At 42.0% G+C, this 65,253-nt stretch overlaps 4 protein-coding genes across 4 annotated transcripts; 2 read left to right on the plus strand and 2 right to left on the minus strand.

The window, feature by feature from the left end:
* The first annotated feature begins 3,594 nt into the window (after positions 1–3,594).
* Positions 3,595–10,179, plus strand: LOC121613091 (rho-related GTP-binding protein RhoA-C). Its single transcript, XM_041946365.1, has 5 exons — positions 3,595–3,634; positions 5,975–6,130; positions 7,156–7,276; positions 7,377–7,507; positions 8,230–10,179. Exons 2-5 carry the CDS (start codon positions 5,975–5,977, stop codon positions 8,401–8,403), a joined length of 582 nt encoding a protein of 193 aa, XP_041802299.1. The 5' UTR covers positions 3,595–3,634; the 3' UTR covers positions 8,404–10,179.
* A 230-nt stretch (positions 10,180–10,409) lies between these two features.
* Positions 10,410–14,362, minus strand: tpk2 (thiamin pyrophosphokinase 2). The gene is made up of 8 exons (XM_041945651.1): positions 14,225–14,362; positions 13,892–14,133; positions 13,096–13,159; positions 12,889–13,019; positions 12,637–12,755; positions 11,318–11,450; positions 11,102–11,198; positions 10,410–11,004 (listed from the first exon to the last, which is right to left on the minus strand). Exons 1-8 carry the CDS (start codon positions 14,292–14,294, stop codon positions 10,955–10,957), a joined length of 906 nt encoding a protein of 301 aa, XP_041801585.1. The 5' UTR covers positions 14,295–14,362; the 3' UTR covers positions 10,410–10,954.
* Positions 14,363–16,024: 1,662 nt separating this feature from the next.
* On the plus strand, positions 16,025–24,004 carry gmeb2 (glucocorticoid modulatory element binding protein 2). Its single transcript, XM_041945650.1, has 10 exons — positions 16,025–16,316; positions 16,975–17,132; positions 17,228–17,313; positions 17,462–17,586; positions 17,705–17,808; positions 19,716–19,873; positions 20,684–20,752; positions 20,965–21,102; positions 21,917–22,039; positions 22,185–24,004. The coding sequence occupies exons 2-10, from the start codon at positions 16,990–16,992 to the stop codon at positions 22,817–22,819; spliced, it is 1,581 nt and encodes a 526-aa protein (XP_041801584.1). The 5' UTR covers positions 16,025–16,316; positions 16,975–16,989; the 3' UTR covers positions 22,820–24,004.
* A 760-nt stretch (positions 24,005–24,764) lies between these two features.
* pdyn (prodynorphin) lies at positions 24,765–26,510 on the minus strand. The gene is made up of 3 exons (XM_041946529.1): positions 26,394–26,510; positions 25,907–26,043; positions 24,765–25,331 (listed from the first exon to the last, which is right to left on the minus strand). The coding sequence occupies exons 2-3, from the start codon at positions 26,027–26,029 to the stop codon at positions 24,765–24,767; spliced, it is 690 nt and encodes a 229-aa protein (XP_041802463.1). The 5' UTR covers positions 26,030–26,043; positions 26,394–26,510.
* Between the last annotated feature and the right edge of the window lie 38,743 nt (positions 26,511–65,253).

The raw sequence follows: 65,253 nt of genomic DNA on the forward strand, positions 1-65,253 counted from the left end.
TAGCTTTTACTCGTGAGACCGTTACTGCCATATTTATGGTTTGAAATGAAAATGAAAAGATACAGATTAGCTGTTTGATACCCTCAGAATACTGCTGATAATATTGTATAACTTGTGTTGTGATCTGTCAACACTGTAATAAAGTTTGCCTGTTAAACAGAAATGTTTTGTGTTGCTGAACTTGCATTCATTATTCACTGCCTGTAGTAAAGGATTCCTTGTAAAAACTCCTTCACATCTTCATAGTCACGGTGATAACTCAACCAGTTTTTTTGACCTTCCTAAATGCAAGTTTTTCATATCACCTGTTTAATCAGCATCAATAGTTTCCTACTAATTATCCATGTAACATTTTGCCATGAAGACCTAACATTACAATATGCTAAAAGGTCATGCGGATACATGTGAACTGATTTGTCCTCTGTCGCTTTCCAGTTTAGCTAGCTATTCTTGGCACATGCAAAGCAAGACCAATTGTTGTCAGTATCCTTCATCTCATATGCTCAGTGCACGACTGGCACATCACAATGACAGTCTCATGTTTTGGATGATAATCCCACTCTGATGTGGGTTTGATTAAAAAAAACAGAATATCATGTGGAATCGTTAAAACAATGTACCAAGCACAATTTATGCATGTCACCTTTGCCAAAATATGAGTTAACAAGACCATGTATATTCTCTCCTTATATTCCTCTCTTTAATAGGCACTGCAAAACTGTTCTGCTATTTGTTCATTAAACTTTTTGGTCATTTGATTCAGGCATAAGATACCTAAAATGGACAGTCAAGACATCTAATCTCATTCACAGTATATCAGACCACAAGTCAATCTGAGCTCCAGTAATCCAGAGGTGTTTGAAAAATATCCTGCTGCCTCATCCCCATCTGTGATGACTGGGTACACAGAACAACCAGCCCCAGTAACAACCAGTTACTGAAGGTAACTTTAGCAGGAGTTATTTCAGCACTTCAGCCCCACAGTAGCTTCATTTGCATTAAATGTTTTTTTTTTGTTTACAACAAGACATATGCATGTCACATAATAGTGCAATCTCATCACAATTTATGTATTTTTTTAAATTTCAAATTGCAAACACTATTCTACTTAATCTATGTAGCTGTTATGGCTATTTACTAAAATACATTTTGGTAGCTTGGTCTGTAAGCCTGTAGATGGAGCCCTACTGCAGCAAGTTAGATAAAATTGCTGTTAAAATGAAAACATGTCGTTTTCTAGGCTGTGATTGTTTAAATATCTGAATAAATAATTCAGTTTACAGATATGGGATTTTGCATTTTTACTCAGCTCTTACAAAGAGTCACTGTAACGACAACAAAGTACTTTGTGTTTACACATATTTTATTAGAAAGAACTCAAAATATATTTGCATATATCACAGGATAAACCATAATTTTGACAACTGCAATTAGTATACAAGTTAAACTCATATATTTCTAGGATTGGTCATTATTTGTTCTGCAAACTTTCAGCCATATCTTGCTGGAAAACCCATCAATACATCCACTAATTGCAATTCCACGTGGCTTAAACTTGTCGTAGCCATCAATTAGCCAGAATGCAGCTGTGGTAAACATGCCTTTACAGTCTGTCTCTTGACCTCAGATCAACACCATCACCATCCAATAACTGTAGCAATATTTAAACTGACACTGACCAGATGTTTCCAGCTGCTGTTCAATGAGGTTTGCCACCTCAGCCACATTGGTGTTATTCTTTCTACGTCAGAGCTACTTCTTGCTCAAAATCCAGTGAAGGTTGCATTGATTTAGTGCAATCCCATGTAGATCAACAAGGAATTGAAGTACTTCATCTGTTGCAGTTTCATTTAAAGTTGTCCTCCACATACACACATCAATTTCCATGCCAAATGAATAGGAAAACTCCAGTGCCCTTTATCTCATAATTATGACTTCTTGTCTCATAATTTTTAATTACAATGAACATTTCTATCATTAAGGCTAAGTTTTCATCTTTCTTTTTTTTCTTTTACTGGTAGTAATGGGCTCCCATAGTTAGTTTAGTTTTCATTAAGTATATTTCTTATTCTACATTTATACTGTGGCACTTCAAGCTAAATGCTATCATCAGCTGGCTAACATACTGAACTTAAGAAGTTATAATATTTGCCTGAAACACAATGTACAATGAGGCTGACAGGGAATGTCCCTAGTTTGCAGATATTTGATCATTAACTGTTACATCTGCCCCAGAACATCATCTGATCTGCAGTAACCTCCTGTCTCCATTGGTCTCTCTCTCTATCATGTTCCTCTTCTTCAGACTCCTGATCCACCCGAGCAAGTTCTGGACTTCGCTCTGGACCTACTCGGCTCTGCTTCCCACTTCTTGTTCTCTCTGTACCACCAGAGAGACCTTTCCTTTTATACATATAACAATCAAAACAACCCACTCATAAAACAGTGCTGCACAGTGCTGCCAGTGGTACAAAACTCCACATGGTGCCTACTTTGGGAAATACATGCCTATTCTTTCAAGGACTGAGATGAAAAGATTGATATGTATGTAAAAACTATCACAGTGACTGAGCACAGGTTTTGGTTGTGGTCTCTGTACTGCCAGAATAGTTTAAGAACCAAATCAGGCAACTAAAGTGTGACATCAAGACTTCAGAAAGCGCCACATAGTCTGATGAGTAAAAAATATGCTACTTTCAAATCAGTCTCTATTTTGATGAGTAAATAAACACTCTCATTAGTCTCCATTGTCTTAACAGTGAATGTGCCAGGAAGCAAGCCGCCACACAACAATGGTTATATAGTTTTTTTTTTGCTAGACAGTCATTCAACAGCCTAGTTATATCCAAGAAAACTAGGCCACAAAGAGGTGCTCTTTTTAGCTATCCAGTCTAAACAACAGTCTATCTAACTATCTGGACAGTCTCGAACCACTCACGTCAGAGAGAGCCAAAAGGTTGCAGTGGCCCTTTCGAGTTATTCAGCGGGCCATATACAGATACATAAAGTGTGTATAAGCAGTAATTGTATCACCTACTATAGTTATTGTGCCTGGCTCTGGAGCGAGCCTCCTCCCATTCTCCCTCGGTTAATAATTCTGTTTGAATGTTAAATAGATGGTGTGCTTTAAACCTTTAAACCAGATCACAATCACTGGATATACTGTATGTTCCTTTCTTTTTTTTTCTATAATGGGGTTAATAAAGTAGTATGTTGCCATTCTTGACTATAGTGGCGCCTAAATATGTTGCCAATTGCTGTGTATGAGCAATGATTAATAGAATAACTTTCAATCTTTATATATACCACCTAAAAATTAGTATTCCACATGCCTTGAGGAGATTCAGTTAATTTGAATATTAATATTCATTAGGAACAGAGTGGTATCCAGCGGATGTAAACGGAGAACCAAACATCACTGAGAGGCTTGACCCGGGGCAAAACACTGCTCTCACTTTTATGGAGGGTAAAAACTGGGCGAGCTTGTATATGTATTATACTGGTTGGCTACCTTACTATTCATTCATGATTTCGCTGTGTCCCATTGGCTAAAAGTGTAAAACGTGGGCGGGTGCAATCTTCGTGGCACTGTTGGGGGCGGGTCTGTTAAGTCCGACAGGAAAACTACAGAAAGGCGAGTATATCTACTTAAACGGTGAATTAACGTTGACATTATTACCTACAATGGGTCTCGGTTTGTTTACTTTGTGTGTCGGGGTAGCTTCCAGAATCAAGAAATATGTTGCGGGCTCCTAATTTTATGTTTGCAGCTAGACAAGAGGCCAGCTGTCCCGAAAACTAAGCAAAGTTAGCAAGCTAATAATTAGCTTCCTTAGATGGAATGGAAACTGCTGCTAGCTAGAAGTTAGCCGATACTCCACAAATTTACAGACAAACATAGGCCAAATAAGGACAGTAATATATAACTGAGGTAACATTTGGATGGCATGTTATCTGTATCGTGTGGCAATTCACCGAAGGTTAAGTTGACAGATAAAACAACGCTTTATATTTGAGGTAAATAGCACTGAGGAAGTTCAGTTCTAATGCAACGTAAACTTACCAGATTCTCCAGTTAGGCCAGTTTGCTCCTGAACTTAAACGCTCCATTAGTGTCTTCACAAATATAGTCTTTGTCAACAGTATATTCGTCCAGTTCATTCTCTAAAGCGGCGAATGGTTCTTATGGATGAAAAAACGACTGTATATGATGCCATCTGAAGGCAAATTAGCAGGAGATCAGTCCACTAAGCATCTATATTTGTCTTGACTGAATATTATCAGGTCGTTTTTTGAAGCTTTAGTAAATATTGAAGAAGTATATCACAGATAGCGATCAGAGTTACCTGCGTTGGATTAAAAATGGAGACAGCAATAACCTGTTTTCATTAGGCCATTCAACCTGTAGATTTTTTTTTAAATCAGCATGTTTTAACATCAAGCCAGTGTTATTGTCATTTTTAACAATATGTCGTGTTTATTTAGATCATTTTAGATAAAAGGAATAGAAATGATTCTGTCTGTTCAGTCAGTCATGTTGCTGTCATTGTCATTTATTGCTGTGTTTTGTTCATTGACTTGGCTATTGACAACAAACTTAACTAAACAAGAGAACTTAATGCTTCATCCCCTGTTTTTGCTTTCAGGCCTACACTGAAGTTGGATGATCTGTGTTTTGTTTTTTGCGTGTTGTTTATAGTTGGGGTGGGTCGGTCACATTTACCACTTGTCTAAAATGCTACGCTCTTTCAGTACATTGAGAAATGCACTTGGACACGTTTCTACTCGCACATCATATACATTAGACAGAAGAAATAGTGGAGGCTCTGTGGCTTGGATTTATTGACCTGGGGAGTGCATGTGATGAAACTGCTGCTTTTGAGTTGACACAAATTGACATTGGGCAATAGTAAAGTGGCATATCCTAAAATGTTTACACAGATCAGTTATTATCATTATTACCTCACCATGGCATTGGCACAGCAGGGGCTTCAACATAGAGGTTCCCAGCAAAATAACACCAGGTTGTCCAACAGAAAAGTTTAAACCTGGCTAACTTTTGGCTGCAGCACAATCCCCATCACCCAGCAAAGCATTGCTTTGCCATTTTATTTTAATGCCATGCCAATCGTGAACAGTAGATTCCTTTTGTAAGGCGATCACTGTAATTCCACAGTTTATCTTGCAATCGCCTCAACGGGAGATAAAACAATTGTGATTTAATCTTCCCCAAATCCTCTAAACTGATGTGGACTGTTTTGATGTCTGATAAAACCAGGAACTGAAGGATCCATAACTCAGACCAGCCTTCCTGGTTCCTATTTCATCATCTTGCTGGCAATTTTAGCAACATGTCTATACCAGCGCAGCCCTGGATGTTGTGTTCATGCAGGGCTGTTTTTGCTCAGTATGAGCAAAGTGCAGTGAATTACATACCTGAGAAGATAGGAAACAGCAAGACTATTGCTGCAAAACAGCAGAGCTGGAACTTGTAGTTTACAATAATTGGTTGTTTAACGTTTCTAAAACTAAATTGTGATGAAACATTGCAGCTGTACATAATAAGATTTTAGGAGCATGTGTTCACAGTTTGAATGAGCGATTTTTCATCAATCGTCAGTAGAAATCTGGCAGAACGTAAAGTTTTTGTTATTTTTTTCAACTTAATTGGCTGGTTGTGCAGAGAACATGCTTCTTTTATTGCAATCCAGTGCAACATATTCCACACTGAATGCACCTCAGCATGCCTTTTCAGATTTCATGGGTAGGTAGTTTTGTAGTTTCTGTCTCAGAGCTGTTCATACCGTTGTCCATAACATTTTGCACTGCGGGCTCTCCGTCAACAAAGTAGCTTAATTCTGGTCAAAAATAGTCATCACTGTGCCAGTTAAATCTGTCACCTGCCTGAACTTGCCTATAAACATCCCTACCTTGTATATGGGTAAATGTCTTTGTTCTTTTATTATTCTTTCAGATGGCTGCAATCAGAAAGAAACTAGTGATAGTTGGTGATGGAGCCTGTGGCAAGACCTGTCTGCTCATAGTGTTCAGCAAAGATCAGTTCCCCGAGGTCTACGTGCCCACAGTGTTTGAAAACTATGTGGCAGATATTGAGGTGGATGGTAAACAGGTAAGCTGTTTATTATATGACACATTTTTCATATTTACAGTTTTTTTTTTTTTTTTTTTTTACAGCAATCCTTTAACAAAGCATGGAAAGCAGTTTTAGGCTCTGAACCTTAGGGGTTTTTTTCTAAGTATAGCTCCAACTAATATTGGATTTTTAAAGGTTGATGTGAAAAATGTAATAATGATATACCTGATGATATCTGACGATTTACTTTTACATTTGGACAAACTGTAATGATGACAATGTTTCTAAATTGCTGAATTGACATTGGAATTGCTGTAGTGCAATTTCTTGTTAGCTATCAGCCAACATATATGCAGATACCGATACATACGGTATGTTTGCATTAAGACAATATTGGCTGATATATCTGCCTGACTCTATTTCAGAGCCTTTCTCTTACCCCATCTCCATCTGTGATATGTATCTTGATAAGTTACCTGGATAATGACAGCTGATTACAGGGCTTAGCACACTATGTGGTTGCCTGGTAACTAGCTAATGACTAGACATTGGTAAGTCACTGAGTCCGGCTGCTGTTTGCGAAGAAATAACGTCCAGCATATAATTCCTCCTAAAATAACAAATTGTCACGTTTAGATTTCATTTTCAGTGTGAGATTTCAGAGGTGTTGGTAGGTGTATCCACCTGCTACCAGTCTTTATGCCAAGCTAGGCTAATCAAGTCCTAAATTCAGCTTGGTATTTAGCACATAGACACATGAGGCTGAGATCCATCTGAACATGTCACTCTCACAAAGAAAGGCAATAAGTATTTTCCAAAACATTGAACTATTTCTTTGATATAATACCCACATACCATATGAACAGCCAAAGAGTTATTGGTCACTGTGAAGACACTGATCATACACATGTCATAGATGTTTAGTCTAGTATCTGTGCAGCCTCTTCATGCATGTCTCTGAGACCATGACATTTAACCCTCATCAAGATATACTGGTGTACTGTATGTGTGTGGTGACGTCCTTGGTAGTAAACTCGTCCTCTTGTCTTGTCATCTTAAAGGTGGAGCTGGCTCTTTGGGACACAGCAGGACAGGAGGACTATGACCGACTGAGACCTCTGTCCTATCCAGACACAGATGTGATCCTGATGTGTTTCTCAATTGACAGCCCTGACAGTTTGGGTGAGACTTCCTCAGTCGTTTTTTTTTTTTTTTTTTTTTAAACCAATGCTCTCTCTGCATCTGCTCCATGTTCACCATGTTCACCTTTTGCCTGATGCAGAGAATATTCCAGAGAAGTGGACTCCTGAGGTGAAGCACTTCTGTCCCAATGTGCCCATTATTCTTGTGGGAAACAAGAAAGACCTGCGAAATGATGAGCACACACGTCGAGAGTTGGCTAAGATGAAACAGGTCAGTGTAGTCTCTACTTAATGGAGCTAGCGTAGATGTTTTTAGAAGTCTCAAGCCTGCGGAGTTGTGTTAGTGAAGAATTCAAGTTAATCCTACCAAAGAAGGATTGACTACTATCATACTTCATTTAAAACTCCTAACCCTTCTCCAGTAACATTCATCAGCATTTTGTAGCGCAACTTATCTATTTATGAAATATATATTTTTACAAAACTGTTTTTTAAGAGGAAAAATACCGAATCCACTAGTATATATCAATTGGCAAATGTCAAAAATAACAGATGCACAAGATTATTTCCTGGAGTGATACATAAGTGATATGTTCAAATTGCTGATTAAGCCAGTCCAAAAAAAAGAAGGCACCAGAACTCATCTGAAATATCTGCCTCCCAGTTTTTTTGAAATAGCACTTAGGTCCTGTTTATATTGCTTTATGTGCACAGATGGAGTCTTAAAAAAGTAGGGAGGAAACATAGTGACTGGACACTGTTTCTGAGTTGTAGAATGCTTGTAGAAATAGGTTTAAGGAACATTACATTTATGTTTAACTCAAAAGGTCATACAATAGGTCACGCCACACTTGTATCATCCGTGGAATGACCATGCCATGTCTTCCAATTGGTGCTGCAAGTATTTTTAAGAAATGTGTTTTTCTAAACTAAACTCTACACTTTTTTTTAAAAGAGCTTCTCTTCCTCTGTGACTATGGTTTCTCCAAACAGGAACCAGTGAAGTCAGACGAGGCGAGGGACATGGCGAACCGCATCAATGCCTTTGGTTACTTAGAGTGCTCAGCCAAGACAAAGGATGGTGTGAGGGAGGTGTTTGAGATGGCCACCAGGGCCGCACTACAAGCCAAGAGACGAAGCAAGAGGAGCGGCTGCCTTCTGCTTTAGATCGTCAGCTCACGCAGGATTGGGAGGGAGGGGGAAACGAACCAAGCCAAGAAAAATGTATCTCCTCTGTGTCTGCTTTGTCACCAGGATGGGCACAATCTAATGGGTCGTATTGGGATGAGGGAGAAAAGTCAACCCAGGCCAAAGGGAAATAAAGGAAGGTCAAATGCAAGGGAGAAAGGGAATATATAGATTTAAATCCAAGGTTATAGCCTTTAGCTTTCATCTTCTGTTTAGGATTCATTAGACCTCACATTTAGAGAATGTTAAGAGAAGGGAACATCTCTCCCACTCATGCTTTTAAGTCTTGGAGGATAAGTACTGTAAGAAGGGTTTCCAGTTCTCTGAATGGAGTACAGTGGTCTCTTCTGTCCTCAACTGTTGCTCTATGGTTTGTAGTTGAGACCAGCTCAAGAAGAGACGAGCTAACTGTTGGAAGACTTCCATGGTTTGCAGTGTGACTGTGCCTGTCCTTTAGTTTCGCCCTATTATTCTTTAAGATTTAGCTTTCTCCTTTATTTCCTGGCAGATCAATAGACCAACCTAACTCTGTATGGCATCAGGTTTCTGTTTCATGAACGTGTAGTATTTGATACAACTTTCATTCATTTAAAAAGCTGAGTTTGATTGCCATTAGGGCATAAATACATGATGGCAATGAGACCAACTTATTTGAGTGTTTTATACAAGCTTGTTAATGAATACAACAGTCAGATAACTGTATGTGATTGAACTGATGGAGACTGTCAAACACACTGTATACAGTTGGGTATTAAAGGGTTGACAAAATTGTATTATCCTTTAGACAGTTACTGTAAATCCTCAAGCAGTAGCGGGGCCTTACTTTATCTCAGCTGCAGACGGGACCAGACCTTTATGTAACACAGGGTTACATTAGAGACGAGTCCGTCTGTTTTAAACTGTTCAAGTATAATTCATATTTTATTAAGAAGCCTCCATGTTTTCTGATCTACTCCTGTTTCATTATTGATGTAAACTCAACACTTCCTCAATGTTAACCTGTTGTCTTGATAAATTCAGTATAATGTACATTTCTGCAGAACTACATCATCACTACTTAAGCTGTGTCAGTTTCTCCTTTTTAACATGAATAACTTTTCAGATTATTTTCAGTCGCTTCAATTTTGCTGTATTTTAAAGTTGCCATCGATGAAATGCAGCTCATAGGACAAATCTCCTCTTGGTACCTCTCTGTTGGAGAAGTGACTCAGCGAGTGTGACTGTTGTTGAACTGATAGAATAAGTGCTGTGGAATTGTACATTATAATGAACTTCAGCACGTGACACATTATGGTATGGTAATTCCACCCGCTCACTGTTTTTAAGCCAGCCATTATTTGTTGTTCGGCTGTTATTACACACTCTTCCATTATTTAAATATCAGCCTTTATTTGAAATTTGGTGTTCCTGTATACCAGGGTGACACTGGAAGTGTGTTTTGTCTCTACTCTCCAAGTTCACTCACGTGTACAACTATTCTTATTCCACTTTGTATTCTGTTGTATGTTACTTTAACTTCATGTGATATTCTACTGGCTTACGTTGTATTGTTTGCACACAGTTTAAAACAAAAGGTCAGCGTGGTACACACTTTGAAAAAATATGATGTCAAATAATGAAATGCAAAAAGCAAGCAACTCCTTAAGTATTGGTTATTTGTAAGAGGACTATTCTTTTGTATACAAATGTATCTTCACATTTCTCCAGTCGTCTTTTTTAATGTATTCTAAAGGAAATAAATTGTAACTGATAATGACCAAATTCTGCCACAAGATATCAGTTATTTGTATAAATCACTCACAAATCATTCCAAACTCATTCTGTGTAGCCAAACATATAAATTCTGGTCGAGCTCTCAAAGTTTCCGAAGATGGCCAGTTTAGGGAAAGAGGTGTTTTTTTTCTGGCCTAATTTGAAGGTTGAGTTTTTTCTAAAAAAAATCCAGAGCAGTTACCGTGAAACATGTTTAATAGCTTCATGTACAGTAAATGATGCTTGACAAGATTAACGGGATAGGAAAATATAAGATTTAGTCATCCCGAAATAATAAATTATGACAAAAGCATAAAAGCTAATTATTTTGGGAACAATATGGGGAGGGTGAAGCTGGGCCTTACACTGAAAGACAGCTGGCAGCTGAAAGTGATTTGAGACAAAATAAAACAAGCAAGACAATGTGGGGGCTGGATGAGAGGGGTGATGTGGCCAAAACCCGAGCACAAGTTTCACCTGGACTGTAAACTGACTGATTTGGGCGGCTGCTCCAGACAGCCTTCTTCTTTTGAGCTGCAGGCTTCCTAAGATAAGAACAAACGAACAGTCTGAGGTCTATCTTTGTCCATCGCCTTGTTAAAAGTCCACACTCAGTTCACCTGTCGTCATGTGAGCCACTCCCCTCAGCTCACAGACTGTTTCAGCCTCTGCTGGCCAGGCTCAGCTGATTCTCTCAAAGCAAGAACTGAGCACACGACACTTGGTTGGCGTCTGGGAGGCTAACATTTGCCTCTGCCAGTGGACACGGTCCTCAGCTTCACTCTAAGGTCTGATGGAGTCCTGCCACAAATTCCTGATAGCATGGTTCTGAAATGAAAAGCATACGATCAACTCAAGACAAGAAAAAAGAGATCTGAAGTAGTGATCTGATTTAATCAGTTACATTTTGTCGATGGCCACAAACCTGTGTCTGGCTCAATGAATGAGTGTCTAATGAGGAAGTCCAGCACCACCATGGCACAGTTGGGTTTGAAGTCATCAGTGGCCAGCAGCTCCTTCACCTGAAACCAAGACAGAGCTATCACAAACCCCCCTCTCGTATGTTCATCATGTCTATCCGTCTTTGAATTATATTGTTATTTCACAGGAATTCTATTCAGAATATGTCAGCAATACGAACCTTATCTATGGGCAGGAGGTAGAAATCTTGCACCTCTCCATCCCCGACTCTGGGCTTGAAATCCAGAGGGAGTTCCACATCAAACACAAACTGACTTTCTGGAAACACCCCCTCTTCATCATTGTAGGTGTAGCTAAAAAAAAAACTGAAAGAATTAGTTGCTCATGAAGGTGGTTCTAGCCGCACAGAGGCAAAACACTGTGGTGCTTTCTAACCGATCACCAGTCCCAGTGCCCTTTTCCATTTTCAGCCCTGCCCCTTAAAGGTGCCCTGAGGAGTTTTCATGTGAACAAATAAAATGTATGTTTACATTCAGTGTTTCTCACCAAAATTCATTGTGTGTATCTTTAAGGTCAACTTTCTGAACATTTTTAATTATTTACACAGCAGTCTTCACTGCCTTAGTGGGCACATTGCTGCTTTGTTGTTTCTTGGTGCATTACCACCACCTGCATACGAGTGGAACGGTTTGAGACTATTAGCGATAACATGTTAGTCTCTCTCTTAAGACTTTCTGACTCCCCTGTGCTGTCTGTGGCTCACAGCTCTGAGCCCATTGGTTCCTACTGATGATGTTAATCTTAAAAAACAGCTCACAAAGGCTCAGAAACATCCTAAACCAGCTGGTCACTGTAGTTTGTATCAAATGTTATGAGGTCGTGCAGTTGTTGGGAACTACTTTCAGCAGCGGACTGATTTGGTGCTCTAGATTCAAGATTCAAGATTCAAGAGTCTTTATTGTCATTGCGCTTGTCAATGAAATTTTCATTGCAACCCCCATGTTAGGAACAGATGGTAAGAAAGATAAGAAGACTAGAAAGAATAAAATTAAGATAACTACAATAAAATAAAATAAACCAACATGCAATAAAAATATTCGTAAAGCAATTAAAAATATAACAGAATGAAAATATACTAAGGCAATAAAATATACTACACAATAAACAATATGGAAGTGAAATGTGCAAACAGAATAAAATATACAAGCAGAATAAAATATACGCAGTGAAATGAAAGAAAAATGTAAATGTAGTTGTAATTATTAATGTAATTAGTAATTAGTAATTTAGTAATTAGTGTAAAGTAATTAGTAAATGTTGTTAGCAGCAGGTTTGTATGTGATCAACTCAAACTAAACTTCAGAGGAAGAGGATATATCAGGCTTTGAAACAACACACACACACACACACACACACACACACACACAATACTTGTTGGTGGGATTCACTTATTATTGTTTGAATCATTTAATCAGTTTTGTTCCCAATAAATCATCAGACGTTAACACTAACAGACTCTTTTCAGACGAGTACGCTCACCTTACTGTGGTGACAGGATGAGCCTTCTCAGCAATGGCTGCTGGGATACAGGCTTCCTCCTGACATTCTTTGACCAGAGTCTCTTTGACGCCAATGCCAGCAGCCAGACCGCCTGCTGCCTTCCAAGATACAACACAAGCCTTCTTGATACAGCGGTGCAACTCTGAATATGAAGAACTTTGAATGTGAAATGTTGAACGATTACCACTGTATCTATTATGGCAGCACGTCTAGACAGTGCCTTGTACTCACCACGTTGTCCAGTAGTCCCGGGTATGTCTGCTTAGTTGGGGAGCGTCGGGCCAGCCACATGCTGACTTCCCCGCTGTTGCTGACAGTGTAACCGTTGACATGGACTCCATACCTCTTCACCCCAAAAAGACCTGTGGTGTAGCATCACATCATTAGCAATTCTGAAAGAAACATTATATGAAGCTGCAGCTGTGTAACAAAACTTACTTGTAGCAGCTCTTTCCATGGACATCAAAGGAGGGTCAGAGAATTTTGGCATCACGCTGTATTTCTGAAAGATGAGAATGCCTCAGAGTTACTCTGATACATGAGCTGTTATTGAGAATGTGTCGGGTAAATTCATGTATTAGGATGCAAATTTTGTCACTCTGATTTTCACAGTCCATGGTCCAGTCCAGGACTGTCATGAGAATACATCTACTAAAGACCATGAACATCCACTGAAGATTTCATTGAGTCCCGCCTACTAATTTCCTATAGACTCTGCCGTGGACCACACAGTTGGTCAAAAAGGAAATTTTGGCCTGTTAGTAGAATTTGTGAAATTTCTGAAGAATTTTCTCTGGGAATGATGAATATCTGCACAAATTTAATGCAATACCACACATTAATTTTACAGATTTCCCTCTTGAAATCAGCATTGATTGGACCATAAAAGAGATGTCATATGAACATGATATGAACTGCTCCCGAACCAACAGGGCCCCAGAAATATCAGCTGCTTTTTAGGAGTCTGATCAACTGCACATTTGTTACTACTTAAATACAATGTCAACCACAGACAAATGAAAAAAAAATCTAAGTTCAAGAGCTTATTCCATTTTGTTCACATGGTGAATATTCTTAAATGATGTTGTGTTTAATCAGATTGCATCAGACTGCCTAAAACAGCCAAAACGTAGAGCCAGTTTTCTTCGAGCATATGAGTATCTGACAGGGGCCCATGCCTGCATTTACCTGGGCCCGACCAGGCGTGTGTGTGTGCGCGTCCTGAGTGTCTCACCTCATCTCTCCATCCTTTAAGACAGCTCAGGGAGCCCTCTTGTCTCATGGCCTGCAGGACAGCATCCACAGCCTCAGATCTCCTCTCGTGCGAGTTCAGACGGCTACACAGCGACACAGCGCCATCGTGCGGCGGACTGAACACCTCTGGATACCGAGTCAACAGAGGAGCTACATGGGTGGGAATCCAGCCTACTTGCGCCTGGTCTATCTCAAACCTAAAGCAGCTGGCACGACAGGAGCCTGTGGAAACAAGTCGGAGTGGTTACCTAAAAAAAAACAACATTTCCTAAAGTCGACTATGTTATACGTTAACACACTGTCAGTCGCCCACCTGGTAGATAAAAGTTATTCATTCGGCGCAGGAGTTCTAGTATTTTTTCTGACCAAGCTGAGTTTGCCATTTTAAATACCAGTCTGTCGACAAATCACTGTCTCAAGCACAATTTAAGTAAACGTCTTTCTAGACAAGCCGACTAACAGTCACAGCGGCTCGCACTACTGCGCATGTCCAATGCGTCTTCTTCTTCTTCTTGTTCCACTCACTCTCCTTCTTCTTCGTGGCTGACCAAACTGCTGTATCAGTACAGTAGAGATTTTTTCCAGAGATTAGCCTGGAATCTATCTATAACTAGGCGCATATATATATGCGTGTATATTTGTGTGTGTATGCGTATACATATGTACATATACACACACACACACACACACATATATATATATATCTTGTGAAATATTGCAGATTTTCTACTGTTTTTACTTTGTATATAATGTACATGTGTACAGTTGATTTTTATTCTGTGTCCTTTTTGATCTAAATCTCTCTTATGTGCCTCGCTATCTGTAACAATTTAATTTCCCTGGTGTCTGAGTCTTATCTCATCTTATCTTAAATATCCAACATATAAAAATATGAATAATACTGTTATGTATGTAAAATCTTATGCACAGTCCATGCATATAGCTTTCTAAGTGCATCTAAATGTATTGACATTTGTTAATGATAAGTCAACAACAGATTTTGTGTTATTATTTATAGTGCGGAGCGCTGTAGCCAGGGGGACTGCTGTAGAAAATTTGCATCTATGTGTAGCATAAAGCATTTTTAAAAAAGCATAAATAACCACTCCAATATAGCCAAGCACCATTTAGTAATAAACCTCAATGTAGTAATAAAGCCATGACAGGGGTCCACTGGAGTCTTAATGAGTGGCCTATGTAATTTGCTCCATTTGATAAAGGTCCCATACTTTTTGAATCCATGTATTGTGTGTGGCAGGGTCTGGTTTCAGTCATCTGATGGTTATACTCTTCAAGGCTGCTCCATATATTTGACAGGTATTGACTGGACCTCATGTCCAGGCCACTCTGAGGTCTTGTGGAATATCCTGGTGGAAAACCTCTCTGAGGGCATCAAATACGTCTCTCCAGAATACACTCATTTTAAGACACAGCCAGAATATGTGAGTATGATTGCCAATGTGTGCCCCACAGGGCCTCCGACATTAGCCCGGATGTGTTCCAGGGGAGTGGGTGTGGTTATTGATTGACATTTTGGGTGGAAGTACCAAAAACTACTTGCTGTAAATGATAAATGTCAGTCGGGTACTGTGAATGCTGAGTGGTGGACATTAACTCTTTAAAATAAAATGTCAGTCAAGTTTATCAATTCATTTGACAATTTATCACTCCATTTTTCAATTCACATACATTTCATCACTTCCACCACTCATTTAATAAGCATTTTCATCACTTTCTGGAATTAGTTTTTGTTACTTCCTTGAGGCCACGTTCCTTAAATGATAAATGGCAATGTTGTGTTGTGAATAATGAATGTAAGATGGGGAAATTATGAAACATGCCTCTTATATCTCTCATATCATAACAATTTTATCAAATTGTCTTTAAGTTAATCAAATCACTTGGTTTTCTTCTCCAGTTCTTCTTTCACACCCACGTTTTATTTTACATACATAGATTGTTTTCCCATATAACTTCACAAATGTAAAACGCTATTCTAAATAACAGGAATAATAATGTCGGTTGACTGTACTCTTACTTGTACAGTAGGTGGCGACTGGTACCATGAATATTGGGTTACGATTCGCAAATAAACCCAAAGAAGAAGGGACGACTATAGTATATATTCATGCAGCATTGTGAAGATGAGAGTAAGCTAAATATATTTGTAGTCTCCAAAATCTTTAAGAGCTGTGCAGTGTTTGAAATATAAAGGAGAGACCTGCCAGCTGGATAGCTGCACCCTCCTTTGAGCTAGCGTTAGCTTGCTGGAATAACTCCAAATAAAACTAACGTTAGCTCAGTGAACATCAGCCTCTGCCGGGCTAACAGTCACATATCCTCACGTTTTCACCACAAGACGAGGCAAACAATCAACCAACGACAGTTTTAACTGAGACCAAAAGGTAAGAGTTATCCAGTATTACAAATGCCTTTTGCCTTTGCTCTATGCGGTAACGTTAGCCTTATCACGTCGCGTTCAGTATTAGCAAAATAAGAGCAGTGCACACCAAATCCCATTCAAAAATCACAAGTTTAAGATGCTGTTGATGTACAACGATAGCCAACACATTTAAACCACAGTTTAAGTCATTTACAAGTAGGGGTGTACTGTAGCTTCACGGCATAACTGTATTACACAGAAGAATCGCTTCAGCCGTACCTCCATGGTACTGTCATCGTTCCTCTGGTTGGCTAACGTTAGCACCCAGTGTGTAATGTTTGAGTTGTTATCCAGCACTGATGCTAGCCTGTGTGCTAGTATACGCAGCAGACATCGTTGAAGTTTAAAAACCACCTCATTACGAAAAGTTACCAGTCATTAAAGTCTGAACAGTACACTCTGTAGACACCTCTCGTTCAGTATTTCTTTTTTGTTGCACATTCTTGCCCAATGCTTTCAAGTTTATTTCATTTGCCTCTCGATTTGATAATGTTTTATCTAGCTTTGGAAATTAGTATTATCAAGTAAACCCTGTTCTTGTCATTTCTCAGCCTTTTCAGATATTACATAAAAATATCATTAACAGCAAGTGTCTGTGTCTCATACTATTTGTATTGAAGCGTCACCTGTCATCCATGGCTTCATCAGAGGTCAGCATGCAGGAAATGAGTGAGGTTGTGATCGTCACCATACCAGAAACAGCCAGCGAGGACCTCCCCTCTGTGGTGGAGGAGGATAAGGCAGTTCTGGTGACTGCAGAGCTGACCCCTCAGCCTGGGTAACCTATACACACCTTTTAGAGCTGGTCGCCCTGTTGTTCAGTTTGCTAGACTGAGACTTCAAAGCTGTGTGGTTTTTCATGTGGCCCACCAGGGAGGACATCCTCACAGTGGCCCCAGTGGAAGCAGAGGCTGAGGCCAGCAGAGCAGATTCACTATCAAAGGAAGAGGCAGTCATTGGTAATGTCACCTTCACGACTTTATTACCCTTTGTAAAATGGGGCAGTTCAGGATCAGCTGAATAAATTTTATGCCTTCAGTTTGTATAATGTGATGAAAGAGTTGACTCGATGAATGTATGATGGTGCCTCTGTCTCTGTCTCTGCAGTGAAGTTAACTGAGGAGGTGGATGTGGAAGCTGATGTCTTCTACCCAATCACCTGTGGAGACGCCAAAGCCACGCTGGTCTGGAAGAAGTTCGTCTGCCCTGGGATCAATGTAAAATGTGTCCAGGTATGAACTGTAATTTTAAACCCCAGAACCTGTGTAAAATCAGATTTCTGAGCACATTTCAGGTCATGTAAATGTGGATCAACAGCTCATGACAGTTTGTCTTTTCCTCTCTGATCAGTTCAATGAGCAGCTCATCAGCCCGAAGGAGTTTGTGTGTTTAGCAGGGAAATCTACTCTGAAGGACTGGAAGAGAGCCATCCGCCTCAACGGGACCATGCTCAGGTCTGCACTCATCAAATGCACAGTGAATTTTACTTGCTTTCATTTGATACAAGCCCCACAGCCTCCTTTTTTATGCAACATTTATTGCATTTTTCATGGAAAATCAAACATCTTGGAGAACATCGGATTTGTTACATGTTTGCAATCCTGGTGTTAAGAACTTTTCAATAGACTCCTGGACCCTTTTAACTATCGTGGTGATTAATGACGTTTAAACGTGTTCTCCAGACTCCAGATCATTTTGCAGGAATTTGACAGAATGCACACTCTCGCAGATAACAGAGACGTGGGTTGGATTTGTGAATTTAGCTGTGAAAGGGACCATTCAGAATGAGTACATTTACTTAAGAAACTAAACTTTATTATGCTGCTAATACTTCCATAAAGGATTTTAATATACCTCCCACCACTAGTTGCCTTGGGCTCCAGGGATGCCGAGAACAATCAAAAGTCAAAATACATTTTGGCTGCTGAAGTTAAAAGCCACTGAGGATTTGGTGTAGCCAAAATGGTTTACTGCCAGACCAGAGTCTGGTTGAGAGACCAGTGACTACACTGAGTCACTGCATCCATGTTAATGTAGTTTATCAGTGCCAAGACTACAACTCCGTAGGGCCATTTGTGGCTCTTTGCTGTAATTCAAACAAAATCAGCGTTCAGACATGTTCAGTGTTCAGAAAGCTCTGATATTTCCATATCTGATTGATCCTCGACACGAGACAAACAATGATTGTAAAGCTGAATCAACATTGACCTAAAAGCAAAGCACACATCAGCGTGACAGCGTATCTTTGCCATTCTTACATGCTTCGAGTTAGCAGGTTAGCATACGTATTGCGGCTAGAATTGCACTGTGTGAACATGCTGACAGTGAGTTTGACAACATTTGAAAGAAGAATTTAGACAACTATGATATCTCTCAGTTGATGAAAAGAACTGCAGAAATACCAACAAACTTGTGTCAGAACTGCAAAGCCACCATTGCTGCCAGTTACATCTACATAAAATTCAGCATTAAAATGAGCCTGTTTCACTTTTGCCTATGCCGTCACAAGCGATAGTTATGGTATAATGCTACTTGCTCGATTGTAATAGCGTAGTACTAATGTCAATTACACAGCGGTATCTATATACATTTTGCTTACATTAACTTCCATAAATTACTGGACAGACCAGACCATGTAAGACTGCAACAGTGAAAGTTACACAGTCTTGGTTTAATACAGCCGACATCTGATTTCACTTGCTCACGATCCACTAGAAATACTGATGAATAGCTAATTTACGGTATTTATCTGTTGTGACTACTAGGCTAGCAGTGAGAGAACTGTCTGTCTGTCTGTGAATAATGAATGAATGCTCCCAAGTTGGAAATGCAATGCTTAGCATGGTAGCATTCTAATAACAACATGTTAACATGCTAGCATTAACATGTGCAGGTAACAATGTAGTGTTTTGCATGTAACCCTTTACATGCAAACACTTGACAGTGTTATGGGCTAGGACACTTGCCATAAAATGTCAAATGCCAGTTAGTGAGGAAGATTTCCCATCAGTGATAATACACAGACATTTACTGGTGCATTGGGCTGAATGTTCAGAGTGTAGTACCACATTCTAGTAATGTTGTGGCACCACATTGTGATTTTGGCCGATGAGATGGCTGCAACTGGACTGGATTTCTTAAAAAACAAAAACAAAAAAATCTAGCCTATTACAGCTTTATGTTCCCTTTAAAACATGGTGATAATGCTAATGATGAAAGGCAGGACACGTGTCTGCGTTGGACCAAGGCGGATGGTGTTAGGGATGTGATTCCATTTCACTTCCTTTCAGTTGCGCATGTACAGTTGACAAAAATGCCTCAGGATGGCACTGTTCCATCACACATGTTGCGTATCGTGCAGGAAGATCATGGACTCGGGTGAGCTGGACTTCTACCAGCATACAAAGCTCTGCTCCAACACCTGCCGCAGCACTAAGATAGACCTGGTGGGAACCAAAGTGTCCATCAGCTGTGATCAGTCTGCTGAACTGGTTCCTGCCACCCCCTCATCAGCTGATTGTAAGTTCCACAGTCTCAGCCTTTGTACCAATTCATTCTGCTCTCAGTGTTATATCTGAAACTGGTATGTGTGCTGGTATATGGTACAACATGTTGTTAAAACTGAGAGGGTTTGTAGGCCCCCTAAACATTAATAACTCAAATCATCAGTTGTGGAAACTTGTAGCAATACTACCAGACTGAGTATAATTTGGACTCGCTTTGACTCAGGTCTTGGGGAAACAAGTGGTCCCATGAAGACGTCCAGCTTGTAGAACCAGGCCCCCGTTCTTCATACGTGGCGCACATGAGTTACCCAGGTCCTTTGAAGCTGCATAGATTCATCTGGTGCGTGCTTATTGACAGTTAGCTGGATCATGATCAGTGTTTTAGAGTGAACCTCATACATGAACTCATTTTCAGAAACAAATGGCTCGCTTCCTTAAATTTTATTAGATCACTTGATAAAATATACAACCATAAAGTTTCTCCACTAAAAAACAACCAGTTCTGTTGCCACTGTCTTGGTTGATAATAAGAGTACAGTGTTAGGAGAAAGATAACTTCATTAGCTGGACAAGACTGAACAGGATCATTTTAACCTGATCACAGTATGACGGTGTGGATGAGTTAAGCCACGTTTGAAGAACAGGGCCACGGACTTTAAAAGTGACAGCACAGGCTGAGTAATGAGAAATAAATGAAATAAAATGTTGTCAGGGTGGGAAAGCTTCTCAACCACCATCAGAGCCGTCACTGCAGCCCAGAATGAATACAGACACAGATTTAGTGATGTGCTTTAGTGAGCGTTGTTTACTGTTTGTGTTGCAGTGAACGGAGCAGCAGCCTCTTTTCCAGAGGTGGCAGAGGAGACTTCAGAGTGGGTCACAGCCATCGGAGGTGATCTGCAGCCTGCATACACACTTTCACCATCATGTGGAAGCAGCTGATTGAGGGGATTGTTCTGCTCTTCCTGACATATTTGTGTGTGTGTGTGTGTGTGTGTGTGTGTGTGTGTGTGTGTGTGTGTGTGTGTGTGTGTGTGTGTGTGTGTGTGTGTGTGTGTGTGTGTGTGTGTGTGTGTGTGTGTGTGCGCGTGCGTGTGTGTCCAGAGGACTCTGTGGCGTTCTGGCGTGCAGTGAAGGAGGCAGGACTGCTGGAGGAGGTGGTGGAGGACTTCCAGAAGGAGCTGCAGGAGGTGCTGAAGGGGCTGCAGGAGAGAGTGTGTGACCCACCGCTACAGGTCAAAGGTACAACCAAACACACACACACAGACACACACAGGTACAGGTACCTCCAACAACAACATAAAAAATCATAACCTCAAGGAAAATGACAAAACATTATAGACTGGTAACACACAGACTGCCTCCACCCCACCAGTTTTTAACAAACTCAACACCCCTTTAAAGCTTGAACACATATTTTCACATATTTAAAAAATACATGCTAATCAAGTTTTTATGAGCCACAGTCAAGTCATTATTTCATTCTTCTTCGGGTGTGTGCACAGAATATGTCCAAATCTGGTTGATCAGACCTGTTTTAGTTGAAGAACAGCACAGCCAATGAAGCTCTACTAACTTGATGACAAACACAACAGCAGGAATTACATCAGCAGCGATCATCACCATCGTGTGCGCATGAGTTTTTTTTGGTCAGTTTTAATGAAGAGAGTAGAAGAGTACTTGCATATCATACTCAAGTGAAAGTACTGTTACTTTAAAGAAGTTTAATTTTGCTATTATGTTATTCACAAGAAAAGTACTAGTTGTAAGTAGATATATTGTCTGTTTTATTGCACATATTCTTCGTTCTTGTCAAAACCTGGCTCCTGTATTACCCACAATGCAACTCAGCCACTGACAGTTTGGTCATATATTCTTGTGTTTTGCCAGTAGGGCCCTGCAGCAGAGAAGAGAAGCGGGCTGCAGAGGTCTGATAAGCTCGCTTCTTTCTAACTCCGGGTCTGTTATAGATGCTACGAGCCACATTAGCTGCAGGACGTGCTGATGCCAAATGGCTGTGTCCCATTGAACATGGATTGTTGCTTGTTTTTGTCAGATGCTGTCTTGCTCAACAATATCGTGCAGAACTTTGGGATGTTGGACCTCGTGAAGAAGGTTCTGGCTAGTCATAAGAGCCAGATGGACCGGTACAGAGAGCAGTACACTCGCAGCCTCGCCGGTCAGTACAAGAATCCTGATTGGTCTTCACAATCAGGATCAAGCTGTGTAGCTCTAGAGATATTTTACCCTGCATTCTGTGTTCAGGCTTTTATAAAAATCCTGGAGTGTGTTTGTACATACTGTTGACACGTTGTCTCCTGCAGCTCTGGAGCAGCAGTGTGACGAGCACAGGAAGCGAGCCAAGGAGCTGAAGAGCAAATCCCAGCACCTCAACAATGTCCTGATGACCCTCACCCCAGTCCCCGCCCCCCCCGCGCCCAAGCGTCCCCGGCTGACCCGCGCCGTTTCCGGCCCGGCCTCGGTCGGCGCCACCCCCACACAGATCACTCTGCCTCTCAACCAGCTGACCGGCCTGCCGCTGGGCAAGGTGCTGACCGTGGCAGGAGCCCAGGCTGGCACCAACCTGGGCGGGTACACCTTCCTGACCTCCTCGCTCTCTGGGTCGGAGCTGGCGGCCGACGCCTCTAACCTGACTGTGTTGTCCACAGCGGTGGGTCAGGACGGCGCAGCTGGGGCCGGCAGCTCCACACCCTCCACGGCCTTCGTTAAGGTGGTCGGCCCTCAGTTCCAGCTGGTGACGCTGCCGGCCACGCTGCAGAGCCTGGCCAGCACACAAAACACTGCTGTCCAACAGCAGGTCGGGAGCATCAGCGTGGTGGACGCCACGGCAACTGCTGTGGAGGATTCACAAGAGGAAGGCCAGGCTGATGGTGATGATGAAGGTCAATCAGAGCAGGTTAAAGGGGAAGATGGCGAGCAGCCGGCTGAGCAGCAGTGAGACGAAGGACAGCTGTTCTGCCTCTCAGCTTGTGGTCGCCTTCATTAATCACTGTGGAGCCTGGATTGAATGTGCATTTCCTGTGAAGGCTGAGGGCTCGTCCACATTTTCACTTTTGCAGACCATTTCATACATTGTGTTCATTTCCCATTTAACGCAGCATATGAGCCATCCTTGTAGATGTCCTTCATCTTTCAAGATACCCAAATTTATGTTAGAGTCGCATCTGGTGTCAGAAGTGTGAATTCCAGTAGTGATTTTACTGTAAATATGTTTTTGTAACTAATATATTTGATACAGCTGTTTTCTGTAGGGATTCATTCCACATAGGAGGCTAAAAGGACAGTTGCTGTGTTTGATATTAAATGCTCCGTTTTCAAAAACTAATTGTGCAGCATTATTACATATTGTAAATATTAATGTCAACAGCGAGTAACTGATTTCATTGGTTACTTTGTTTGACTGCACCTCACTGTCTTCATCAGATAAGATAAGATAAGACTTGGGGGGGCGTTCTAAATTCATTTATATAAAAAACTGTACAGGATCTGTGTTTTGCCTCTTACATACAGTAGTATGATATTTGTCCTGTTGCCTTTAAGACAGCTTACCCTCCTCTGCTGTGCAGTGTGTCAGATTCAGCTGAAAAACTAAAGTTATATGTAAAGACAGGTTGTAAAGGGCCGTCCTGCAGGAGACAGGCTGAGGCCTTTAGCGCCCCAGTTTAGATTGGGCTATCCTGTACTATTCTTCCTTCTAATTGCTAAACAAATGTGCAGTTAAGACCACATGCTAATCGCCACACATGAAGCAGGGGCCTCTGAGGTCTCTGAGGGTTTGGTCGGTCACAGATGTTCTCCATTAAATTCGCTGAGTTTTTGACCACATTGAGAGCAAAGTGTGACTTTACTTTGCGCGTCTCTTACTTGGCCACAAGGTGGCGCAACAGTATTACAGTATGAAAGGCTTTGAGTGGTCAGGCTGCGTGTTCGTGTCTCCAGCAGTCACACGCTTCAGGTTTCTTCCTCTGCCTGGTGGATGTTTGGTTGCACAGTGATGTGACTGATTTCAGACCAGTAGAGTGATTTGGATCGATAGAGAAAGACTAAGCAGAAAACCTACTTTTGTTTCGGCTTTGCAGGATATTTCCTGGTAGAAAGTTTAATGGCAGCATCGGAAAGAAGAATGTAAGATTAGATCAGTGTTTGACTTCTGTCGTCTCTTCTTGGGCTGTTTGGCGACAGTTTGACAGTCTGGAGCTCAAACTGTCGCCTGTCGTGTATTTGTGATTGTATTGAAGTCAAGTTCAACTAAATAAAATTTTCAAACTCGCAGCAGATCAGTTCTGAGAGATGGTCTGTTGGTTTCAAAGGACAAAACAGTTTTACTACATTCGGACCATTTGTATTACTAAAAGTTCACATTTTTAGTCGCTCACAGCTGCCTGTAATCAGGAGTGTGAGGATACGTTTGTTAATTGGCTTAAATGTTTAAATTTCATTTAAAGTACACCCTCGATGTTACTGATCTATGCCGAATGTGTGTTTTCACATTTTGTACAGGAAAATGTTCGCCTCTGTCCGGCTATGAGTGTCGACAAGGAAGAAAATGTAAAATATGAAAACTTTTGAGCGGAGTTTGGCACCGCGGGAGGAGACGCACTGAGGCTGACATCCGCCGCGCGCGTACCACTTTCGTTTGAACTTATGTGACAAATGATAACGTGGTTTTATTAATGGTTTTATTAAACAAGCATCCTTTATTGAATGACAGACGATGATGCCAATAACACAGAGATGAACGTTGTTACACAGAAGTTAACCGCGTAGGCAATAAGCAACATGGGCAGGCATATACTTTTGGGATAACTGGTGGCGTTTCAGGTGAACCCGCACAAGTTCTTTCTAGTTTATATATATGTATATATATTTTTTTGAGAGTTCGTCTATAGGCTCACGTCATCATAGGAGTAGTATGGCTCCTCCACTGAGCGCACAGAGATTTTGAAGTGGCGGCGCAGAAAGCCTCCGTACCGCTTGTCCCACTTCAGGTTGTTCAACTTTGGTCTGATCCTCCTCATGAAGCCTCCGTAGCGCTTCTGCAGCTCCTCCGGCTCCTGGCTCTCCTCCTCCGCGGAATTACTCCTCCTTGATTTTGGGCCGAATTTGCGTAAAAAGCCGCCGTAACGTTTAACGTAATTATGGAGCATCTGATCCTCCGCGGCATCGTCTGCGTCCTGCGGCGCGTCGACACCTCTCTCCTCCAGCCTCTTCAACAAGTCCTCGTATTTCTTGGGCAGCGCTCCGGCCTTCAGGATGTAGTTGTCGCGCCACGGAGAGTAGAAGATTTTGTTCTTGTTCTTGTCGATCCTCTTAATGAAGCCGCCGTAGCGTTTGACCAGGTCTGCCTGCTGGCTCTCCTCCTCCTCCGCAGCCTCATCCTGGCTGAAGTCTGCCAGCCCCGGAGCCGGAGCGCAGCTCTTCAGCTGGCCCTCACACTCCACACTGCACGACTGCAGGACACACACACACACACGGAGAAAGACAAGAGTGTGAAACCAATGACACACCGGGTGTCAACAGTGAAGTACTACAAGTCAGCTTTAAACCTTTCTTGTTTGATGAAGACATTTTTCTGGGTTTGGCGTCCGTTTCAGCAAATTAGACCACTGTCTGAACCCTGATTTCCTGCGTCCATTTCTCGTTAGGTAGCTTTACGGTGCTGACATCACACAGTGTGCTTGTCCCAAGCTTTATTAGTACTTATAAGAGAAACATAAAAACCTAAGATGTCACGTCTTTACGCAACCCATCCTCTGGATGTAGTCTAGTGTGCCTCTTTCAGCGTATACATACACTCAACAATCAGCTTGGCATGTCGTTTAACTTCAGGATTTAAGAAATTCAAATTGATAAATTAATTAAATGAAGTCACTCCATTTCTAATTGAAACGTTTGCTGCCAAATTTTAACACAAACACAAAAAAAGAATAAAAGAAAAGACAACATGCAATTGAAGGCCAGCAGTAGTTTCTCTCCGCCTGTCGTTTGAAAGCTGAGCGCTGCGTAAAGGCGCCTCTGATCTTACCAGGCTGCTGAGGACCGCGTCGGGGCTCAGGATCTGCTGCGCGCATTTCCGACACTGTGAAGAGCAATCTGCGTGGATGGAGGGCGGCAAGCTTAGTATCAGCACCAGGACATACCACTCCATTCTTCACCAGATCCCTGACACACACACACACACACACCAACAATATTAACATAGACAGTGCCGGTGAGTCTGGATGAGCTTAGACTGGCTCAGAGTGGTTTGAGGATTTGTAGACTCTAAAGATTCAACACATGACTTTAGCTTCACTGATGAAAACTACTTAATTCTTGAGAACATTCTTAATTTAGCCTTTTAAAACTCTGCTCTAACTCATTAAAACACCCTCCGCAGAGCGCGCAGGCCCTGTGGCACCAAGTGTGTCCCTCATCACTTTGTAAGGCTGTTTAACGCCAAGCAGAGGAACCTGAAATGTGATCAAAGTTCAAGTTTCTGAAAGACAGAGCGTAAAGCATTGAGTGGGTACCTCAGGAGTTGGACAGATACTTCCAGCCGTGTTAGGACTCGCAGAGGCGCATCTACCATGGAACGGAAAGTCGCTGACCGCCCTCCAACTCGTGCGTCTCTCCTGCGCGGCTCGTCGCTTTTCTTTTTATCGCCGGGGACTTGGCTGTGTCACCGCAGCGCATCAGAGCAGCTTCTATTGAGGGACCAATGGGAGGGAAATACACTGCGTAAATATTCCCACCGCCTCCCCGCTTCAGGAGTTTTTAACAACGCCCACACAGAGAAGGTATAGGAGCGGCAGCGCAGCTCGTCCCATCAGCACATTATCATCATCGCCGTCGTCATCATCATCATCATCGCTCCATCTCTGGGGGGCCTGGATCAAACCCTGGGCTGTAAAGCACTGACATCAGTGAGCAAAGTGTTTTCTCTTTACAGCGAGACTGAAGGAAGAGGAGGGAGAACAATGAGAAATCAGACCGAACTTAGCAGAAAACCCTGATCCAAACATAAACACGATGCGTTACACTGACTCATGATATTATACTAAACTTTATTTACACAGCATTTTTCTTTACAGTGTTCACAAGAGAAAAATAAAAACCAGAGTGGAGAAAAAGCCAGTGTAAGGATGCAGGCGCAGGGGTGATGCGATCGTGCCTCTTTGTTCCAGTGAGGAGTGGAGCAGCAGCGTTTGGCTCCACCTGGAGAGGGTGGAGGGAACCCCGGCTGATACCCGAGGACAGTGCGTTGCAGCAGCCCAGAGTCGATAAACGCATGTGCAACTTTTAGTAGATCAGAGGTTGATAAAAATGATCTAGTTTTAGAGATTAACTGCAGCTGCAGACCCCCAGCAAAAAAGTGAACCAAAATCCAAAAGTGATGTGGGGAATTATTAAATCTTTATCATAAACTTTACAAAGCTGAACCTCTAACTTCACCCCACCAAAGCATTAGTGTCAGAGTTTGAAGCTTGCTGACTGAGCAGTGGTCTTTCATATATTTATTCATTCATTCATTCATTTTTGGCCACTGGAGCAGCTTGAAAGAGAAAAAAGAAAACGTCATTCTTCATTCGTCACTATGAGCATCATACAGAGGTCCAGTGTTAATGTAATATTAGTGCAGCTTTAAGGCCTCAGAGTGCTTTAAACCACAAGACAGAAGTATTCGTTCCAACTCCAAATGGCCACAGTCAGAGGCAGAGTGGCACGCCTGCAGCTCGGCTGTTCTCATGAACAAAGATGAAGGTGGCTTTTTGAGGACCATGAGAGAGAGGTTTGTGCACGCTGTCGTATCTTTGCACACCTGCTCACTCACTGTTTAAGTGGGCCTCATCATCATATTGTCAGTTTGAGAAAATCAGAAAAGTCGCTTGGTGCAGCCACCCCCTGATTTGGGTCGTACGCTGATACATTGACTTGACAAGCACTACATATACAGAACGCTTATGTCATTTTGCGCTATGCTTCTTGGTACTGAAGAGATGGCTGTCTTGTTTCGGACTTTTTTCCCCACGAGGCATCATTTTATCACAAACATTGTCTCATTGTTTGTGACGATGACACAGCCAGCAGAGTTTCATTTCTATCCATCTGTTTCTCTAACCGGTGGTACTGACTGATGGAAGAAATGAAGAGGACTCATACAGTCACACTTTGCCCTCAAGGTTAATACAAATGCAATGTTTTCACCCAGCAGCGACAGTGACACAGTCTGTGTCACTGATAATGCCTTCACTCTAAATGGAATCGCTTCACATCTTCCCCACCTCTCTCAAATCTACACCTACAGCATACCATGGTTATAACTATGCCTTCAGGTCGGTTTGTGTACAGAGATGCTGAGGTCAGTCAGATTTGGGGGTGAAGGACAGAAGGAACACAGACAGGATGGCTTATATCTAATAGTTATTAGCAATTTATACCTCTTATACTATCTGTCAGCCGCAGCAACTACACAGGCAACAGCACTGAACCACTGCATGGCAACTTTTAAAGTACATGGGTGTAGGGGGGGCTGCAGCCCTCTCAGCTCACCTACTTCCTGTGTCCATGTTTATGTATGAGATCAGCAGCAGTGAGGCCAGTGAATGCCCTGGTGAAATCATCCACACGTGACGATTCAGCCTCATCCCATTATGAGGTCGATGCCTTTAGAGGCTCACTGCAGGGCCAAGGTTACACTGCGAGTCCTCCTATGTTCGTTTCATGGAAGGAATAAAGAGCACCTCTGGATATACAACTGAGTGAAGCAACAACGTACAGTTCAACATGGCGCCCTCAACAAGTGCACAGTCGGTATTTCGTTCTGTTGTGGTGATGTATACAGCGCCTGCCGCACATTCAGTCAATCCCTGAAATGCTCAGGAGCATTTCCTGCATGGGATTGTGTGTGAATGGGAGCAGGGATCAGTATTCAGGGAAGGGGTAACATATCAGAGAAAGTGCTGACACAACTGTGTTGTGAATGAAAGCAGAAACATGGCAGGAACAAGAATGTGACTGACGAAAGATGGCTGCAGCATCGTGTGCTGTTACTACATCATGACTTTTCTCATTAACTCACATACATGCATCCTGCCATGCCCCGTCTTCTTCTGTTCAGTTTTATGGAGGTTAGCATCCATAAGTGTAGCATTACCACCATCTGCTGGACTGTCCCTCGCCCCATCTATCCAGCCATTGCAGTGGCACGTGTGGAGAGGCAGAAGTGTTCCTGAACGCAGCTGCATGTGTGAATAGTGAAAACACTCACAGGTTATGGGAACTGTGTGTGACAGAGGCTTTGTACTTGGGTTGAGGTTGATATTTGTTATTGCAAAATAAGAAATTATTTCTCAGTTGGCTGATGTGGCTTATTACAGATAGAAGAGATGACACTACGTCACACTCTGGCCAACCTGTTGACGTTGATTGATCATTTCAGATATAACTTTCAGCTTCACTTAAAGATACAAATGAATCTCCATAACTGCAATAAGAGCTGTGTTCCATATTAATCACTTACTATGCTCCTCTAGTTTGTGGAAGGGGGCCATCAGGGGGTCAGACAGGGGGCCTGCGATTAAAATCTATCATTTCACACATGGAAAACAGTCCAACTATGATTTTCACGCCGCAGTGACAGGGCTGGTCACCAATGCCAGCGCTCTGATCCAGAGCTCCACAGCTCCACAGCTGCTGGCCAGACAGCGGTGAGGTTAGCTGTGGATATTTTGTGATCCCATGTCGCTCTGCATATAATATTTCCTAGTTTTCTCTGGAGAAACAAGAGGCCTCATACAACTTCTTTTTTACATACAGTGTGCAGCAGTTCTCCCCAAACAGACTGTGATGTGTGAAATCAGAGTTCCCCTTAAAGGTGAGGGAAAGATTGTGGTTATCCCAAGTAAATCATGGTCAGGGTTAGGCAATACTTGGTTGAGTTTAGGCAAAGACTTCACAACTGCAGCTTCAGTTACTTCAACCATCCACTCATCCCTCCTTCTGTTTTGTTCTTGATGGATAATAGTCATCATTTCTACAGCTGCTAAAGGGCTTTGTCGCATCAGCGTAAACACATATTGTTTCGGGGCATTTGCTGAAATTCTATCGTTCCTCTTGGAAGGAAAGACCTGCCGATTCACAAAGAACTAGTCTGGGTTCAGTGGTGAGTTTCGGTGTCTTGCAATGGTCAAACCTTGCTTTAAGCTTTAATCCAGTTCTTGGGAAGCCTCTTTGTTTCCCTTATCACAAAAAGTTTTCTAACATGCCTGAAGTCGTAAGTTCTGTTTTGATCACACCCTTTAGACCCAATATGATGTGGCTAATCAATGCTGGCCCATGACGGACAAATGTGGGGGTTTTCTGCATGTAGTGAGCCCTCATCGACATGGTTCCATCTAGATAGCCCAATATAAAATCTGAGACCACAAAGTAACTCCCATTGATCTGTAATGGAATTGCAGCATGTAGAACATAGTTACTATGGTTACCATGACATACTTTTCCACCTGCATTTGTCCTGGAAATTCTGGTTCTTGTCTCGTCTTTCGTTCTTTTTTTTACCCATACAAATATTGTTCAGACCTGAAAAATGTGGCTGTACTGTGTTACACGATGTCATCCTGACACAAAAGTTTTAGTGGAACAGACTGGACTATATGTTGGGATAAACTAAGCTAAGTTATGGTTTCTTAGGAGGTACATAGTTAAAGAACTTCAAATCACATTTTCCACCAGTAGTGGCCATGCTGGATTAATATGCCTCCAAAAGTGATCTGTGGTTTCCATGTTTTCTGGTAGTTTGGTTACACACAAATTTATCAGAAACACGCACATATGTAAATTGAGGGCTTTGGGTTGGAATGCATTTTTATATGCGAAAGATGTGTTCAAAGTGAAATGTGTTTTTTTGGTGGAGTGTGGAGGATGAACTGAGGAGTCTCACAACCTGAGGAAAGCAGCTGCTCTGGAGTCCGGTGGTACGGCAGCGGTTGCCTTTTAATATCCTTTGGGCTCTGTGCAGCACTTCACCTCACTGATATCACTGGTACTTGGTAGACAGTGGTGATGTTCCGGCCAGTTTTAATCACCTCCCGCAGAGCCCTTTTGTTCTGGGACGTGCACAACCCATGCCAGTTTGAGATGTTTTCAGTCAGGATGCTTTCTATTGCTCATTTGTAAAAATGAACAAGAACCCGACACCAGAGTTGCACCGTCCTGCAAGATTGTTGAGTTCCCCTGATATGAATTCTCATTGTTTGTAATCCAGCCGAATATAGTGGTGTCATCCACAAGCCTCACAACAGAGTTCCCTCCATTCGGGGGATTGCATGGCTGTACAGCATGAACGGTAGGTAGCTGAGCCCAGGGCCCTGAGGGGTCTGAATGTGAACTGGTATTTCCAGGGCTTGAAGAAGGTTTCATACTGCCCACCAGATCAATGAGGTCTTGCAGGGAAGCAGGAGAGAAATGGTCCAAAACTGATGGCTGAGTTGGATAATACAGGATGATACTAGAAAGATACTGTAATCCTTATTTGAAAAGACAGGCGCATTGGGAGGTGCAGGATTGGCAATGTTGTTGATGGTGTCAAACAGGACTTTAGGGTTGTGTTAAGTGGAGAGAAGTGGGTTAGCAAAGTAAGAAACCCATGCAACTTTAACAATGATGTTCAACTCATTCATCAAGTCTTTGTAATAAAGACACTGAGCCTGGAGCTTGTTGGATTTCCACAGTCGCTCTACTCTCCAACATTAATGACAGAAACAATAGTGTCATTTAACCAGGGGGATGAATTGACAAGGGGGCCAAGTCTCATTTTACAAGAAGCCACTCTATCCCAAACTGCAGAGCAATGTGTATTGAAGGAGTGGACGAGAAAAACACCGTCAGTGTGAGAAAACAACACTGCAACAGTGCAACTTATACGTTTAATCATGGTCAGTGACGTGCAGCTCCTCAGACCAAATACAATCAATATTTAAACCAAGCGTAAAAACAAGGTCCAAGACATGACCCCTAAGGTCTGTGGGACCAGACATGTGTTGTGGAAAATTAAAACACTCAGTGACATTAAGAAAATCAGCACCAACGCTGCAAGAAATGTTGTGGACAGTGATTGCCTCCAGGTGCACTGCTCTCAATTAAAAACAACACGTACTTGAGGTGAAAATATAACAAATTCAAATAGAAAAGCAGTGTACTTATGGGAGCTCCTGGCCACTGCATCTGCACGCACTGCAGTCACCTTGGTAATGTACAACATTGATAATAACAACAGATCAAATGACTTTATGTAGCGTGAAAATTGTTGCTTTAAATGCACAGAGAATAATCTCTAACTGCGCAGCTCCCCTCAGCTCTACTGAGAGATTTTTAGCTATCTGTTTCGTTTCAGTCTGAGCACTCAGTGTTTCAAGCAGCAGGCAGCTCTTTACAATTCAAAACACACTGTGATAAACCCAGTGTACACTACCTGCTCAGCACCGAACATCGATCAGACACAGATAGAGACCAGCTCTGAAGACAGAGCAGCGTTTAGCAGCTAAAGAGAAAGATATTTTTCTCTGGAGTTGGTGGAGACCAAAACAAAGTTGAAATGAGAGGGAAACCTGAGTTCAAATACATGTTAATATTGCTCTGTGTCTGCTGGATGTGTATATTGTCATAGCACAGGTTTTTTTCATTTTAGTTGCACCATGCCAATGGTTACAGCATGGTCCTAGACAGTGTGGGTGTGTGCAATGTCTGCAGCCATCAATGTGAGCTGCGCTGTTGCCATCGGGAGTTGCCACTGTGCTCCGCACTGTAGCGGGAACTGCGGACACATGTACAGCAAGCACACTGGAGGGCTGCTGTGGAAGAAGAAAGCGAGAAAAGCCGAGCGTGATGGCATCAACGAGGAGCCACACACAGCTAGCGTGGCTGCAGGCGTCAGTGCTTCAAATTTCAGGGGGCACCAGCTGCAGTTATGTAAATGCGGGGGTTTTGGGCCTGTGTTTGTGAAGAATAGCAGACTCACTGTTTAGGGCGACGGCATCAGCGGAGTTACAAATGTCAGGTTATAGTGGCGGTGCTGCAAACCTTCACGGAAATTATTCACTGTTAAGTAGTCGGCTCGTTGCCACACAGCTTACAAATGAATCAGTGATGGCGATGAATGAGTGAAGCAGCTGATTATGATCAGCTACTTTAAGCCTGATCTCAGTGGTCTTTCTGAACTAATGCTATGCCATGAGACAATACACCAATACCCAAAGTAATAAATCCACTGCAGCTTATGCACCAACAGCAACATTTGATGACCAAATCATTCTTAAGGCTTATGCAGGTCAGCACAGAACGCTGGATTAAATGAAAGACTCTCACACCTTAGATTAGTTTACTATGATCTCTTTATATAGCAGGCAAAGTCCCCATCTATGAAGAGAATAAAATAAAACAATACTTTACACAAAACTGCCAAATTGTTAATATAAAGGAGAATGCACACAGCACAAGATTGTTGGTCAGACAATTAGCAAATGACACCATGTAAGTAATATTAATGCAGTGGATTAGGATCTCTCTCAACACTAATGCGCATCTGGTGATTAAAATAACATTAACTGATGTAGAATTGGTGTCACTGACACTTGAATTATTGAATATATAATTCTTGCTTGTAAGGCAGCCGTTGTTTTGAATTTCTGATGCTTCATACTGAAAAAGAATCAGTGAATAGAGGAAAGATGAGTGTCACAGGGCTTGTTGCTGCTGACCATGTTTTCAGGACATATTGCATATTATTCATATTTAAATATGATGGAGAAGCTCCGGTGAACGCTATTCACCTCGACCGCATCTCTCTCCAAGGGCTCGACCGTTAAGTGTTAGAGCGTCACGTTATCTCCTTCTCAATGAGCCTTTGTCACTTTGCCAAAAGGTTCCTAAGCAACCTGGAGTGGGATTTCTCTGTGTCCCTCCTCTTTTCTTTTGTTCATGTCTTAAACTGATGATGAGAGTAGTGCTGGATGAAACACTGCATGACAGTCATGGCTGCTGCATTGATGTATTGGCTCCTCTTGTCTTATACTCTTATATTTACACACTTCTGTTATTCACCTATAACGGGATGAATGAGTTTAAATATATCTTTTATTTTAGAGCTGTCTATGATAAAGTCCTTACAAGGCCACTGTGTAGGTGTTCAGGCTGACCACGAGTGGACTGCGTAAGGGGTACCATGGCTAGATTAACCTGTAGGGGACCCTCTGCAAACATATGCTGTTTGGCCCCTATTGACCCTCCAAGCCAACTCCCACCTGCCACCTCCCACAACCCAATGTGCATTGTACTGTATGAATATGTGCTCTGTTGCCTCCAAGTTGAGTACACACACCAAACTACATAAAAGCAATTTCATTATATACTCAGAGATGCGCATATATCATTTACTGTTTTGTATATTTTATTCCTCTGTGCAATAGTATAGTAGTACATATATATATATATAGTCCACTTTTTATTTTGTATTTTTTGTATTTTTTTAATGTTCTCTATCTCTGCTGCTATTTTTCTTCCCACTGTGATCACATGTTGCTGTAATGGCCAAATTTCCCCGGATGGGGATAAATAAAGTTTTATCCTATCTTATCTTATCTTATCTTATATGCAGGATTTACCACATACCCAGAGATATGATACCTAGCCAGACATATGTATCAGTTTCCAGCTTTCAGAGCATGGCTGCAGCCTGTCACCCTACAGTCTTTCGCACAATCAGTGGTGTTTATTGTGTGTATGGGAATTTTTTTCCCCCTAATTTTGCCTTTTAGACATTTTGGAAAATCTGCCCATTTGCTATTTAGATTCAGATTAGAAGTGTGAAGCCACTGTCATGTATGTACAGTAAATATGATGCTAAAGCTTACCTTGGCAATGACTGGCAACAAGCGGAAAGGTCCAAAGATAAAATATGTTGCATTGCTTCAACTTCTATATTTAGAAAGATAACAGGAAAAAAATGTAGGTTTTAAAAATTACGTTAGGTACAAGGTACAGTCTGAACAGGTGAGGTTTTAGTCTGCAATGAAAGATGTTTAGCGTTTCTGCTGTCTTCATGTCAATGGGGAGCTCATTCCACCATTGTGGAGCATTGCAAAAGAACGGTGTAATGTGGGACAGCTTGAGTAGGTTGAAGACCAGCTTCAACTCCTCCCTCACCTCTCGTGTCCACCACTGAGTTCTTAGGATGCTGCTATGACAGACACCGACAACCTTCTGACCACAACCCCCCGCCACGTTCACAATGGAGGCTTTGAACATGGCGTTCTCTGAATCCATGTCAACTAACTCCCTAGGGATGGATGAGAGCTTATTCTGGTTGTAGGAGTTGAAGAGTTTGCGGACAGGGGTTCCAAGCTCACCATCACTACGTGTTTGGGTTTACCAGGTCTGCCAGCAGCAGGTCAAGTAGGCCGTTACTCCCAATCACCCTTCTCCACGTTTCTCCCACGTTTGCCCATGTGACGATTTAAGTCCCCCATCAGAACTATGAAGTCTCAGGCAGAATCCCTTCCACGATGCCACCTGGCAACTCCAAGAAGGCCAGTTACTCTGCAATGTTCAGTCCATAAGCACAAACAACAGGCAGAGCCATCCTCTCAGTGACTTTTAGTCGCATAAGGCGACCCACTCTTTCCCCAGGGAAAACTCCAACACACCACCGCTGGGCTGGGCTGTGAGTATTCCCACACACCCTGGGCCACACGGAAAAAGACAGTCCAGCCCCCCAACAGGAGTTTGTTTCCGCATCCAATGCTATGAAAAGAGGTGAGCCCAACTATGTATGTCAGTACTGCTCCACCTCCCACACCAGCTCCACTTCCTACCCCTCTGGAGAGGTGACAGTCCACAACCCTAGAAGCCAGTCAGGGGGGTCCAGACATGGGGGGCCAGGGGTCAGCCCACCGCCTCTTAGGTTGTTCACTGTGCTTCCAAATTACTGAGAGAAAGTGAGTGTTGCTTTATAGTTCTATAATTTATCTCATTGTGTTATAACCCAGTATGCACTGTTCTGACCTTCAAACGATTTATCTATGAGTCAAACTGGACTTGAAGCATCATATATCATCCTCACTGGTTCTGGTAGCAGCACGCCCACATCAGTAGAGCCCCTTGAGTTTTTTAAAAGCATGTTTTTGGTCTGAACATGGCCTAAAAGACTGACCTTGATTCACAAATGTGATTCACAAGCGTAAATCAAGTTCAGAACAAAAGCAAACAAAAGCAAATATCAAATGAACTCACAAAGCATCTTAACCCTCACATGAGGTGAAAAACTGCTAGGAGTAGGGAGGAGGATTTTAAAGAGGATTAAGAGGGACCACCACTGGCCACCTGACTGTAGACACTTCATGTAGGAACAAGTTAACTCAATCCTCTGACATTTTAAAGCTAGTTGGTGACTAATGGTGATTTTAGGATTCTTTTCATGTGTCCCTTGTTTAAATGTAAGGCTTATGTAAACAGTGGGTGGTGGCACGGCCATTTTCATATCCCAATGCTGACAGGTACGCAAATAAATCACTACTGAAATTACAAGCATGGTAAATAAACATAAAAAAATAAATATAACAACTATCAGACTAGATTCATCAACATCACTGTCCACTCTATGCCAGTTATCACTAAGAGTTAATTTTTTCTCTTTTTTTTTATCAGCCAATCACACCTTTAAAAGAATGCATCATACCTAGGGACGGGGTCAACCACGCATCCTCATTATCATAGAAGTTTCAGTGCCTTCCTTGATCAGGGTTGCTTTGAGAACTTTCCTAAATCACTCCTGAGCTGTGACTCTTTGGGCTCAGTTGGGAGCTCCCTGAGAGGACGTCTGTGGATACAGACCCTGGATTTTCATTGAGAATCCTTCACCCTGAGTGCACTAAAAACTAAAAGGCCAGGGTTGACTTTAAGCATAAAAGTATGAAACTAAGCCAGATGTGTACAGTCTCAAGTTGATCTTAGCCCAGCTTGAAAGTGATCATCAAATTAGCTTGTGGTTTTGATTTTCTCATCCAAAACTTTACTCTTTTGTTTCAGTCTTACCTCTCTCATCAACCTCATTCCCAGCTGCTGTTAGATAAACAAATTTGAGAATCAGCTTGTATGCGCGGTTCAGTTGAGCTTTTATCATTTTCAGAATCACTGCAGGCTTTCTCTTTGCAATAAAAAGATAAAATCAAAAAAGTATTGCATTAAAATGAAATAAAACATAGTAAAATAATAGATAAATGTAGTGTAGCATCACATGCAGCATGAAAAAAATGGATCTAAAGTTTTATTCAGTGACAAACGCTAGAAACCAGAAGCAAGATCCAGCATCAGTGCTTGTTGATCGTTTCAAGAACAATTAAAAACACATAAATATGAAATTAAAAAGTAAAACTTAAATTCAGTTAAAAATGGAGCTGAAAATTAAATTTAACAAAATGTTAATCTTAATTATTTTAATTACAGTGGATTCAATAATTACAAGTTAAATTAAACCAGAAATGAGTAATAAAGGAGAATTAGTGAATAGATAATAAGGACAGAATGAAATGTAATGAAATGAAATGAAAAAATGATAATAAATTCATTTTGCGTATGGAGGAATAATTCTTGCAGACAGCTGAGATGTTTCAGGCTTATCAGCACCTCAAACGATAGCACTGCTGACAAGCTGCCATCAAAACATGCTTTTAAAAGTTCATTGTTGTTGGACATTTCCAAAACACAGCATTTTACTCACTGTGAGGAGGTCTCAGGGACCTCTGGACTGCGTGAGCTACTGATGCCGATGTATCCTAAGTTAACACTGGAAGTGACTGTTTTAATGTCAAATCTTGCAATCGATTCAGCCTCAGAAAAACCTCTTGATATTAATTCACTATTTCCTCCTGCTATTAGTCATAGAACTTGAAGTTGATTTACAACGTAGCCTCAGCTAACATGGCATGGACATAATGAAGATGCAGTGGAGAAACACACTGTCTTGTGTCTGGCCGTCGTGTGTTTGGAAAATGCTAAGATTCAGCAGAGAAAAATACTCCTCCTTAAAACATAGCTTTCTTGATCATCAGTCAAAAGAAAGCTGTAGGGGTCGAAGACATATTTCCTAGTAATCATCGAATTGGCCAGTATTAATCTCATTTAAATCACACAGCATGCAAACTCACCTCTTCTGGGATACCATTAGAGAGACGGTTCTATGGCTAATGGCTAATACCAGACTGTAATTGTGCTCATAGGGATCACTGACTCTCACATATATCATGGTAAAACATATGGCTACAGTATATACTGCATTATTGTTCTAAGAGAATATGTTTTTTTGTCTTTCAAATTGTTTCTTAACTATTTATTTGGAAGGATTAAACATGTAAAGAATAGTCAATTTCGTGTGTGTGTGTGTGTGTGTGTGTGTGTGTGTGTGACTGCACTGGGTACACGTAGCTGTTTGGATTTAATTATATAGAAATGCACTTATTCACTTTGTTTTCAACAGTGAGATGTTCAGACCGACATCACTTTCATGTCTTGTATGAAGCACAGAGTTGGAGTCATGCTCACATCAACCAGCACCTCTGAAGCTCGCTCATCAATACAGAAAAACACCATTTGTGGTTTTGGGAGAAGTAACATGCTGGAAACAGGTCCAACTCCATTTTGTATTACTGCATTCTGACTCCTGACGTGTACTGAAACACCTGATATATCATGTAATGCAAGGACGAATTACATTGATCTTCTGACCTCAAAGCATAAGGGGAAACTTCCCAAACAGAACAATTTCTTTAAAGATACACAACAGTGAAACAAAAGCTTAGTTATCAGCTGCTTCAACACAAAATATAACAGTATTGTTACTGGTCTTGCTCTATATCCTTTATTTTCTTGTAGCACGGTACATTGTTTAAGACAACCTGGACGGTTGCCAGTGGAGAGACTTAGACCCATTCATCACAACAAAGACCTGAGAGCAGTTTAAGATGGATGTGAACAGTCCTCAGACCAGCCGTATGTGGGTTTGATGAGGCCATTAGATGCACCCTAACAATCCTAAAGCCCAAGCAGGAAGATGTAAGGATTAAAGATGAGTTAAGTAGGTGAGGATGTCCACACAAAAGTGGAGTCAAACAGGGGAGATTGATTTAATATTGACGTTTCTAGTCCATGTCCACAGTGCAGTCTATAAATCAGGTATTTTGGACTGGTTTTATGTTCATTGGGCTTCATTAATCTTTCTACTGGCCCTTTGGTGTTTCAGTGCACTAACTGTTTTTTTTCAGTCGGATGACACAGTAAATAGAACCTCCTGAAACAGCAGCTTCCGGTCCAGCAAACCAAATAAGACACTGATGTTTCTGCTCACCTCCTGAAGGACAAGACCATGTTTGTTTCTGCTGTTTTTTCAATAAATGATTAATCCACTCCTTAGGCTTTTCACATACACTCTCTCTCTCTCATACACACACACACACACACACACACACACACACACACACACACACACACACACAGACACTGGGGTTTGACAGATTACAGCATGCCAATATTTTTCATGCCGATAACAGCTGATGTTTTACATATCACTTAAACTACTCAGTTCTACATAATAAATTCAAGAGTTAGGGCAAATCAAATACCTTTTTTCTTTTCTTCTGAAGGAAAAGGAGGCAGTCTGGTGATGCTGGAAGGCTAACAATTGTCAAGGTATTTTGGCAATTCTCTAATCTTGTCCTGAAAGGTTCCTTCTTGCGAGTAAATATTAAAAAAAAAAAAAAAAGACAAAGGACATGGGCAAAGGATCAGTAGCAGCCCTCCACAGCAGGGGTGGGGAACAGCCAGCCTCTGGGCCATATGCGGCCTGCAAGGCAGTTTGATGCGTGGCACTTCAAAAAAGGCAATACAAAAATACAACATAGAAATAGAACAATAGTAGACTAACCCGGAAATTCCACCAAACACATCTGTGTTGTGTTCCGGCAGCAGGCGGAACCACTCTAGACGATGCTTGTGATTCCATGTCCCAGAAGTGGCTCGCCGCTCTGCTCTGCGGGGAACATGTGCCTGCCTTTTTGTTGACTTATGATGCATCACCCTGCACAGAGCAGTTAGTGTGTGGGGAGCTCACATTAATGATTCTAAATGGGTGAGCTGTATGGACAAATTCCTGTGGATGAAGTTAACGCTGTTCGGCGGAGTTTAGATGCCCAAGAAGCAGCTTTCATCAGGACCACATTCTGATGGAGACACAGTTATGCAGGGAAGTTTTATGGTGAGTGAGCTAATAGCTAATGGCTGAATTCAGAAGGAGTATTTGTCAAGACTCACTTGCTGCTACAGTATATAAGCTCCCGCCTTCTACCAAGTATTCGTCAAATTAGCCATTCATCCCAATGGCGATGACTGAGAGTATTTTTGCCTGTTTTTTCTCGTCTGCTTCCTAACTCCAGTATTTGAGTCCAGGTTGACTCCAGTCCGTGCCCTGTCAGTCTGTTCTCCATGAGGACCCTGGATCTAGATTCCTCTTCAGCCTCGTCATCATCCCCTTCGTGTGTGGATCTACAAGACTCATCTGTTGCACATTTCTGAAGATTCATCAAACTTTTTAACTCTACATCTGTCAGCATGTTCTGAGTTGAGTGTTTGGGTGCAGTTTCTCCTTTTGCAAAAGTAACTGAGTTTTCCTATTATGCAAGAACAAAAGCCTGCTTTGACATCTGACTATGCTGCTGAGTGTGAAATCTCCTTCAGGCATTTGACGAGAGGCTTTAGGATATGAAAAGTAAACAAAAGGAACTGAACGTACGTGGAACCAGCTGATGTGCTGATAAGCTGCAAAGCAATGACAAGCTCAAAGCTGCAGTAGGCACGACAACCTCCCCCATGTATGTCCTGAGGATTTTCCCACTCTGAGCAGAGATGCACTGAAAGTTGCATCTCTGTTTGGGACAACTTACTACTGTGAGCACTTCTTTTCAAAACTGATTCCTGCAAAGACTCGGTTCCACTCAAGACGGACTGACCCAAACCTGGAAAAACAGCTGCGAGTTGCATCGTCATTACTCCCATCTGGCATCACTAAAGAGCCAGCCATCCGTTCCAGCCATGACATTACAGATTTGTGTGTTACATGTAATTTGTAATGGCCCTTGATAGGAAAAAGGTTCCCCACCCCTGGTCTAAAGCCACGCTGCTAGCTCTGTAAGGCTGTACTTAGGTCAGCCGGTGCTATGATAATGTGAGCAGGCTAACAGGCTACAAAGACAAGGCTGGAACGTTGCGGTCACATACACCCCAACACCTGCAATCTTTTTACTCTTTTTTTCTGGTTGTTTCTGGTGGAGTGGAGGTGTGTAACACAGCAAGACAGACATGTTTTGGCCATGGTGGAAAACACAGAAACAGAGAATTTTGTTTGCACTAGGCTTAACCTCATCTTGTCCTTTTTGTTTCTCCTGCTTTTTGGTGACATTTAAGCTTTTTTCGTTTTTCTGTCATCTGGGTCTTATGTGCAAATCGAAAATGCACATAAAAACAAGTGGATAAAAACATACTCACTGCACCACTGTCAGGACTACATGGAGGTACATAGGGAAAAAACTGAATCTCATGTCTTTACTTGTGTTCGCTGGTGTCACAAAGAGCTCACCAAAAAAGAATAATTGTAAGCAGGATTAATCCAGGCTGTAACAAGGACTTGTATAATATTGAATGAATGGAAACAGGATAGAAAGAAAAGCCTTTTGTCTTTCTGGTCAGAAAGAGTTTTTCTGCCATTACTGGTGAGCCGACTCGTTCACTGGCCGTCCGGGGCAGGAGGACAGGAAATGAACGGTAGACCACAGTAAAGGCAGGACTTGGAACTTATAGTGTTCTCTCCTCTGGTGTTAAATGGGCCCTGGCTAACTGCATGGGCTTGGGTTTGGAGCCACTTGGAGCAGTAGCTTTCGGGGTGGCTTGGAAAGACAGATGATTATAGTGGTGGAAGTCAGGGGTTTGGCAGCCTTGTCTTGGCAGGGCTCACAGAGCCAGTCATTGACTGTGATGGTAGAGAGAAGATGGAGACTAGGAACTGGAGCAAGGGAGTTCAATAACAAACTAATTTTAACTGTAGAGTAAGTAAGTGAGGCAGCAGAGTCTCCTCGTCCACAGGAGAGCAGAGGCTTAGACGTGAGCTGAGGAGCTGAGCAAGGAAGCGCAAGGGGGTGGATCAAGCGAAGCCAGACAGAGGAGAGTCCAGGAAACCAGAAAGTGTCGAGCTGATCCACTTCGGTTTCCAGGCAGAGCAGGAGTGGGATGGAGGCGGGAGTTGGACTGGGTAATGCCGCAGACAGAGGGAGAAAGATATTAGCAAAAGCACAACAAGCAAAGAGTTTCAAGAAAGGTGGCGGTGTCGTCGAGATGAAACCCAGTTTTAAAGCAGAGAAGACTGGAGATGAAAAGCAGCTGGCCGCCCGACACCTGTACACCTGATCCTGGTCTCGATCCTGTCACCAGAGCACAACACTGACAGACAAACAGCGAGAGAGACGCTCCTGATGAGGAAGCAGAGGGTGTGACATGAACACTCATCATATTTAGCAGATTTCCACTAAAACACTCATTAAATCACATTAGCTGAGTGATGTTATTATTATTATCATTACGTCCCTGTTTGTTTTGTATTACGCATGCCTCGTTTCAAATTCTGTGCATCAAGCTGTGTTTCCTGTCTGTCCTTGTACATTTCATCCTGTTTCTATCATTGTGTGTCTGTAAAGTCACGAGAAAGGAAAACTGTACCTCAAAAACCCTGGTTCTTTATCGGTCAGTCAGGTATCGTTCTAACTGTCTCTCTCTCTCTCTCTCTCTCACACACACACACACACACACACACACACGCACTCACACACACACAATACATGATGTGTGTAGCCTTGGGTTTCATAAACGCTCCCCCTTCCTCTGTTTGAGCAGCCTTGTTTGCATTTACATTCCCCAGTAACCTAGAGACACCTGCATCTCACGCAGAACAACGGCTTACTACTCCCACATACTGTTGGACACACATGCACGCGTGCAAACACACACACACACACACACACTCTACTCTAGTGTGGCGTTATCTTCTGGGTCATGATTTACAGCAGTTACATAGATACTTACCATGTATTGTTTGCCCTGTGCTCGATTACCATGAAATAATCAAGGTCCTCGTTGTTTTTCCATTTCCTCTTCGACATGTTCCTGTAAGTCTAGAAACAAACAGTCACATCACGACAGAGTGGCTGACAAAGTGCTTGATAGGTAAACTGTGACCTCTCCGAAGGCTTTTCCATGCATCATCATCATCATCCTCAGCAGCAGCACACGCAGCTCCCCTCCATCCCCCCACCCACTGACTCCTTGGAGACGCCTTACACCTCCACCAATGAAAAGTGAGGTGAGTGCACAAGCGACAACAACACCGCCAACCTGAGCTCAACACCGTATCTGGTGTGAAGGTAACCATAGCAGCCGTTAAGAAAAGCTGCCATCACCACCATAAATAAACCTCCTTGATGGGTGGAGGATCGTTTTTTACGTCTTCACCTCGTTGAATAGAGAGACAAAGTGAATCACAAGGCGGTGGTGATGCTGAAAGGCGGCGGAAACCTCTGAATGTTTTAATAACGGAGCGTGTGACTTTCTCATTGATGTCATTGTCCCCTTGTCCAGGAAATGACGACATAAAAGCAGAGCTGATTCTGTGGAGGTGTTGTGCAATATTACCGATATGCTGCTATCATAAATCTAACTTTGTAAACAAAATACTGTCCTCAAAAACATTTGAGTTTTTTGAAAGCACAGCCTTCAAAATATACTGTATTCGACATTCCACCAGCATGTCAACACCATCGCCAGCGAAACCAACACCCTGGACCACAAACATTTCTGGCAGTTACAAAGTCCTCCCCTGTCCTTATTGTGGTCTATAAGACTGTACACAAACCATGCAAATCCTCAGGACTATAATGAGAGTGACCAACAACACAGTAGATGCGTGGTAGGCACTGCAGACTAACAGGACGCAGGAGTGCTCCCCTCAATGAAATTCTCCTTAAAAAGAGTGTGTACAGTCTCCTCCGCCTCCAGAAGACCTGCCGCTGTCAGTATCCACAGCGGAAGTCCGGAGAACCCTGATGACAGCTGATGTGAGTAAAGCTGCAGGGCCTGATAACATGCTGTGCACTAAGAACACGTGCCGGCCAGCTAGTCGATGTCATCACCGTCATTTTTAGCATCTGACCATCCCAGGACAGCTCCCCAGTTTGCATTCAGAACCAGCAGATCCACAGAGGACGCCATCTCCACCGGCCTCCACTCACTGTTCACACACACCCTGAAAATAACAACACCTACATCACAATGCCGTTTGTTGATTTCAGCTCAGCATTCAACACGGTCTCCCCCATGAAACTGATTTTTAGCTCAAATTTAGCACTGTGCCACACTAAGCGACTGGATGTTGGACCTCCTCACAAACAGACCCCACACAGTTCAAACTGGCAGTCACATCGCCTACAATATATGAAAGAAGCCTCTTTTACTCCTCTCTCAAACCATCTGCCCTCCTTATCCAAAATATGTACATTGCTGTCCTCAAACGAGTGTCCTTTATCTTTCAGGTGGAGGTAAACTGCTGAGTCTTGACCTGAGGAGTTGGCCCTCCTGTGCTGAGCCATGTTTCTTCCAGCCTTCCTATCTTAGCCTTTCTAATAATAATCTCCACTGACCCTCGAACCACCCCTGAAATCTTTTTCTGAAGCCTTCCTGCAGCGGAACTGCTGTTCCATCGCGACTCTTCATTTAATCTCCTAAACTGTTTACCTTTAGTATTTGTTGGCAGCCACGTTGGCAGCCATATTGGAGCCCTCCAGTGAACATATCAATGGGCTTACTGATGAAACGACGTAGAGGCAGCTGCAAAGGAATTATGGGATTGTTCCCTAGGAACTGTGGAGAGTGTTGTGGGAAGCATTGACTCTATGCAGGAGCGTGGATTTTAATCGCACGACAGCTACCAAGTAGAATCAGTTCACCTCACACACAAACAAACGGCTGTTTCAAACATCGCACAGGTGCTACTGCTGTATTGTCGCTTCGATTAGATCACAGTCCTCTGCGACATCATCTTTTATTACCGAGTTCCCGCCCACTCAAGCCGACCACAGAGAAAAGGAAAAACTGAATTAAAAAAAAATGAATTAAGCAAATGAAGTCGTGAGGAATATTCCACGTGTGTCCTTAGAAACTAAATCTAGTGCAGTGTTTTTGTAAAGGTGTGAAAGTGGAATGAAAGGCTTTCATTACACACGTGTCAATAGTTGAACTAGACAAAAGCTTACCTTCACATTATGTTCCTGGGTGTTATTTATTTAACTTGATGTAAAACGATTTGATTGAATTCTCTTGGTTTGGAGGAGGTACAGCATAGACACACATACGTAGGTTACATACAAATCCTCCGTTACCAAGATCATTTTCTTTCAGTTTCTTTTGAGCTTAAGGTCTTTTTACAGCTGAGTCAGGAACTGATGACAGGAAGACAAGATGAAAGGTAGGATAAAGAAATAATGAAAGCTTCAGGATGGTACAAAAGTTTGGCTTCAGTGTTTAGAACTACATGTGCAAGTGCAATGACCTGATAGGTCAATATGACTGGTCTGTTCTGACTGTAGTTTTCCAGATATCCTGTATGGATCATTTCATCTGCTACATTAGCATCGTACTCCAGGTGAGCTGACTCTTGAGGCCACTTCCTAATGGCACAGACATCCACTTCCTGTTCAGTTCCTTGTGAAATGAGGCAATTGGGGCTGTGTGGAACTGATTTAACCTTTTACGCACAAAATGGCGAGAACCTCGAATGTCCAGTCAGTTTGAGAGAGGGGTGGGATTTTGGGCATGGCCATGGCACCCCCATGGCATAATTTTAGATTTTATATTAAATCAGTATTAATCTTAATAATATAATCCTATTGTCAGTCACCCAGAATAAGCAGGTGCCCTGCAGATATAAATACTACTACATGGTAGTTGACCTGTGAGGTGTCCATGGACTACACACTTGGCATACTTTATGTTGGGAGTCTGTGGTGCCCAAAGTTTGAAAAAAAAACATGAGACCTTGGAGTTGCCTGATCATACAGAGTGAGAAATAACGCTGACCCAGAGTCGTGTGTCCTCCTCCCTGGTGGTGTCATCACAAATGATTCTGTGTAATGTTGGACATACTGTATAAAACTGAGCGAATGTTTTCGTTTTTGTTATTTGATTATGTCCATGTTGTGATTAGACTTATATATTCAAATGAAGACAACTGAGGCTCATGAGGCACTGAGGCTAGTTCCTCAAGGTGACGACTGACCAGAAGTTTTTCCATTGTTTCATTTTCTTCAAAATTAACGTTGGCTTACACCGTCCTTCAGAGCCTCATCAGCCTCGATGGACCATCTCCTCATTCTGCAGTAGGCAGCTGGCTCTGTGTGCAAGAGGATTGTACACAGGCAGGAGGTGAACCAGGTTCAGAGCTGATCTTCCCAAGAGAGGAGAAGGCGATGAGTTATGTGCCCCTTTGATTTTGGCATAAAATAAATCCAGTACTTTATTGTCTCTGGTGTAGCTGCTGTAACAGGCTGCCACTCATGTGTCTGGGCTAGTCACTGTCGGTGTGTTTGCTTAGCTTTCCAGCACTCTGCAATCCATCTTGCCTGACATGCTGTTTGGACCCTCACCTGGTCTTCTGATTCCCCTCTCTGCTTCTTACGTTTGACCATTTGACTGATTTCCTGGTTTTGATTCCTGCACAAGCCACTGCCCTCCCGAGCCATGAGCAACACCTTACCTCCATCACCTGGGGTTTGCAGGAGGTCTCTACTTGCCAGGAACAAACCCTGAACTCTTACACCCAGCCCTTAAGCCCGCTCCACCGGGTGCCTGCCATCATTTCCTCAGAGAAATCCTGGTTGCCATACATCATCTTCCTCTCTCCAGCTAGTGGGAGAATAAATCCTCCACCTGCTCCGCAGTGGATTCTTTCACTGTCGAACTTTGTAAGTTGTTCGATCAGTCCAGAGAGCTTGAGGCTTGAGGTCTGTTGACTTAGTCAAAGTCAGGGACTATGGTGGACTTCTCCATTGAGTTTCTCACCGTAGGAGCTGAAAGTGAGTGGACGCTCCTCCTCTGTTTGATCCATTTTACAATGGACTTTCTGATTGCATTAAAGACGAGCTCGCAGCTCGGTTACCCTTGGTTTTTTTTGGTTTTTGGAGACACAGTCCCCACACTGCCCTATCACATGCTCCTAGTTCCTCCGTCCCCTGAGAGATTCCTTCAGGTCTCATTAATCCTTCCACCTCTCCTGTGGGGGTGGGGCTCTTCTTTGTTGTGGGGAAGGACTGCAAACATCTGCCTCATGGTGAGCTTATCATTCATTCTAAAGTTGCTCCACTTGTTGCCCACAACACTACTGACTCAACTTGGTGGTTGGACCAACATGTTGCAACCTTCCTCTGGTATTACCATCTGTGAACTGGCCTTGGTGTTGTTTCAGGTAATTTATGCTAGCAAATAGACACAGACACAAATTAAACAAAATACTGAAGGAATGAGAGTTATCACTCTTAAATACTCAATTCTGAGAAACTCTGCCAAAATTTCTTATATTTCTTATATTGTTTTGTAATAGACGACCAGCTGCTCAGGTTCTCCGAACACTCATAGACTAAAGGGGCAACCCCTTAATGTACCAAGCTCAATAACAAATCACCAGCTGATTTGAGGGTCAAAATATGGAGCATTTTCCAGACATTACTTTTAATTTGTTTGGGGAGGACAAAACACTTGACGTGTGACTGGAGAATGACATGTCCCCAGCAAAAAAGGCAAGAAAAGTAAAGAACAACGCTGGACCAAGAGACCTGAGGACACAGAGATTGACCAGATTGAAGCGGACAGACACGAAAAAAACACCAAAACTGGAGACCAAACTCTGTCTCCAGCTACGTCTCTCTCAGTTCTGGGATATCCCGTCACTTCTCCACATTTGACATGATTTCGCTGAATATCTGTAAAGAAATAAGTTTTCCTGCCTGCCGGCCTGTGCACAGTCAGGAGCGGTTGCTAGGCAATGTATGTGTTTACTTTCAAAGCCGCTGTGCAGTGAGAGCTGTGACCGGCGAGAGTAGGCTCATTTTAAATCAATGAAATATGTTTTATCACTATTTTGTGTCACATTATTAAATGCTTTAGTAGTAAGCCGTGTTCTAAGCGGGAAAACGTAAAGTGAGTAGGTCTAAAACCACCTCGTCTTCACATCAGTCTTCTATTCATCCTGTTCCTGCTCACTATACATTATCCCTTACTTGTCCACCACAGTAACCCTAAACAGCAGCATGCCACGTGGTGGCCATGACGTTCTCACTCACTGTTTGGTGAAAAACCGCAGTTTGAAAAGGTGAGGTTTATCTTTCAGTCCACGAAAAGGAAATGATGGCAGCGTAATAACATGACAGCAGCAGGCTTTATGACCATTTCAAATGGCAAATACAATGCTGATACCACTCAGCGCTATAAAGACAATTCACTTTCCAATTCTTCTCCAGCACAAAGACTGACACATGGTGGAAATCCCTTTTTGGAATCCACCTCTCCTGTTTATCCTGCTGTTTGTTTGAGGAAGATAACAGTGACTCTCCATTGTTGTGAGACCCACTAATAAATGATGCATCAGACAGTCACCTGCTTGACTTCCCACGTTTCCTTTGTGTGGCTCTGACGCAGTGTGACATGCAGACTTCCTGCAAGGCACCTAAAAGCATTTTGCCATTTCCTCTTCTGCAACATGGTCTAGTTTTCCTTGCACTCTCAGTCCCGACAACATCACACAGAAGTCCCTGCTGGATGCGGAGCAGCAGGTCTTCATTTCTGCTGCATGCAAAGCTGGTTATTTCAGTGTGTGACCCCTTATGACAAAGGTCAGTGTGAAACACGTTCTCCCCTGTTAAAGTCAAAAAGTTGTTGTTGCTGATGTTGGAATAACTGGTACAATCCTCCACAGTGAGGGCTCCCATAACATTTTCAGGGAACAGGAAATCTTCTTACACTCTTCATTTTTAAACATGGATCAATCGGTCACACATCAGACAACATGCTCATTTTTTTTCCTTATGATTGTTAAATGCCTTCATTTATATGGTACTTTTATCCAAGGATTTTGTTACTCATTTACCCATTGTTGCAGACGTGGTTAGCCTAGCCAAGCATTAAGACTGTAAGCCAGAAGACAAGCATGGTCCCAGAGTGTAAAATATCAACCTTTTGTCTTGCCCCTCAGCGTCACAGGGCACCCTTGAGCGTCTGTATGAGACGCACCAGGCTTTCAACCATCTCCACCGTAAAACAAATAAATATTAGATGCTCAAAGCGAGGTGACATAGTATAGAGAGCAAGAAAGTCCACAAATGGAGGAAGGTAGGGCGGGTGGATGGGTCAAAACAAACACACGACTTTCACCCAGGAACCCGAGGTTCATGTCCCGAGAGAAATCAAGAAAGAAACCAAAAGTGGGTGATCTTTTCCTAAATCTAACCAAGTACTTTTGATTCCTAAACCTAACAAACGAAAGTAAACTGCAGCTGTTTAACCACATTAACCCTGTATTACCAAGGGATGAGAACGTGTTGAACAGCTGGAGCAGCTGTTCTGGGAGTCCTGTCTGTCTCATACAGATGCTAGAGGGTGCCTTGTGTGCCTGAAAGAGATGCTCAGGCATGGGGTTGAAAATACACCAACTAACACCTCTGAAGCTCAGTAATTAATGTTGTACATCTCATTTGTTTAATCTGTACAAATAGTTTGTGGCTTTATGGGGGGAGTTGGTTGTTGGAACTATTTCTTGGTGAGCAACAGTTAGAAGCAGCAACTGTGTGCAGTTTCCTGAAGTCTTGTCATTACAGTAAGGTTGTCAGATTTGATACCATCACACCTGTGCAGAGGCCGTGTCTGAGCACCTGTGCTATGGCCAGAGAAACTGCACAGAGACGTGGGCGGATGGACACACTGTCGCACTGCAAAGTCAGCACACTGAACCCTGTTTTGGTCAGCCTGCCGCCTGGATTCTCTGCAGACAGCACTGTGTCTCATGTTCATGTGAATGTGAGAGAAAATCAATGAAAATATCATGTCAGACCTTCTCTGAGGTCCATCCTTAATAAGTTTTCACCAGATTTGATAATGACTGATATACCACGGCTGTTATTTTTAACTCTGGATCTGATAGTGAAGAATGAACATCTAAAGCAGCCAAGAGAGCTTTTTTGGATTTTGTTCCTCACTTCATTATAGACACCTCAGACCACTTTATTTTGATTTCAGTTTCCTCCCATTAGGTATACGACCTCCAGTTTTGAAAGAAAAAAAAAAAAAGACAATTGGCAATCATACAATTTCCCACTGCTAAAACCTCCCATTCCAGTTTTCATTATTCATTTCCACCCACCCCTAGAAGATACTTTACCCCTAGTAATACTAGGGGTACTAGGCTAGTATGCACATACAACTAATTTGTACACACTTCACAAACTGCACACACTGGATTAAATCCTATATGAACTATTTTTAACTTCTTTTAGATATAGGTTCTTTATGAGTATTTTGGATTGGCTGCCTTTATTTAGGGCTCTGTTAACACATTCCATCACAGAGCTTGGTATCTGCTTTATTTCTTCATATTATAGTATTTTGCTTTTGCTGTCCTTCCTCCTCTGATCTGGCTCTTCTCTCTCTGCAGTGGCCCACTCCCCCCTCATTTTCACTTCTCTGTTCAGTGGTGGATATCTCTGATTAGTGTCACCATGAGTGATTATCTGAAAGTCAATTAGTTTTTCAGTGTAAAGGGTCATTTTTCGTATCTCTTCTATATAGGTTGTGCTGGTGGCTGAAAAGTCACACTTATAACAATAAGAGTTGAAATTTAAACGCCTGTTGTGGCTCCTCTTCTTTCCTTCCTTTGTCCTTTTTTTATTTTTGTTTGCAAAGCGGGGCCAGCCATATAAATGTGAGAGTCCGTCCCTGGTTGAGTGAGTGAGTGAGTGAGTGAGTGAGTGAGGGATGAGGTTACATCATTGTTCAGCCATCTGATCAGCTCACTGAGGGTCGGATCGACCTGCAAACCGGCAGATTTTTGTTACAGTCTGTCACAAACCAAAGCCAGTTAACACATTATTTATCAAAGAGGAGAACTTAAACTAACAGTAGTATGTGCAATCAGTAAGATCAACAGTGTAGGTGGTGCAGTGTTGTATGGTGCAGCAACACAATCCAAACATCAACCAAAAACCAGATGATCTGTAAAAGAAGCACACAGGTCTCAGGTGCGATAGCGCTGCTGCTGACCCCCCTGCCACATCACGAACAAGTAACAGGCAGACAGGGCCGAGAGGGTCGTCACACAGTCACACCTGTTTTACTGCCCCGTTCCAGATACGGCCCACGAACAGGCTGTGTGCGCTCAGGAGTGGGTGGTGTCATTTGGACATTTGGAGATCAGTCAGCAGAATAAAAGAAGAATAGAGGAAGAATCATGGGAACGTTCGGACTCCCAGAGCGGTTGAATAAAAAAGATGCACTTTTGCGAGATCTCCCAAAAGCACTTTTTTTTCAACCTTCAATATTTTTTTCTCTGTAGTAACTAGCATGCAAATTGTTTTTTCTTTTTTCTTTTATGCTTACACCAGTTCACACCAGACCAGGAAGAAGCAGCAAAGCAGGCAGCATTTCATGCAGCTGTCACAACTGTGTTCGGGGTCAGACACTTTGTTTTTGCCAATATTAAAACTTCAGTTAATTTTCATGCAATTTCAACTACTAATCTAAGTTATAAAACTGTAGCTTCTTGTGTTTTCTCAGTAAATATCAGTGCTGTGAACACTTGCGCGACCGTACCGCTGTCTTCACAATAACATGCTTCAACAATTCCAGATCACACAGTAAATGCAGCAAGCAGCACACCTGTACAGGCGGAAGAGCTGTGGGCACCACTAGCAGTCCACCCCCCAGTGATCTAAGAGCTCTCACTGGATAAAAATGCTGAAAATAAAATGCTGAATTTGTTATCGCCCTCATCTCATCAGCTGCACAGTACATTTGTATGATGACTGTATGGGACATGAGCGAGATGAGAGGCTACGTGACATTGATGTTTCATCTAAATCGCTGTTAAAACAAATAGAATTTAAAACCTCTGTATTTCTGTGCCGCGATCAGCATGAAAGCCTGACAAAAATTCATCTAGAATTCTGTACAGATTTGCCTAAAACAAACAAAAAGTTTGAGATGGGCAGAGGCTTCTACGCTGCCTATATTTAACAAGGGCTTAACAAACGCAGTTTTCAAGGATGAAGAGAAGGTGCCAGACAGACATGATGCATTCAATCACTATTTTAAGAACATCAGTTTCTATGGAGTTAAAAAAAAAAAACATTTTTTTAGAGGTTAACAGGCTGTCAAGACAACAAGTGAATGAATCAGGTGATGGTGTTTTCATCACTCTGTTGGTGGGGCGGGATTCGGTCTCCTTGCATTCTCCTTGCGGTCACATTTGGCGAGTTGAGTCTTTGGGTCAGTTTTGAGATAATGTGAAGTCTGATATCATCAATTTTATTTTTAAAAAAACAACACAAATTGATCACACGTATAAGCTGAGAGAAATCCAGAACAAGGGTTATCTTGCTTTGTAAACTGCATTGCCTTTATAAATATCATAATGTATTTAAACTTATTTCCCTTCTCATTTCATTAGCATTACGTTTGGATCTTGTCTCCAGGGTGTTTTCTGTTATTAATGATTGTCTTATTCTTTTTGGTGCAGTGCTGTTTAGAATATACAATCAGTTTAAAATATACAGTCTGAGGTTTCAGCAGGTATTGCTCGTTTAAAAAGGAGCAGCAGATTTTCTGTTAAATATTAAACGTGCAGAAATAACTTCATTTCCTAAAAATATTTGTTTGTGAGGGATCTGATAAAAAGAGCTTGTTATGCTGCACATGTATTGGGTGTTACAGGTATTTATTTGTATGTGACATAAAGTAAATTGGAGACATTAACAGCTCTGCTTGGATAACCTTCAGTGATTCGGTTGCTAATTAAGACAAGATATGTTAAGGACAACCCCCTGTATTGATCCCACAGTGGGGAAATCTGAAGTGTTACAACAGCAAAGGATATACTGTAATAAAAAAAGGTGCAACAGTTAAAAAAAAAAAAAAGCAAGACATGATAAATAAGTAAACAGTATAATAAGTAAATAAAACAGACAGTGGTTGATTTCACATTATTACACATAGGAAATATTGATATTGCACATGAGTGTGTGTGTCAGTTTTCAGTGTGTGTGCTGCGCTGGGAGCAGGGTTGGTTGTAAAGTCTGACAGCAGCAGGAAGGACCTGTGTCGTCTCTCCTTCAAATGTATTTGAATGTGCATTTCAAAAAAGAGAAAATCCTATGCTGCTGGTTTTGTCTGTAACTTCATTTCTATTCATTTTGGCAGCAGAAATCTCAAGTCTCAAACTGACATTCAAACACCTGAGACAAGTGTTGGTGCATTAGCATACAAATTGTGAATTTAGACCATCAAGTATAACAAATTAGCAAAAAATATGCTTCAACTTTAGTCACTGGCACCAAGCAATAATAAGTATGTGTGATACATTTTGCCAAACAGCTTCTACCCCAGCCTGTTAATGTTGAATAATACCAAAAACTCTACAATAGATGTTCCAGTTCAAAACATTGCACGCTATTCTGTGTTAATGTCACAGCATTCTTCATCCTTGCATCATCACAATGCAGCTCCTGTGGTCCATCGAAGTCTGACCTCATCGACTTCACAGATTTTTCCAAATATGTGCTCATTCAGAATTTGATGCCAGCACTGACCTGCTAGCAAAAACAGTGCGTGCATTTACCTGTTCTATCCGGCTCCACTTGCTCTTACACCTGCGTCTTTCATGCCCTCTCGTCCTCCTCCATATCTATCATAGCCTCTGTAAGATGACTACCACGGCCATGCTCTTCATCGCCACTTTTGGGGAAGATTAGCACCGGACCAGTTCGTTGCTCTGGTAAAATTCTTCTATAACATTCTCTGACCATATAAATGATTTAAATAAGAGCTATTATAAAAACATATATGCAGTTAGATAAGTCTCTCATCAGGAGCCGGTAAGGAAGAGCCAAGCAGCGAGCAGTACTCTCTACATATTGTGCCCAAACTAAAGAAGCATTAACCACTGAAATAAATATTGAGTCCTCGATAATAAAGAGAATCAACAGTCACTCCAGTCCCAGTGAAACTAAATGCAAGAAGTTGGTAGAGTGTATATTCTGACACAGCAGGTGCAAACTTTAATTACAGTACCAGCACTGAAAGAAGTCCCATTCTGCTGTGTTTGTGTGTGTGTGTGTGCTGATAATAGACACGTAGTTGACCCTCAGCAAACCCAGTACTGCACTGTTGTTTTGAATGAATGATGATCGATGAATGTACAGAGAATGCCAGACAAAGCTGCTAATGTGATGGGAAAAAGAACAGCCAAGCAAGCCGAGCTACTATAAGACATCCACAGTTATGGTCATTACTAACGTTTGCTCTTTGTTTGTATTCTTAGAGTTTCACATCAGTCATGTTCACAGACTCAGCACAGGCGCCCACCTGCAACCAAGCCAATATTCCATGACTTTGAATTCATCAAGGACTCCCACAGGCAACACAGGACAGAGGAATTTACTCAATAACGCCAAGCTAAATCAGTTGATATGTATGCTTCTTTAACTACATAGAGTATGTTAGAGTATGTATGAGTATTGTATTGTAAGTATACGTTGGCTGAGCGTTTAAAGACGGACGCATTAAATTTGAACTGGAACAAGAAATTGGGGAAAAAATGAGAAGATAGATCCAGATGAAGGAGAAGTATAGTTTTGCACCTCTGACACGTCTCATTGTGTGTCTTTCTTCAGTTTACACTTCGTCTTCGCCTCTTCAGTTCAATCTATTGACTTTAAAGCTCTTCGGCCTCATCCCTGGTGAGCGGGTCAGTGGAGACCAACATGCTTCAACTGAGCTGAGATCAGGTGAATCCTGCAGAAGATATTTAATTAATTGTGAATTCATACCTGGACATGCTCTATGGCTGTTATAGATGCACTCCCTGTGAAGAAGGAAGCCAAGTATTTGGAACAATGAATTCAAATAAAACAATGGTTGAATATCCTTTGAATAACCTCTTCCTCATCATAATGTGTGGCAGTCACGTTCTCAGGTGTGCTGTCATGATCTAATGATGATAATGTCAGGATAAAAATTTGACATGCGTCCTGGCACTGAGGATGCTGTGTCAAGGCGCAGACAGGCCACATTTACGTCCTCATGAGCACATTGACCGTACACAGTCAATACATATACTGTTTCAACCAAGTCTTTGCAAAGGCAGCGGCTGGTCTCCTCATTGCTACACATGGATGACTGTTTCAGTGCAGAGGTCTGATGCACGGTGAAGCTGGGTGGTGTTGTCGAGTAAGTTACCAGACTTTAGTTCCGACAGCTATATACATAGATGCTCCCAATCAACTGAAAAAGAGGGCGTGAACTATTAGGAGACAGGACCCAGTGATTGCAGGTAATGAACCAGCAGCTGCCTGTCTGGGTGAAGACGTGTTTGTTTCTCACAAGGAGCTCTTGGCCTGATGGTTGGAAGCCTGTGAAGTCCCGTGTCAGGATGCCACATGATTCACACATCTGGCTTCATCCTGTACGTTGTAGTGTGGTGTCAGACATGGAGGAGCGTAGCGTTCCTGCAACAAGCCTGCACGGTTTAACAAAACATTTGTTACACAATGACAAACTCACCTGGTTATAGTGACAGAACTTTCTTGCTGTAATGAAAAAACATCTTGTTGAAGCACCCAGGTTTAGCAAAAGGAAGGAAGTCGTGATAAAGTTATTTTTATTATATTATTTTTGAATCATATTGTTTCAGTAGCACATGTTTTGAAGGTCAGTAGCAGTTTATGACCTGTGGATCAGGTACCTCTGTATTAAAGAAAAAAGAGGTCTCGCCATGTCCCCCTACAAACTGTACAGGGTCTAAGGGCAGGGTCACCTACTGCACCACCTCACATTTCCCATACAGCATTATATACACTTATTCAAACTTCCCCTTTGTGTATGAAGGTAATCCAGGTGGTCATTGGTTACAGTGTAAAGAGGAATAGCTAGAGTGAATGTCCATGGTGAAGATTTGATTTGCATAAATGTAGAGCAATATATCAGTCACATAACAACATACTTAATGGTTACCTCACACAATGCATGAAACAAACAAACAAACAAAAAAACCCCCTCAAACATAAACTATTGTTGCCTGAATAATATTTAGTAGGTAAGAGAACAACCTCCTTCGATGAATCAGTGGCATTGTGAGTGTTTTAAAGCTCTCCCTGTGGAGAAATTAAATGCTATACATAAGTCGTGAGAATGACTTCACGGAGGTGGGAGCCAGCTCTCACTTCGTTGCCTCCACCCACTATCAGCACCCGAGGGTTACGTCACATTCATGTAATATAAACAACAATTAGAGCCATTATGTTCTTCTTATATCTTGTGTGTATGTATAGCACGACAACTTGAGCAGATGGAGAGCCAGGGCACTGTGAGGGCACATGATATCAAATACACATGACACAAACTGTCGACAGGTCTTGGAGAATATGACTGTATGTGTGAAAAAAAAATGATGTAAAGCCTGGAAATGAAAACAGTGTGGTGGTGTGGAGTTTACCAAACCTCTGGAGCCTGCTCGAATCTCTGACCAAATCGCTGTGGTCGAGTTGCATAGTCAGTGCCTCACAAAGCTGACGGTCATCGGCCTCATCGGGGACTCTGATGAACATGGATCTTGAACAGCTGGAGCTGAACGCACTGCAAAGTGCGGAGATGATGGTGGACTGCAGAAGGAGGCCGCCACTATGCCGGCCATCACCGTACTCTACAGCACTGTGCCGGGGCAACCTTCAAGTTTTCTGACTTCTACAGTCACCCAGGACCTAAAGTGGACGTCTAACGTAGGCTGCTTCATCAAAAAGGCCCGGCAGAGGATGTCCTTTCTGCGCCAGCTCAAGAAATTCAACCTGCCCCAGGAGCTGCTGATCCAGTTCTACACTGCAATAATCCAGTCTTTTCCATGCAAATCCTTTACTGTCTGGTTTAGATTGACCACCAAGCAGGACAAGAACAGGCCGCAACGGACAGTCAGGACTGCAGAGAAAATCAGTGCAGTCAGCCTGCCCTTCATTCAGGACTTACACACCTCCAGAGTCAAGCATAACACAAGTCAACCCATCAGACCCTGCACACAACCTGTTCCAGCCTCTCCCCTCCGGTAGGCGCTGTAGAACACAATGAACAGTGAACGTCAGTCGCACAGTGTCAATAACGTGGTAACAAATAAACATCCACACAACTACTCATTACATGAACAAGTAAATACACAGTTTTTAACATGTGCACATCATCATCATCCATGCTGAGCACATACTGTACACATCCACCAACTTCATAAAGTAACCTGTCACAATAATCATTCGAGATTATTCAAGCACTCTTTGCATTCTGCATTGTTGCACTATTGTATCTGTGCTTATCGTATATAGACATTGTATGAGGTTGTTCATTGTTTCTTATCTCATATAATTATTTTTCCACCTACTTGTATGAACATTCTAGTTAAAAGTTTATGTTTACTGATCCTTGTTCACAGTAGTTGTCCTTGTTTCAGCTGTATGTACTGTATATTTCCTGAGTATGAACATTGGGAGCAACTTAAAACCGGAGTCACATCCTGATTCTGATTTCAACGAATGCTAAAATCCTCCCGTATCTGCTGGATGGATCATCAGGCAGCTGTCATAACAACAAGAAGGTGATCCTGGCTTGTCCTGCTGCTACAAACCAGAGCAGCCGAGGTACACAAAGTGCTACTGTTGAGATCTTGTCTAGCACATTCAAGGCAATTAAGAGCCGGCACTGGTGTACTATTACTGCATAATTTGTGTAATATTTGGTGTACTTCTGTTATCTTGTGCCCAGTTAGCAAAATGTAATCAGTGTTAGTGTCGAAAACGTTCTTCAATATACCAGAGAGATAGAAAAAAAAGACAGAAATCTGTTGTTGGATGGAAGATATCTCATCTCAAACTGACTTCAGTCGGTCTCTGTGCTGCATTCAGTGACCTGTATCACTTCCAATTAGTGAATTCACTACAGAGGAAACTCAGGACCAGAGACACCAACAGACAAGCATCTCCATATCTCCTTCCATGCAGTTCCACCTCATTGGTATTGGCCTTCGGGTTGCCACGGTAACGCCGGGCATAGAGACGTGGTTGTGAGCGTGTCTGAGTCAGAAGCTAAAGTAAATGTCCCTGAAACTTGTGAAAGATGTTTATCCGCGAGTGGAACAGGCAAAATAATACAGCCAGAGCTCCAACACAAAACCTCTGCAGGCAAACAGAGGAGCAGAGAGACGGCAAGGTCAGAGCCACACACACACACACACACACACACACACACACACACAGACACAGGCTAACACACACACGCGCGCACACATACACACACACAAACAGAGCTGCACCATGAGCATGAATGGAGTATGAATACCCACCTCCACTTGATCACGACGTTTCTCTCTGAACACACACACACACACACACACACACACCTTTTCCAGTGTAAGATGATGATGTGATTTTTCATTTTAATGCTGCTTTCAGTCAGACATATGGGATTTGATATGATTTTTTTAATAAAAAAACAACACTATGTCAAGACAAAACCATTATGCTGATAATCAAAATGTTCAAATCTCATAGTTTTCATCCTAAAGGTACTTGAACATGTGATCCAGAACTTCATCATCAGCGGTGTAGAGCTCAGACTTTACTTTCAGGTGGGGAGGAGGACTTGGGGGTTACTGGACATCAGAATCCAACTTACGCTTATCCAGCGTGTGATGCTTTTATCCCAGTATGCTGACTGAACAACAGGTGGAAAATAAATCCTGTCTGACAAGTGCAGTTTATCCCAGCTCGGCCACAAGAGGTCAGGAGTGCATGCTTTTCAAGTGCTCATAGCCTCTGTCATTCTAATTACATTAAGATTCAAGAAGATGACTACTGTATATAAATACAGCCGCTGTATCTTTGGATTGTTAGATAGAGATGTGAGCAGAATAAATGAATGAATGAATGAATGAATATGTGTGTGTGTGTGTATTGATGTATTCATTATATGCATGCATGCATGTGTGTGTGTGTGTTTCGCGTGTTCAGGGGAGCAAACAGTATGGATAAAGATGTCAATTACACTTTAACTATATTTACCTTTATTCGAGTACTGAAGTAGTATTTGAAATACACATACATAACAACTTATTTCAGCTACACATATTTCGCAGCTATAGTTACCAATTACTTGGCAAATTAGGATTTTACGTAGAAACAAAGCAGCTTAGAAAACGTTCAGCTCATTTTGCTGAAAATACTTATAATAATTTTACATAATTTTACATTTTGAAAGCAGGACTTTGTATTCTTACTGTGTGGCCTTACAGCAGTACTTTAATTTAAGAAAAGGAAAAGTTAACAGTTAACATCAGTCATTCGGTGTCTTCCACTTTCATTACAGATTCTGTTTTTACATTTTAAAGAACAGTTTTTAACATGCACACATGATCGTGGACTGTCATTGTCTGTATAAATCCTGCACCTTGTACATGTACATTGTACATAAATACATATGTACACATATTCTTTCAATGTGTATTTATTTGCAGTATTTGTACTGTTTACAACTTGCAGTTCACTTGTGTATAGACTGCTGTTTATGCTGTCGGTCATTGGTGATTTTTCCATACAAAGTCACATTTTTTTTACAAAATTGTCTACATTATTGCTGCTGATTGCTAAAAATCGTTTGTCAATTTCTGCTTTTGTCGTCCTTGCTCTCCTCTGTGTATGTATTCCAGTGTAAGCACACAGAGAAAATGAAAAACAAGAGTTACATTCCTTTTACACGTATTTGGCCAATAAAGCTGATTCTCATTCTAAATTCACCTTTTTAAACATTACCACATGCTTTTCACAGGTTAGATATAATATTCTACACTTCACGTTCCAGAGAGTTGCAAGCTGCAGTGTTTATTGTGAGCAAAAATCACTTTGCTGTGAACTGGTGGAGTTTTTGGCACCAGTGGAGGTGTTGTCCTCATTTTTCTTTTCCCAATGATCTAGTCAAATATTTAACAGTTTTGACACTTACGAGACAACTTTGAACAAATGATGTTGATCTACATGGATGTGATTAAAAATGAAGTCATCCTGGAGCTGTCCACAGTTGAATGGTTAAGGTGCAGTGTCCCCACTTCAGTCCTGACTGAAGACCTTTGCATGTCTGCCTCTACACTGTCGATGCTACTGCTGCACACCTGCAGTCTGTTTCATTGTAATCTGATAAAATCATAATATTTTTATAATTGTCAACCTTAAAATAAACTGCAGCTTTCCTGTGGTTAAACCTATAAACTACACATGGTTGCACTTATATTGTAGTATTTGTGCTAAAGAAACTGAGGTTTGGTACAAGTAGTTAGATGTGACACAAGTATACAGAGCCCTGCAAAGTGAAGAGTTTATGGTCCTGTGTCCTCAGATTCCTGCTGATTGTAGTGAGGTAGCCTAAACCTCAGTAAATTCCCCTTTTGATTAGAGCCACAAATAAAGCTTTACTGGCCATTGAGCTGTGACAATGGACAGTCTGCTCTCTAAATCCAGCCAGCCTGGTATGCAGGACAAAGAATGCCACAATGGCATGGCAAAATACAAAAGCGGGACTTGTTTTTATCTGACAGTGTTGGGTTTCTGGCCCTGCTGCCAAAGCAAAGGGCTGTCAGGATGGCAAGTTACTCTGATGGTCAGGTCGAGTGCCTTTAAGCCCAGCTGGGTGTGAGGAGTGGCATGGACTCCAGGGCCAGTAGCAGATCTACAGGCAGCACACACCAGCGGTCTGAATGACACACGTTACGTTAACTGTGGAAAACAAGCAATTCTTTTTAGACATTTGGTCCCTGAATCAACACATCCCCGGTTTTCTTTTAGTTCTAGTGTGTTTATTTGCACACAACATCATAAAGCCAGATTAAAAAATAAAAAGCAACAACAACAGATTTGACAAAAGAGGTCAAGAAGCCACAGGCTAACACAAAGGACTCAACTCAACTTAAGAAAAGAAGAAAGAGAACGAAAGGAAAAAAATACAAAACTGAACAAAAGACAGCAGACAGCAGCCATGTGAAAAGAAAACACTGCAAATATCCCTGCTGTGGGATTATCAACATGAAACTCTCCCAGTTACATCATCAGTACACAACTAAAAATAGATTATATTTATCTGGAGTTTGCCAAAGGTGCATTTATGAGGATCCAGAGCCAAATGACCAGATGATGGGGAAACAAACTCAAGGTGCTTTTTAGCTCTTGAAAAAAATTGGTAAAAATCAGTAGCTGCACTTAATATGAACACAGAAAAACCCAGAATGTAACTATTTACAGATGAACTGTGTTCACTTACAGTTTTATAAAGTGTTCCTGAGCCCATGTAGTAACATCCTTTATACAGTCATGTGTTCACAAAGTGGTGAACTCAACCTGTTTACCTGTGGAATGATCCAAACAGGTGTTTTTGGAGCGTTCCACATCTTTCCCAGTCTTTTGTTGCTCCTGTCCCAACTTGTTAGAAACATGTTGCTGCGTCAAATTCAGAATAAGCAGATATTTACAAAAATCAATGAAGCTGATGAGGTCAGACATTAAATATATTTTCTTTGTACTGTTCTGAGTATATGTCAAAAAGGATCAGCAGGTTATCACATTCTGTTTTAGTTTATAGTTAAGTTTTATGCAGCGTCTCTGGGATCGTGGTTGTGTTTGTGAATTCAATAATTGCTCCTGTGAAAGGCTAATCAGTAAATACAGAAAGCAAGTTTCTGCTATCGATGAAAACCTTAAAATACTTGGAGATTCGGATAAGACGAAAATGAAATTAACAGATTTTTTTCTTAATGGAAATTCACTGGGCACTGATGGTCGTTCAGTCTCATTAGATTCATTTTTGAGACGTTCAAAATGCTACTTTCTCTGTGTGCAGAGAATTTATTAATCAGATAGAGATGATCACAACTGTGAAACAAGATATTATTTCCCTCATCCAAAAACTGAAAAGAGACACTTTATGAACAGATAACTGGCAGCTTATTACTCTTCTAACTATTGGTTGATTGATTGATTGATTGATTGATTGGCCATGCCTGACGCAGACAGACTGAATACAGCATTAATCATATTGTTGCTTTTTAGTTATTTTTATACAGCTCCATCATTACTAGCTTCAGCACCTCCCACAGATTTGATATAAAACACAGTGTCAGACAAGGCTGCCTTGTTTCACCATGTTTGTTGATTTTAGTTGTTTTATCAGTTGTTGCCAGTTGTATTAACCTTATTGTGCATCATCCTGCTTTTCAAGGCATCTCCATATTTAATAGGGAAACAAGGATTTCACAACCAGCTGACAAATCTTTTCTTTTTTTGGGGGGATAATGATCAGTTGATGAACTATTGGTCCAGTTGGACAGAGTTCACCAGCTTCAGGCTGAAGCTAAATGGGAGTTATTGCCCAGCCAGGATTGTGAAGATATGTTAGTAGAAAATGTTCCTGTAAAGAACACAGTTAAGTGTTTGGGCGTCTATATTACTGAACCTTGGAGCCAGACAGCAAATTAATGTGTCTTATTCTTACAATCAATAATAAGCAGCAGGTTCTTAGAACAGGCTGTTACATATTTCTATATTTATATACTCCTTTTTGTTGTGTGGTGTTGTGTACCTGCTCAAGAGTGTCGAGACCTGAGGGTTGTACTATGAAGTGAGATCAATGGGCTTGTGAGGTATGTTGAGCCTAAAGCCAGAGTTTCGGTGTCAAGAAGGTGGATCTCTGTTAGCCTGGCAGGGTCGTCATGGTGACGTATGCAGCGCACCTTACCTGCTCTGGTGGAGGTTATGTTCAGATTTGCAGATTTGAATAGACTATAAAAAGCAACACCGTGTCACTCCTTCTTTTCCTGATGCTCTTCTCTGTCAGCGAAGAAGAAGAAGAAGAAGAAGAAGAAGAAGAAGAAGAAGAAGAAGAAGAAGAAGAAGAGGAAGAAGAAGAGGAAGAAGAAGAAAGCCACTGAGTGAAGCCATGGATTTTCAGCCGTGCATGCATCACGCTGTGCCATGCAGAAAATCATGTTTCTCCCGTTTGTTTCAAGTAACTTTACACAGTATATCATCCATACACTGTAAGAACGATGAAGGCACAGACTCTGTAGACCACTCTGGGTTATGTCTTTATGCTTGTTTAGTAAGGAAACTTGATACCCACCATTGTGAGCCATTTTATCTTTGCTGAATCGAAGAAAGCCGGGCTATGTCGAACTTGCTTCGTCGTGTACCTCCCAGTTCTCCTTGCTGCTGTTTATTTTTGTTTGCGTGGTTTCTTCAGTTATTTTCATTTCAACTGCTGTTAGCTATCAGTATACAGTATCTGGTGACAGCAAGACAACAAGAAGTTGTTGTTAGCGAGTTACAATGATGAGAAAAGTGAAGGCTAAACCCCCCCTGTGGGCCTCCTCCTTAAAAGCCTCCCAGCATCCAGGAAGATCCAGTTGCGGTGTGCTGTCGTATGAGCCATGGGCATGGAACATGAGGAGTGCTGCAGTGAGGTTAACAGCAGCTCTACCATCCAGCTGCATCCAGAAGGCTTCAAAATGGAAAGAACAAAATATTCCCTCAAAAACAGGTCTGAAAGCCTCGAGTGACGTCACTTGAGGCAGCATCGGTTGGGGCTGAACACCACGAGTCTGAAGATGAAAAATATCTGGGGGTGCAGAGTTAGAGAGAAGTGATCTTAACAGATCTCTGTGGCCCCCTCCTCATCTCTACTCCAGGCTACCCAGTAAGAATGTATGTACCACTCTCTTTGGTTTTCTCCCACTGTCTGTCTTTAGCTGCAGAAATAGCTGGGTCAGCAAATTTTATCTCTTTAACAGACTTGATCTGTTTCATTGGAATAATCTTGTAATAGCCTTCGATCGTCATAGATTTCTAACATATCATTTCTTGCCTCTGTACAGGCCCAAAGTGAATCATGCCCAGGCCGAGCTGAAGACCAAGAAGACAGAGGTGACAACGATGGACGGCGGCTACAGGAGGATCCGGACTCTCTGACTCTATCTCAACTATCAAGATACCGTGTGTGTTGTTTGTGGGAACAGATAATCCAGATAATCCTGAAAATTATGTGGAAGTTATCCAGAGACATTGTTGCACAGATAAGTCCTCTGCCAGTTTTTGCATGCCACAGGGATTCTGTGGATTCCCCTTTGTACCTGAAAAGTCCAGCAAGGACAAGAACCTCAAAGCAGGCATGTAAATGGGTTTGGTCCATCTCCTTCCACTTCTCTCCAAAAACACACATTCCCTCTAAATTAGTGCAATCCAGAATCATTTTCTGGATGTAATCTGAAACGAATAGGTCAAAAGAAGACTTGATGTCATGCACATGAGTCACTGCCATCCGTGTTGGCCTTGGCTGCATCCTTATCACACTGGCAGCCATACAGGGTGGCTCATTTCTTGGGCAAGAAGACCATTCAATTTCACCATTTTTTGACATCCATATTTCTTCACTTGCTAGCTGCTGATGGGTTTGTTCTGGTCCTGGTGCTGGCTGCAGATGGGCTGGTCCTGTGGCTCGTCTTTGTTTTGAAACTAGGTGATGCTTAATTCCATCCTCTTCTTCAAAGTCACTGTCAGACTCTGAATTTTCAGAAATGTGATCCTCACAACCTGAAACCTCTTCCTCTACATCATCATCAAAAGCTTCTCTCTCTTCCAAAATCAATTGCAAAGCCCTTTGAGCAGAGAATCCTTTGGCCATCTTGATCAGTTGTGATAAGAAACCAAACTGGCAAAACTATATTTATTGTGTCCCGCCCCCCATTTGCAGCTGGGATAGAGTATGAGGAAATAAAGACGAAATAAAGAAAATGAGCCAAGGCCAATGAGTCTGTGTTTGAAAAAATTATTAATCGTGTAATTTTTTCTTTTGACAAAAAATGAAAACGGGTCTCGAACACCATACAAGGGATAATCAACACTAGTGCCAGGCTTTCACAAG

This window comes from Chelmon rostratus, chromosome 10 (genome assembly GCF_017976325.1).
Source record: "Chelmon rostratus isolate fCheRos1 chromosome 10, fCheRos1.pri, whole genome shotgun sequence".
Lineage (NCBI taxonomy): Eukaryota > Metazoa > Chordata > Actinopteri > Chaetodontiformes > Chaetodontidae > Chelmon > Chelmon rostratus.

Bases quoted from the DNA above. Each gene is read 5' to 3' on its own strand.
- LOC121613091 (XM_041946365.1), top strand. From the start codon at position 5,975: ATGGCTGCAATCAGAAAGAAACTAGTGATAGTTGGTGATGGAGCCTGT. The intron at 7,277-7,376 runs GTGAGACTTCCT...TGCCTGATGCAG, and splicing joins TGACAGCCCTGACAGTTTGG to AGAATATTCCAGAGAAGTGG. The intron at 7,508-8,229 runs GTCAGTGTAGTC...TTCTCCAAACAG, and splicing joins AGTTGGCTAAGATGAAACAG to GAACCAGTGAAGTCAGACGA.
- tpk2 (XM_041945651.1), bottom strand. From the start codon at position 14,294: ATGGCAAACTCAGCTTGGTCAGAAAAAATACTAGAACTCCTGCGCCGA. The intron at 13,160-13,891 runs GTGAGACACTCA...CTCATCTTTCAG, and splicing joins TTAAAGGATGGAGAGATGAG to AAATACAGCGTGATGCCAAA. The intron at 11,199-11,317 runs GTTCGTATTGCT...TCTTGGTTTCAG, and splicing joins ACCTCCTGCCCATAGATAAG to GTGAAGGAGCTGCTGGCCAC.
- gmeb2 (XM_041945650.1), top strand. From the start codon at position 16,990: ATGGCTTCATCAGAGGTCAGCATGCAGGAAATGAGTGAGGTTGTGATC. The intron at 17,809-19,715 runs GTCTGCACTCAT...CGTATCGTGCAG, and splicing joins CTCAACGGGACCATGCTCAG to GAAGATCATGGACTCGGGTG. The intron at 22,040-22,184 runs GTCAGTACAAGA...TGTCTCCTGCAG, and splicing joins GTACACTCGCAGCCTCGCCG to CTCTGGAGCAGCAGTGTGAC.
- pdyn (XM_041946529.1), bottom strand. From the start codon at position 26,029: ATGGAGTGGTATGTCCTGGTGCTGATACTAAGCTTGCCGCCCTCCATC. The intron at 25,332-25,906 runs GTAAGATCAGAG...TGTGTCCTGCAG, and splicing joins ACGCGGTCCTCAGCAGCCTG to TCGTGCAGTGTGGAGTGTGA.